This window comes from Centropristis striata, chromosome 19 (genome assembly GCF_030273125.1).
Source record: "Centropristis striata isolate RG_2023a ecotype Rhode Island chromosome 19, C.striata_1.0, whole genome shotgun sequence".
NCBI classification, from domain to species: domain Eukaryota; kingdom Metazoa; phylum Chordata; class Actinopteri; order Perciformes; family Serranidae; genus Centropristis; species Centropristis striata.
Window position 1 is genome coordinate 15186828 of NC_081535.1, and position 71610 is coordinate 15258437.

At 38.9% G+C, this 71610-nt stretch overlaps 5 protein-coding genes across 8 annotated transcripts in view; 2 read left to right on the plus strand and 3 right to left on the minus strand.

Annotated features, from left to right (window-relative positions):
• The first annotated feature begins 8590 nt into the window (after positions 1-8590).
• pax8 (paired box 8) lies at positions 8591-23301 on the plus strand. 3 transcript variants are annotated; one of them, XM_059358051.1, is made up of 11 exons: positions 8591-8612; positions 12109-12274; positions 12410-12607; positions 13688-13764; positions 13980-14105; positions 16105-16280; positions 16515-16635; positions 16866-17120; positions 17666-17770; positions 20198-20281; positions 22359-23301. In XM_059358051.1, exons 1-11 carry the CDS (start codon positions 8591-8593, stop codon positions 22427-22429), a joined length of 1401 nt encoding a protein of 466 aa, XP_059214034.1. In that variant the 3' UTR covers positions 22430-23301. The 3 variants fall into 3 exon arrangements, with proteins under 3 accessions (XP_059214034.1, XP_059214035.1, XP_059214036.1); XM_059358052.1 differs by having other exon boundaries at positions 16866-17111; XM_059358053.1 differs by having other exon boundaries at positions 16866-17111; positions 20204-20281.
• An 8476-nt stretch (positions 23302-31777) lies between these two features.
• On the minus strand, positions 31778-44983 carry LOC131992856 (PH and SEC7 domain-containing protein 4). Its single transcript, XM_059358558.1, has 18 exons — positions 44735-44983; positions 42678-42862; positions 42456-42513; positions 39933-40636; positions 39501-39582; positions 38958-39291; positions 37088-38083; positions 36185-36265; positions 35950-36062; positions 35783-35841; positions 35595-35684; positions 35469-35512; positions 35209-35381; positions 34956-35026; positions 34701-34843; positions 34470-34614; positions 33788-33934; positions 31778-32681 (listed from the first exon to the last, which is right to left on the minus strand). The coding sequence occupies exons 4-18, from the start codon at positions 40452-40454 to the stop codon at positions 32391-32393; spliced, it is 3291 nt and encodes a 1096-aa protein (XP_059214541.1). The 5' UTR covers positions 40455-40636; positions 42456-42513; positions 42678-42862; positions 44735-44983; the 3' UTR covers positions 31778-32390.
• A 1420-nt stretch (positions 44984-46403) lies between these two features.
• On the plus strand, positions 46404-50974 carry LOC131992844 (zinc finger protein 436). The gene is made up of 2 exons (XM_059358543.1): positions 46404-46732; positions 47912-50974. The coding sequence occupies exons 1-2, from the start codon at positions 46534-46536 to the stop codon at positions 49543-49545; spliced, it is 1833 nt and encodes a 610-aa protein (XP_059214526.1). The 5' UTR covers positions 46404-46533; the 3' UTR covers positions 49546-50974.
• Positions 50975-54696: 3722 nt separating this feature from the next.
• LOC131992923 (proteinase-activated receptor 3) lies at positions 54697-55575 on the minus strand. Its single transcript, XM_059358636.1, has one exon. It carries the CDS (start codon positions 55573-55575, stop codon positions 54697-54699), a length of 879 nt encoding a protein of 292 aa, XP_059214619.1.
• A 7724-nt stretch (positions 55576-63299) lies between these two features.
• sapcd2 (suppressor APC domain containing 2) overlaps positions 63300-71610 on the minus strand; it is a 12583-nt gene continuing 4272 nt past the window's right edge. The window contains exons 2-6 of one of the 2 annotated variants that reach the window (XM_059358368.1): positions 71216-71349; positions 66710-66856; positions 66084-66185; positions 64978-65085; positions 63300-64874 (exon numbers count right to left, since the gene is read on the minus strand). In XM_059358368.1, the coding sequence (XP_059214351.1) occupies positions 64746-64874; positions 64978-65085; positions 66084-66185; positions 66710-66856; positions 71216-71349 (620 nt within the window). In that variant the 3' untranslated portion in view covers positions 63300-64745. Of the gene's footprint in view, positions 64875-64977; positions 65089-66083; positions 66186-66709; positions 66857-71215; positions 71350-71610 lie in introns of both variants that reach the window. The other variant, XM_059358367.1, reaches the window with a different exon arrangement.

The window sequence follows — 71610 nt, forward strand, 5'->3', positions numbered from 1 at the left end:
GAGCAACAAGACACTAATCCACCAGATGACACAAAGTGTTTTGGTTTCCTAGCTGACGTTCACTCAGCCTGCTTAAAGATATTTTCTGCATTACAGCTGCATGCTACCGAATGGATAATAAGTCTCTTCTGATCAGCTCTGTGGTCTCCACTTGTAAGAGGAGCACCTGAGTTCCCATGAGGACTTTCATCTCCACATCCCTCAAGACTTCACAGCCGGTCGCCACCTATGTGATGCCCGTCTCCCTGGAGACCGACTCTGACTGACAGGCATGAAGACGAGGTCCACTGTGATGGACCGCTCTGATCATCAAAGTCTGCTGCAATCACTAGTGTGTGTCGATGGGGGTGCATGTTCGTGGCCGGTATCACCCACATTGAATTCATTCATAAAAATCAATCAGGTTGGTAAATTCTTACACTTTTATGATGTTTTAGGAGAAGTTATGAAGGGAGAGGGGTCGTAAAAGAGACTGAGCAGTTTAAAAACTTGACTGAAGAGTTCACATCTGACCACCAGTCCAAATTGCACAAGGGCTAAACACAACTAAACACAGCTCGCAGGCCAAGCCCCTCTGTTGCTAATGGCCATTACTGCCTGTATGCCATTGTAGGCCTCACAATAGCAATCACGCTGGGATTTTGTGTGGGGCTTGCTGGCAACAGTTATTAGCCCCCCAAAAAAAACTTAAAGGGGGAGCAGTCAAGAGAAGAACAAGAAGATTTGGGGTCCTGCACTGGGGGGAACGTCAGCAGGAGGGACGGGGGTGCGGGGTCAGAGGGCAACACCAAAGCGGAAATGGGAGGCACAAGGGGAACAATAGACGGGGCTGGACTAAGACAGACAAAGCTGGAGGGAGGGTGGACAGTGCACAAAACACAGGAAGATGAGGAGAAAAAGATGAGGGGACCGAATGGAGGGGAGCCAAAACAGATGGTAAAGCCTGGTCGGAGAGAAAGAGGGCGGCACTGAAAGGATGAAGGGGGAAAAGCTAAAAAGCTATTGGCAACACATGCATCATGACAGTAAACATGACTGAACCCCATATGGTAACAAATAGGCAACACATAGACCACCATATATGCAGAACTCCTCACATCACCTTCACTCACTCTTAAAAGAGTACTTCACCTGCAAAATGGCCATTTATATATCAATTACTACCTTCATGTTACCTTGAATTGTCAAAGAAGGCTGTTTTTCTTGCAGGCCTCCTTGAAGAATGGGAAAATCCAAAAATGGGGGAATTTTTTTCATGAATTGAAGTAAATGAGGGCTGCGTTTAACAGCAGCAAAACTATCTCAGAGCATCTCATGCAGAAAAATCCAAGTTTAATTTGTCCAGTTGAATGCATTATTGGTAAAATTTTAGTATTTAAGATGCTTTCAGCAATATATTCCAAGAGCATTGCAAGTCTGATTTTAAGTGGTAAGATATTAACAAGTACTGAGCATAATATTGGATGGAAGACTTGGATTAAACGGAGAGTCCTTAAACACATTTTTTGATATGGTTTTGTTGTTATTAAACGTTACCTCCATTTCTGGATTCCCCATTCACTGTGGAAGCATGCAAGAAATGGTTTCTTCAAGAATTCAAGGTAACACTCGGCAATGTATTCTCATGAATGGGTACGTATACTTTTTTATGAAAACGTATGGAACACAGTTCATATGATATCCTATAAAATAAAGCTGACTGTTAAACGTGATGATTTCTGTTTTAACACATTGGTAATGTTGTAGAAAACCACGAAAGGTTAGGCAACAGAACCACATGTTTAGGGTTAGGAAAAAAGAACAGGGTTATGCTTAAAATAATTATTTACATATGGAAGATATAGAAGTTTTCAACGGACATGAACATCAGTCTCTTGGGTCAAAGTCCTGGATTTTTGTCATCAACTTCTCCTCCTATTACCTTTAATGTGTGTGTAGTCTGTATGATACATAAACAGACACAATGTCATGGGATAGTAACAAAATTCACCATTACTTTTTATAGGAATAACTACATACCGTTCATGAGAACATTTTTGAAGGGTACTAAGGTTGGTGGGACACTTGAGGTCCTCACAAAGCCGTTATAACAGAATGTAATATTTTATTCAACCCCAAAATAAAGTCTAAAGACATTAAAGTGAATTAACATGAATTATAACTGGCATGTTTCTTTATATATGGCAAAAATATACAACTATCCCACATGTCAATGTCCAAATTAAGCAAAAACAGGGCAGAAAATATACGTTTCAGCACTTGTGAGCTGGGAAATCATCTCCCTAATGGGATCATCAATACTGAGGTGTTTCTGCAGCTATTATGACCTAATTATCTGGCTCATCTCGAGTCGCTGACCACAAAGAAGACGTGCGCTCGCTCGGCTACATTTATAAAAGTTGTCATTAAGTGGGGTGCTTTGGGAAGCATTCATCTTTACGGGAGCGCACGGGCAGCTGAGGAGCACGAGGCGGTGCGTCAGGGAGTGCGGGAGCGCGCACTGCGAGTCAGACAGTCACACCTCTGACAGGATGAGAGAGGCTGCGCTATTGGTCAACTTAGGTGGGAAAAATGAAATTAAAGGTTGTAGCCTGGGCTTTTTAAAATTATTTATCTTCAACAGGTCTCTCTTCAATATTCCTCCAGACTTGGCAGCATTTATTTATTTTTGCTGGCTTTATTTAGACAATATTCATGTGTAATTTTCATTTCATTGTGCTACTTTTTGGATCCCCTGCAGTGTTTTAACCTAAACTATAGTGAGTATATAATATATCACTGTTCTGAAATATATGTGAGGTGCAGAATTATAACTCAACTTAGAAACCAACATTTACTGAAAAACCCGGTTTATTTATGTGAAACCGTTGGATTTTGTACCATTATGTCATTCCATAGACTTAATTTTAGAGAGGAGTCAATAGTTGTGCATATTTGCTTATCTTTGCAGTCGGAAGTGTCACTCTGACCTTTTACCCTCTCCTCTTGTTGCCACCTGTCGCCGCAGGTTACGCTGCGCTTTTCTTTTTTTGCGGACATGCAAACTTTGCTCGGGGAAGTAAATCCGGAGATACACCCGTCAACAAGACACACCCCGAAACAAGGAAGAAAAAGGAAATACACTTTATAGATTTCTGTCTTAAGTCACGTATCAGGTGCGTGTTCCTGTAACATCCAGGAGGAACAGCGTGATGAAGTGATGAAGCACAACATGAGATTTATTTCACCAATTTATGAGAGACAGCTTGCATAATTTTATCCCAAACGTGGCAGAGTCTAAATAGTTTACAGAAAATCAGCAGCATACTCGAGAGTGAAAATGATGCACTGCAGAGTCAAGTCACTGAGTGAGTTGAAGGCTTTCTAAAGTTTACAAAGTGTCTTTTATTAACACTGAATTCAGCTTCAGTGGGATGTTGCACATTTTACATTTTGCAGGAAAAATCAGATGACTTGCACCTCATGTCTGACGAGGTTTAGTTTGCATCGTTTTTAATTTATTGTAAGCCTAATTTTGCATCAAAATTAAACATAAAATATAATATTCCAGTCTCTGTGCGTGCAAAATACATTTTAGTAAAGCATTATTTTTACTTTGCACCTTTTATTTTAAATTGCACAAAGTAGGCTATTTAATGAGCACTTCATTTTTATCCCTCAGCAGGCCTATATTTTAAAAAACTTTACAATTATTATTTAAATGATCTGTTTATTAAGACAAATAGGCTAAAGGGCAAGTTCATATACACATAATAATTATCCAATTTGTTTCGTTTGAAAAGAAAGCTTTTAATTTTTATGAAGCCAATAAATAGCAATAATTCTAACGAAAATGCATTCTGTGTGTGTTTTCTTGGAGTGCTTCAGGTGGCAGGCAGAGAATTTTTGGCATTTAAGATGGATAATTCAGTCTCGTTCACTTAACGACAATTATCCCAATAAACCTAAATGATATCTTACATCCTGTCACACGAAAACGACTTGAATATGAACACGAAGATCCATCAGGATCTTGTCTGAAGCTCGGCCTGTGTGCGTCAAGAGAGTCCGGATTTAGGGCGTTTGTGGCCCGTTCCCCTTGGCGAGTGGACCCTTATAATTAAAGCGCTCTTTTAATTCACAGTATCATCATGCTAGATACCAATCTGTGAGTTTTAATCCCTTGTTAAACTCTCAGTAACCTCTCTTTCTTCTGCCTCCTCTGCCCCTGCGGGCTCTTGTCATTTCTCTCAGAGGACTGTCTCTGTTTCCAGCTCAGGTTATGATTCCCTTTAGTCTCCTGACGCTTTTATTTATTTCAAAACAGAAGCTCCATTGTCCTGCAGAGGCGCTGGGCTTTTTAAATGCGAGGAATGAAGGACTTCAATCACAACAGAAGAGATAAGGACAGAAGCTGCATTTTGGTGCCTTTTCTTGTCGTGAAACTGAATAAATGCGTCTAAAAACTGTTATTCAGTCCTCGCAGATCAACCTTTCCTCCAAGAGGAATAACTCACGTATTTACTAAACTCCCCTAAAAAGCTCCATTTGGCTTCATAAAGCTGCTCCTCCATCAGACAGACGACACGGTGCCCTGGCTGGCTGTCATTAGAGGTGTTGTGTTTGTTTTACAGGCTCGCGAGAAACAACATTAACAGCGTTTTAACTCAGGGGGATCCTGACACCCTGGTGTGACATCACGCGTGCATATGAGCCCAGTTTCACGCGGGGTGAAGAAAGTCAAATCAGCTCACTTCACTGAAGCTTCGGGTCGTTTTCATGCATGCAGGAAGGCTGCAGATGTGTCTTCAGTGCTGCATGCATGATCTAAAACACTTTCTTTTTATTTTATTCTATTTTATCTGGCCAATAATATGTTGTGCTTTATTCTATTTTCTTATTTTCCAGATGGAGTTCAGGAGAAAGATGATATAGTCCAATCAAATGTGACCCATGGAGGTTTATGCTTTTATTTTGTAGGTTACAATATTATAGTTACATGAGATTCTACATGAATCTTCATTATAATTAATTAGAAAGTCCAGATTTGAACACAAAAAAAGATGCCTCCCTGGAAATCATTACTTGAGATTGAGCTGTTTCTTTATTTCAGATTAGCAAAAGAAGAAAATGTTGCAGGCTTATTTGCATTTTTGCAAATTATTTATTAGGGAAATTTCCCTTGATTCAGCGTCAGAGTTTGGAAACACTTAAATGTCTGAATCAGAAACAGATTTATTGCCAACTTCAGTAACATGGAATCTGCCCTGGTGTTTGGTGTGTACAATAAATATATTAAAAAATATATAAAAATAAGAGAAAAGTACTAAAATAATCAGGAACATTAATCAAGAATAGAAACATTACAATAAAAACATGAAAAATCTATTTATTAATTTATTTTTTTAAATACCCCAGAGAAAATAGGAAAAGTGTCAGTTTTAGAATGAGAAAGCTGTACAGGTTTTGTGGAGGATGTACAAAAACATTTGCAAAATTTATAGTAGGCTATTGAGAAATTGCATGACTGCTTTGCATGATTGCAAATCCAAATTGACCCAACTCTGCATTTACACTTTTCTTCTTCTATTTGCACGGCACACTTTTTTTAAAAACATATTTGGGTGGTTGAGCTTCCATGTCCTCGGCCAGGTTCTTTGTACCTGTCAAGGACTAACTGTGACTGATTGCAGAGAATCAGGCAGTAAACTTTGTGTGAAGGCGGACCGGACACACGCCGGTACCGTCTAATCGCTGGAGGTGAAGAGAAAACAAGCCGTCTCCCTGACAAGTGTTTCCGTACAGTCACTCAGTGGGTGTAATGCCACCAAAACACAGCCTCACTTTTTTTTTTATGTAGAGGGGGTTCTTCTCTTCTCTTTTCCATAAAACCACACCTCCTCTTCCCTCCTCCTCCTCCTCCTCCAATGGCTGCAGGGCTCCGTCTTGTGCGCAGCCCCGGTTGGATAAAACCTGGCTGAGTGTTGGCAGCACACACACAACACAACACATAGCAGCCCGGACACACACCGTGTACCACACCATCAGAGTCCTCTTCATTTTGGATAATAATATCATAATATCTGCAGGGGGACGCTTTTATTCTGAGCTGTGACGTTGAAAGGTAAGATGTATTTTTTTTTTATATAATTATGTGTTGTGTGTGAATGTGTGTGTGTCGGTCCGCAGTCCTGACAACACAGCGAGATGTAGAAACGGAACAGAGGAGGCTTCAGTTTTCCAAAAAGACTCTGCGAACACGCACAGGACAGGACTGGGATGTTGTTCTTCTGTGCTGAGAGAAAAATGGGCATAATAATAATAAAAAAAAGATAATTTTATTGTAATTGGGGTGTGAAACTGTGACCCAGGTGCAGACAAGCGTAAAGTTTTTTTTAAAAGAACAGCAATAAACAAAAATTCGCCTCATATAAGCAGTTCGTCAGTGCACAAAAAAAGATGAACAATTGTGGTGAATTTTTCAGCTTTTTGGCAGCTTGTGTTTTCATTTTCATCGGTGGAGCTTCATGCATGATCCTAAAAATGAAGCCAAATCAAAGGCTTTAGGTTTCAGTTATGACGTATTACAAAGGTTATTTCTGTCATCTGTTGCAGGCCAGTTCAACTCTGTAAAATAACTGTTGAAATAATAATAATAATAATAATAATAATAATAATCTGAAAATGTGAAACTGTTAATAATAATATATAATCAATATGTTTTTATTTTAGTTTAATAATTGATTAATCCAAAGCAAATTTAAATAATTCACAGAAACTGCCAAATAGAAAAATAAAAGTAGACATGTTAAAATGCAAAAAGTCACTTTAAAAAGATAAAATGACAGACAATGTTAAAAAATATATATTTAAAATATCTACAAATCCTGCAGGAAGTCACTGTTTCAATTGTCATGTTAACTTACAGGCTAAAGAGTGTTAATTATCATTATTATAAGGAACAATTAACAACATTAAGTAACAGTTGTTATACACTAATATTAACAAAACACATTTTGCATAGTTACTTATAAAGTTACATTTTAAAACTTTTTTATGCCTCAAAAAACAAAGCTCATCGCCACCAACCAATCCCATTGATTTATGATTTACTGAAATGAAATTTATTGTTTTGTTATTATAATAATTCATTATAATTCACATTTTAACAATGTGTGAAATGTAAAAAGAATCATACTAACCAGTGCTTTTATTTTTGTATTTTAGCAATGTTTTGAATTATATTTTCAGAGATTTATATAAACTCAGAACTTGCTCATGCAGAATTTTAAACATTACATTTTAAAATATACTTTCAAATAAATCTATTCATACAAAGTAAGTTCATTCACACAAACATCAAAACTAAACAGCTAATGAAACCTGTCAATGCACAGCAGGCAGCAGGTAAATGTTTATGTCACTGTGAGCCAAAATAAGTTTGTCTGAACTTACTGATGTCATCAATCATTACATGTAACAGGTATCTAACAGCGTGTGACAGTCTGCTAATTATTTGGTTAATTTTAAAGCGTCCACCCAGCAGGACATGACAACACCTGACACACTTAAAGGCATTAAAACTCTTCCACACAGTAAAAACATCATTTCTGCACCAGTGTGATTCTTTCCCACTTGTGTCTTGCTTTGCTTTTTAATTCATATTATTTTAATAATTGTAGCTGCCGTAAATAAATCCTGTACATTAATGAATGTGCTTATTTTATGTGAAATAAATAATATTTTGCTGTTTTGGAAGTTAATCCAGCAAAGTGGCGAGCAGCTGCAGATGGAGCCTGTAAACATATGGACATTAACTGCTGCCAGCCAAATCATTTACAGCAGAATTTGCATCTTTTAGTTAAGAATTAAGTTCCTAATAATTTGTTACAACCCTGAAGTCCATCACAGTTGCTTCTTTTTTTGTTTTAAAATTAATTCCTGGTCCAAAAATGAGAAATGAAGCATCAACCTGGCACCTTGAAGTCCTTTAATTCATGTTCACCTGATACATCATAGTTATTTCAGGTTAATTTTGTTTAAAGATATTTTTTCTCAAAAGTTAAAACATTCAGAAAAGTGATTCTCTCTCCTTACACTTTACTTTTTCCTCTTACACTAATTATGATACATATTTTACTCCTCTTTAATTAAAATGAATACAAAAAAGCTTTCTGCTTGTAATAATTATAAGGTGATTAATGAGGCCAGTCAATCCTGATTAGAAAGCGGCTAATGAAGGGAAATTTTATGTATAAGAGGAGCAGCCATCTGGGTTGGCCGAAGGGGAAGAAGATCTCTCATGTTTTGCAAATACTGATTATTAAATTATAGTATTTTTTACACAAATGCTGTTCAAGACAAACACACTTAGATGATTTGAAGACAAATATTTCCAGCAGAGTGCCACCAGCTGAGTATCTGAGCTCCGAGGCATCACTTCTAACAAACCCCTGTCCTCCTGCAGCGTGTGGTGTGTGGACAGACAGTGCACTCAGCAGCACACTCATGCCAGACGAAGCAGGACGGGGAGTAAAAACACTTTAACTGGGACAGCGTGGAGCCGACCGTCACGTTCAGCTGGTGGAGCAAGGACCAGAGACTCAGGGAAATGTCCAACAACGCTGGAAGAGGTAAATACACAACACGAGTTCTCCCAGACTCCTGGGAGCAAATCAGCTCAACACATTTGGCATTTCAGAACATGAGAATTGTGATCTGTCTTCATGGTAAAAAAAAAAACCCCTGAATCTCCACTTTTTATTTCCCTTTATGTAGCTTTTAGTTTGGAAATAAATGAATCCCTTATTTAGCATTCAAAAGCATTATACAAACATTTAATGAATGGTGCAAATATTGCAGTTATAAGCAATTAGGAAGGGTATAATTTCTTCCAGTGGGCATTTATAAGTGATGGCAGATACAAATGTCATAATGGACGATGGTGATACATATTTGGGCAACAACAACAAAAGTTAAAATAATTTTTAGACTGGTTTTGAAACTGAAGTTTCTAAACACAAACACTTCTGTTTAGCAACTTGTTTCAGGTTAATGTTTTGTTTCCGGTTAGCTCTGTTTAAGGTTTCTGCAGGTGCTGGAAATCCTTGAAAACTGAAACTTGAGACTGCTTATATAGGATGACAGGTCATCTTACAAACAGGTGACACATTTTGAAACGTGAAACTTTTTTGTGTTTTCCTTTAATTTGTTCTGCAGGATTATATGTCAAAACATAATTTTGAACATTTATGGCACAAACATCTAATTTATCGTGATGAAGAAGTCAAAATATCTGTTGGCCTGTATTGTGTATGTACTGTATAAAAATATGCAGTTGCAGCTGTAAGGTGCTGGAAAAGCTTGACAAGGCATGCAATGTGCTTGAATTTGCCTTTGAAAAAGGTGTAGGAAGCATGATTATAAACTATATATTCACAGGAGAAGTTATGCTTTATTATAGATACTATGCATAAACATTCACTTACAGGAAATGTCCTAATATCTGCTTACAGCCACATTACATTGCGGTATTATACCATTTATTAAACATTAAAGTACTGCATATAAATGCTAAATAGGGGACTTAAAGTGACAATATGGGGTTTCCCAGCTCTTTATGTTATGCACTTGCATTTGACCTGACATATTTTCCATTGTTAGAAACTTTGGGATCTCCACTAGATTTTGAAAATAGAGAAATCTATTTAAATCTATCTATCTATCTATCTATCTATCTATCTATCTATCTATCTATCTATCTATCTATCTATCTATCTATCTATCTATCTATCCATCTATCTATCTATCTATCTATCTATTAATGAATTCACGCTTTGTTTTTTGGTGTGCACGCGGTGTCTGTGCACCATACGCGTGCACGTGCGCGCTCTCGCCGCTCCCCCCCGGGTCTGCTCGGCTTTAATATCCTGCAGGTTGATGAAGCTTGGCGGGGAGATTTTTTTCCACACTCCGCTGGCAGCGTTAATAGAGGCTCCCCTCCCTCTCTCCCTCTCTCCCTCCCCTCCCTCGGCCTCGTCCGGCCGCTGTTTGATGTGGAAATGAAAGCTGTGGAAAGGCTGAGAAAAAAGAGAGAGAGAGAAGCGTCTCAATGGGTTAAATTAAAAGCAATGGTGTTCTTGCAGAGTCACCACCGTGCAGTCTATAGAGAAGATAGTGGAAGCTGCGGGTTGAACGCAGCCGGCGCTTTGTGTCTTCCTGTTTTCCGGGAAAACCAGTTAGTTTGGTGTTGCAGGCTTTTATTTTACAGGATCGCGCATTGACAAATCTGTGGGGTTTATTTGGATTAATGCACGTGCAGTATATTTAATATTCATAATAATCAAACATAATGACGATTTTTTTGTTGCATTTTTTCATTTATACACTGATCTCACAATATGTCAGCAAGTGTATACATCCGTATGAAAACGACATGAGAAATGATCTGCTTTATGTGCATTAAATGTAATTAATAATTTGGATATGTCTAAAAGAAAATGGACACCAAAGTAATTTATTTTACAGTAAAAAGCATGTTTACGATATATAAAAATAAATATATCAGAGTAGCTTCATTTTCCTAAAATATTCCTGAGGATAGATAAAATAAACCTAATGCAATAATTAAAATAATAATAATGATAAGAAGAATGTATTTATTTTTTATTGTTTTATTTATAGACAACTTCAATGCAACATGCTACACAAAGGATGAAAAATACATGCAAAAATGCAGAAAATGCAAAAAAAACACCTTCTGGAATTATTAGCCTATATTTAAATTAGCTTGACAACTTAAATTGAATATACTATATTGCCTTCAAATCACCATTCAAACTGCATTCTTTACTAAATGACATATTTCCTGGTGATTTCCAAGCAGAAGGTAACAACAGTCACCTTCACTGAGCCCTCAAAACAAATTAGTGGCAATATAAATGAGGACTGTGAGAATAAGCCTGCAGGTATTATTATTTATAAGGAGGTGATTAGCTATGTAAGTAATGAAACAATCATCGTCACAAGAGTTTGGGTTTTGCTGCAGCAATGTTTAAAATAAGCATTATATAATGAACTGATGAGCATTAACAATTTTCACATAATGAATGTTATATATCATAATTTTTCAAGATCAAAACAAAACAGACAACGATGGAACTTTATTGGTCAAGTCTCCTTAAATCTCCGTCTTAAATGAGTTTAAATAAATCAACCTTGGATCATGAACGTTACAATCTCCCGCCATTACTCACAGTCGTCCTGTTTGCTCACTGCAGTGAAGGTTTGTTTCTCCTCACTGCTTCCAGCTTCTCCTGTGTCCTCGACTTTTTTTAATGTAAAACTTCATTAGGCTTCTGACAACGCCGGCACTGCTGCAGTTATTTATTACACTTTAAGACACACCTTATCTTCAGCCCGTTAAAGAACCAATGATAAAGTTTCAGGCGGCAGGTCATTTTAAACAAGGGGCAACAAATATTCTGTTTGTGGAAAATAAAATAATCCTCTCCTGTATACTTTTATTTCTCCTCAATGCTTTTTTTAGACAGCTACTTCTTCATTATCACTTGCAACATTAAATTAGTCGAATTAAAACGTGCATTTCATAGAGAAGGAAACTCTTTTTTTTTTTCATGTGAGCAGTGCAGGATTGTCCTTGCTACGTGTGTGTGTGTGTGTGTGTGTGTGTGTGTGTGTGTGTGTGAATGGTTTATCCAGTTTTAGGGATCTAAATCGCATGGCTGTGCAATAGTAAGAATCCAGCGATATGATATGTATCTCGATACAGGGGTCACGATTCAATATATTGCGGAAATTTGCATAAAATCTGAGTAAAAAGAGTTGACTTTTTTATGCAATCAGAACAGTGGAACACAAAATAAACCACTGCTATAAATATTTACATGAATAGCGTTATTTAAAAGTGTTTTTGAGAATCGATACAGCCTTACAAACATAATATCAAGTATCAATATTTTGTTTTCGCCCTACTGAATTGCAGCCATTGGTTTAGTTTCACAGCTAAACGTTTTCTTAGGATACTCAGCAGTCTCCAGGTGACTTAGCAGTGGCGTTTTTCCTCAGTTCCTTGACATTTATAAGTGTTCATCCCACCTCCCCCCCCAGGTCATGGGGGTCTTAACCAACTAGGTGGAATGTTTGTTAATGGACGTCCACTCCCGGAGGTGATCCGGCAACGCATCGTTGACATGGCCCACCAAGGGGTTCGACCCTGCGACATCTCCCGGCAGCTCCGAGTCAGCCACGGCTGCGTCAGCAAGATCCTGGGACGGTAAGTAAGCGAGCGCCTTACTCAACATCCTGCTACTGTTAATCGGCCTGTTCTGACCTTCTGAGAGTGTGTTTACTTATCGGGAACACTTTGTGTGTCAGCCAGGCCTGAGGTAACGACTCAACTTTCCCACAGGTACTATGAGACAGGCAGCATCAAGCCCGGTGTGATCGGCGGCTCCAAGCCCAAGGTGGCCACCCCGAAGGTCGTGGATAAGATCGCAGAGTACAAGAGGCAGAATCCCACCATGTTCGCCTGGGAAATCAGGGACAGACTGCTGGCAGAGGGAGTGTGTGACAGCGACACAGTGCCCAGCGTGAGCTCCATTAACAGGTGACAAACTGAATTATGAATGAAATCATGTTAGAGGTGCAGACATGCCACTGTGGCTCAGCCGCTTGTGGTTTCTGCGAGGTTACAAGAAATATGGATGAGGAAGATCTGCTAAAGATGTGTCATGAATTTGAGTCTATTTCTGAAGGGCACAAAAGAAAACTGGTAATCCAGGCAAAATATAGGAATAATGGTCAAGAAAGTAAGTAAATATTGAAAAGCTTTTATTAGAGCTGCAACGACAAGTCAACTGATCGATTAGTTGATCAACAATAAATATTTTGATAATCTATCAAATATTAAGTTGGTTCGTCTTATGTTAAAATAACACAAATTGTTGTTTTCAGACTTTCAAATATGGAAATGTTCTGCCTTTCTCTGTTTTATATCAATTAAACGGATTATCTTTGGGTTTTGGACTAACAAAACATGATATTTAAAGACATCATGCAGCTTGGAGACTTGGAGAAACTTGGATGGGCATTTTTCACAATTTTCTCACATTTATAGACCAAACGATTAATCGAGTAATCAAGGAAAACTGTCTGTGGATTAACTGACAAAGAAAATAATTGTTCGTTGCAGCCATAGCCTTTATTGTAGTGATTAAATCATCAAAAACATGTTCAGGCCTTCATCTTGGCTTTTAATGCTCCAAAATTCTGATATTCCTTCCCCTCTGCTTCTTCTTTAAACATTAATATACTTTCAATAAAACTACCAAACCACCAAAGATTTTTCAAACTGGTAAAAACACTTAATAAAGCATATTCACGTTAAGAATCTGTGTTTCTCTTATGCTTTTCTATTCTTTTGTTGCTCTGATAACTAAAGATCCAGATATCTGATGACTGAAATCCTTTATCTGGCTAAAATATATAGTTAAAAAAACAATCAAGATCTAAAAGGTGTGTAATAAAAAATGTGGCTTAAAACGGGATAAAAAGCAAATTTATGACAACCACCAAGGTGCAAAGGGGATATGACGCCATTGAGAAGGGTGACCTTGATTAAAATGACAGAGGAAAAGTTACATTTAATACCTTTAAATGTTAAATCCTTGTTGTGTTTTTGTTTCAGAATAATTCGAACGAAGGTCCAGCAGCCGTTCAATCTGCCTCTGGATGGAAAAGGCCTGAGTCCAGGACAAACCTTGAGTAAGTCTTTCACTTACACTCACATGCACAGTGGAGGCTGTGGCACCATCCATATCACCAAGCATTATCATGTGACGGCGTGGGATTAGGGTTAAACATAGAGTTGTTGTGTAGGATTAAGCTCTTGACCTTGTGACAACAGCACTATAGTGAGATGTACAGTATCATTTCCGCTCTGTCTCAAATCTGTCTGTCTTTGTTTTTCTCTCTCTCAGTCCCGAGTTCAGCCGTCACCCCTCCCGAGTCCCCGCAGTCTGACTCTTTGGGCTCCACCTACTCCATCAACGGCTTGTTGGGGATCCCCCAACCCAGCACCGAGGGCAAGAGGAGCCACGATGACAGTAAGGGTTAGATTAAATGAAGGAGATAGAACAACATTGGCATCAGTTTTGTTTGTTTTACTGTGGCAGGAAACATGTGAATCAGTTTCTGTCTGCTAGTTTTGGTACAGCATACTGAAGTCATTTCTAAGATTCTGCAACCTTTTAGGTTAATGCAGCGGTTCCCAAACTTTTTCTGCTGGGCCTCACTTTTGCAGATAAAAAAAAAATGTGACGAAGATAAGACACTTTTTTCATTAGATAACACTCTTTTCATTAGCAACCGTTGTACAGGTGAAGCCGAGGGCGAGATATGCCTCATCATATTTTCTTGTCCTTGTTTTGTCTTTAGTCGTGACATTTGATGTGGATTCATCTTCTGCTTTACGTTTACCTGGCAGTACTTTCACAAACTTTTCCATGATTTGCTAGCTAGCAGTGAAGAAGGAAAATGCATAATTTATATTTAGCCTCGCGCCCCCCAGTTTAAAAACCACTGGGTTAATGTTTAGTTTCTGACTAGATCTGTTGAGGGTTGAGGTGTGACAAACATGAGCAGAACACAAACACAGAAAAAAGGGTTAAACAGTTCACAAACTTGTGGCTGAAGGCAGGTGGGACTGGAGGAGAGTCAGAGAGAGGGGAGGCAAGGCAGGCAGAATGTGGCAAAGGAAATGGAAAAACAAGGTTTTAGCTGCAGAAATGAGTGGTACAAGCAGGCAGGCAACACAAGAAGTTTTCAAAAGCAATCACAAGAAACACTGAAAATTGGGCCACATGTTTACCACTGTAGTTGTTACAACAATCTGGCAAAGAGTGAGTGACGAGCCGGGGTTCTTATACTGCAGCTGATCAGGAGATGAGAAGCAGGTGTGTCAGCAGGGAGGAGCTGACGAACTGATCACAGGCAGCTGAGTGGAACAGAGGAGGCCACCCACCCACACACACACACATTGTAAAAAATGTTTGTAGAAATTACAGTAAAAAACACAAATTACATCAGAAATAGGGTGAAAAATAAAAAATTGGATATCACCGTAGAAGACACACATACAGTTTTGCTGTAAAAATATATAATTTTAATGTGAAATTAATGGAGAAATACCATGATGTCACAATGACACAGTTACCCTAAATATAACGGGACTATTCAGTCTAATTTACAGTTTTTCCTGATATTTACATTTAAATTTACGGTAGAAAACCCACTCACTGTACTTTTTGCGGTGAAGTTCTGGCAACCACAGCTGCCGGTATTTTACCGTAAATTAAACAGATTAATTTTTTTACAGTGCACAGACACATACACACACACACACACACATACAGACACAAAGTTGAAGACAGACATACAAGGGAGGGGAAAATCACCAGAGAACACTGGGAAACTGAGGCTTAAAGCCCAGATCATGAAACCTATGTATACCGGAAACCCTTGAATACACTTGCATTTTAATGTTTGTGTTTTAAATTTTGGAAAGTGCTTGAAAGTGCATGGAATGTAGGTAATATAGGATGTCAGACACTTAAAAACAGGTGACACATTGTAACACAAATAACATATAACTTAATGGGATGAAGACTTGCAATAAACAGTATCCAGTATTTTATATAATTATGTCATTTATCCTGTGCTGTGAGGTTCTGGGAAAGCTTGAAAATGCTTAAAAAGTGCGTGAACTTGACTTTTGAAAAGGTGTCTGTTGCATACAGCTTTTTAGCATCCTGCCTGAAGAATATGATGTATCAAAAAAACTAAAAAAACATAGTCCCGCTTAAAATGGTTTCTATTAACAACTTATTTGACCTTTATTTTTTACCTGAAATGCATTAAAAACAAGTTTTCTGTCAGAGAGGAGAACAAGTGTGAAGTGTTTGATAAAAATTCTGTTAAATTCAAAACAGTTTTTTTAAAAGGGCAATTTATGGCGTACTCGTGTTTTGGGCACAGTTTACAGTGTAAAGTTTCACCACACACATCACGTGTAAACAACTTTTTCCCACTGTCTATTTCTCTCAGGTGATCAAGAGAGCTGTCGGCACAGCGTGGACTCTCAGGGCAGCGGAGGCGTCCCGAGGAAACAGATGAGAGTGGACCACTTCTCCGCAGGCACTCAACATCTGGACTGTGGGTTTGATCGTCACCACTACGCCTCAGACTCTTTCGGCTCCGCCTCGAGCAGTAAGACAGAGCAGGTAAAAACAAGTCTTACATTCAGTTTGTAAGTTTATAAGGAAATATGTATCTCCAATGTGAATACAGTCATTTCTAGATATACTTTTCATAGTTTCTTTTAATTTCAAACTTATTTGGAGCTATAAATTGAAAAAAAAAATGAAAACCTGCCTTTGTTTTTTTGTGCATATTTGCTCCCTCTCATACATAAGCACACTTAACACCAATAGCTAATCTCTGCTCATCATCCCCAGACTTTGTACCCGCTCTCCCTCATCAATGGCAGCCTAGACGAGACCAAGACCAGCCTCTCATCATCCGGCTCCGCTATTGGACGGAATCTGACGGCGCACCAGAGCTACACCATGGTGACCGGTGAGACTCTTTATGACCTTTGACCTGCGTCAGAGACAAAGTTGAAGCTCCTCAACACGCTGACTCTATCATCTTTTATAGACTCTTGCGAAAAAGTGTCCCAGCGTGCTGAAACCACTCACTCTTTCTTTGTTTTTGACATTTCACTCTATAAGTTTGTCGCTCCACTCATGTTCACCCTTCGTTTTCATTCCCTCACCCGCCTGCACACTGGCCCGTCACCCCTTCAGAGCCGCTACAGTCCCTGCCGCTCTGTCTAAAACAGGAAATGTCCCCAGAAGTGACCAGCACAAGCCCCTCCCCGAACATGGCGGCGTGCAACCTGGCGTTCGTGGAGCTGCAGGCGCTGCAGAAGCCCATTTCCGTCAGTGGCAGCAGCTGCAGCAGCAACTCCAGTCATTTCCCAAACGCCTTCAACTCATTCTCCCATCATGCACCAGTGTATGGGCAGTTCAGCAGTCAGTCTATCATCTCAGGTAATGAAGGCATCCATCTCATTCATGTTCACGCTCATAATAAATGTGTTTGCATTTGTGCTGTAAAAGAGCCAATTAGTGTCTGTTTATTTTCATTATTGATTCATCTGTCATTTATTTGATTCAAATAAATAATAGTTTTCTCTATGAATTGTCAGAAAATAATGAAAACAATTCCTTCCTTTTTAAATTTCCTGTTTGTCTAGTACTCTTAAACACTTGTTTAATAAGAAACTGAGAATTACAAAACCAAGTATATGGAAGCCCATAGGGGACTTTAGTAACACAACATAAACTTGAAAGTTGCATTTTCATTTTATTCAAATAAAAAAAAAATACTATGCTACTACATAATTACGTTTTAATTTTCAAATTTACATCATCATTTTCTTAATATCCCCCTATGGGATTCCAGACACATAGCTAAAACCAGTTAATTATTGTAAAACTTTCTTAAATAATAACTTAAATGATTTAATCTTATTTCTAGCTGTTGCAACTAGTAAAATAGTAACTCAACTTGATGTTAAAGGTGTTTTGGTGTTTGTTTTTAGGGCGTGACATGGTGAGCTCCACCCTGCCAGGCTACCCTCCTCACATCCCCTCCCCCGCCCAGTCAGGATACTCCTCCTCTGCCATCACAGGCATGGTCGCAGCAGGTAATTAACTTCTTCTTTTTTTAATATACAGCTCACCCCAAAATCAAAAGCAAATATTTTTCATTTTACCTGTAGTGGTATTTATCTAAATTGCTGTGTGTTCAAGAGATGTCTGCCTTCTCTTGAATAATAGCACTGTCCGATCAAATCGTGCCCCGATTACTCAAGACAATCCACAGACCTTGTTGTGAAGAGTTTCATGAAGAAACTGTTTTCTTGCTACTAAGCTACCCACCAACTATATCACAGTGCAAAAGCAAAAGGGAGGAGCTAGCTAAGATTGCAGCTCAGCCCATGGATGTATAAAGAGAACTGGATATAGCTTTGGAGGCATGGCGCTGTTCTTTGCTATAAAGTTGCTCAGTGGCGCATGAAGCCAGAAAACTTTGACTCCCATGTAGAAAATTACCTGGATCTTCTACGGCCCTTCTGCATCTATGGGGCCCATAGAGCAAGTTCACTAGTTCAGGCTGCCGGGCTGGCTACTTCCTGTTTATCGCTCCACTAACTTAAATGAGAATAAAATGCTTTAATTTTACAGCTCTTCAAGGCTTTCCAAGTGTTATTGGAACTTGAAATTCCACCCTCTGCCCACAAAGTTGGCTTCAAAGTCCAGTTCTCTTCCTGGGGGTTTTGGAGGACGCCATCAATGTTTACATTCGGTGGTGACACAAGCGCAAGTCTCTTGTCCATGAGTAGATGCACCTTTCCGCCTGTGTGGTTAAATGGTGCACTTTTAACACCAAAAACATAGTCCCATTATATTCGGGAGGAGGTAGACATATCTAGATTAGAGCCCGACCGATATGGGATTTTTGAGCCAGATGCCGATACTGATTTTAGAGGGGGAAAATTCATCGATAACAGATATGGTGGCCAATGAAAATAATAAAAATAGACCTTATTTATGTGGATTGTGCATCAATTTTTCACCACTCTGCAAAGGTACCCATAGAGCTACTTTCTTAAACATAACACTGTATTAAATAATATTTGACATTGTTATACATTATACAAAAAATATTACATTGTCAGCCAATTCTAGAAATTATTTTAAAAAAAAGAATAGGAATAAAATAAATAGCTAAATAAACATAATTATTGTTCAGTTTCAGTCAATTGCTGACTATTTAAAAAAAAATGAATGAAAAAAAATGAATAGCTAGAACCGTTTCTAAATCATGCTTTTTGCATTGTATATTGTATATATATTGTATTATATAAAAAAGTTTTCATAACAGCACATATTGGACAGCATATACACTGATACCGATATGCCTTTGATAGGCCAATATCAGCCAATAATATCTGTCAACCGATATATCTGTCTCTCGATTGATAAACAGCACCACAGGTAAGAGGAAGAGTATGTCACTTTGATTTGGAGGGGAACTGTCCCTTTAAGCTTGTTTTTACCTCCAATTAAAAAGTCAAATTCGGAATTAGGTGGAAAGCAAAAAGCACCAAATAGGTCAGAGAGGTAGAAAAGAAAGGGAAGGGAGGGTGATGAAGGCAGGGAGAGAAAGAAAGGGAAGGGACGAGGCTTGTAGATTAACAGGAAGACAGGCTGAGTCAATGAGTAGTCTTGCCAGGGTGGTGAACTGTGTGTGTGTGTGCGGGTGCACGTGGGCCCAGGGGGTATACAGGGAACAGGCTGGGGGTTCCACCCTGCTGCCCACACCCCCCACCCAGACACCTCTGACCACACATCGCCATGGGAACCAGGGGGCCCAGGAGGGAGATGCAGGGTGGGCGGAGGGGGTGTAAAGTCTGGGTATGAGCGAAGAGGAGGAGGTCTTTGTGGTGTGTGTGTGTGTGTGTACGTCAGGATGCCTGCATACGACCAGAGAGAGAGAGTGTGTGTGTGATGTGCCTTTTTTATTTGAAGTCTGCCCTCCGAAGCGCGAAATGAGAGGGTCTGATTTATTATTTTTCTGGTGGGCTCGCTGTGAGGAAGCGTTGATACACAATTACTGAGTGAAGGGGGGGGGGGTTAGGACAGGAGGAGGAGGAGGAGGAGGAGGTGGGAGAGGGGGTGCAGGGATTCATTCCAGCCAACATAATTACCAATTAGATATTTTAAAAAAAGAAAAGAAAGAAAGAGGAGTGCCAGAGAGGCTAAAGCAGGAAGTGTAGGATGGAGAGAGGAGGAGGGACGATGCGAGGGGCCGAGGGCGTAGAGGCTAGCTGCATGCACCACTGGGTCGAGGGATTTTACCCTCAGCCATCCACCTGCACCACAGATTAATGGTTTACAGGCTGCACTAACTGTTGGTGAATTATGAGCTAAGCCTGAGCCGACGCTGGCACACACACAAACACAACTCTGTAGAGCTCCCAGCGACGGCCCCGCTCGGCCTTTTAATAATAGTTGTTTTGAAGTGTTTGATCTGGTGTTTGATGAAGTTTGTTTCTGTCCCGCATCAGGCACAGACTACTCGGGTCAGACCTACAGCCATTCGCCCTACTCCTACAGTGAAGCCTGGAGGTTCACCAACTCCAGCATACTGGGTGAGACACACTGGGAGTACTGGCAGAGTGCAGGCACCATGTTTCTGACAACCTTGTGACCCCACCTCAATATTTATTCATTTTTACTTGTTAATAATTAAAAATAATTGTGACCTACAAAACTAAACTTAAAAGATATATATATTTTTAAATAATTTATTACAGACATAATAACATATATGAGGGAAGAAATAAGGGAAATAGTAATAATACATTTAAAAAAATTACACACTTGGATGATATAACATACTATACTATACTGTATTTTTTGTTATTTTTCTGAGGAAAGATAACAAGCTTGAATTATATAACATACCATACTATGAAAAAATATCCAGAAAAGAACAAATTGCATGAACATATCGTATGCATTTAACCATATACTGCCTTATACATACCATTCAGCAAACTACTAATTTATTTAATGTGTTTATTAAAAAACAGCAACAAACAAAATATAATAACACACACGAGCGAAGAAAAAAAATGATATGCTTTGATAATCTAATATACTGTATTATACTACTGTATTTGTGTTATTTTCTGAGAGAAAGCACAGAAAGGGAAAATGAATTGTATACTCATATTATATGCATTACTATATGCTGACTTATACATAAATTTATGCAAATTACAACTAATTAAATGTATAATAATCTTGTGAGAATTTAGCTGTCTTTATGAGTCACAAACATTTCATCATGACTAAAATGTAAATAAACGGCTGCAGGAAAGAGGAGAGACTCACCAGGAAGTGAATTGCCTCAGTCACAAGAAACCATTAGATACATGACGAACTAACAGGACGCTCACAGACCTCCAGCCAGGCCTTGCCCTATTGTGTAATGTCAAAGAAAGAGAAAAATAATTTGTGTAATTCAAATCTGCTCCGAAATGTAATGAGTTCTTCCTCGGCCCATACTACACCCTTTCACTAAGTTTCATGAAAATCAGACAATAAGTTTCATATAATCCTGCTGACAAACTAAAGAGAAAAACAGTTAAAAACAATGATGTTAAATGTATTAATTACAGTAAAAGAAAAGCATAAATAGACAGAAGCAGAACACAGACATGGGCAGTAATTAAAGCAGAGTTACTGTTCTACAAAGTAAAAACAAACAAATTCAGAACGGCTTAAATAACAGTACAGTTATCCAAAAATAGACATAAACAAAGACAGAAATGAGCAACAGGACAGTTAAGCAGCATACAAGTTGTGTATTGACAGATATTTATGACTTTAAATGTCTTCTGGGAGGTAAAGCTCATTATTTACATGTTTGTGTTATTTTCACTTATTCAACATTTGTTTAATAAGGAATCCGCTCTTTTTCAGCATGTAGACAGATAAATACAAACTTAAAAAGGAGTCATTTAGCAAATTTACAATCAGATTTTACAGACTATTCCAGAAAATATGAAGGTATTGTTTCCCATCTCACACATTCACACATCATTACATCTGCATTTATTCATTTGGTGGATCTGTTTATCCAAACAACATACTAATGAGGTATAATCAAAGCCACAGTCTATCAGTGAGACACCTTCAAAAACAATCAGTTGTCTTACCTAAAGTTGGGGACAGACGGCACATATACAGTCAGAGATAATGATTGCAAGATTAACTTGCACCACTTCTTGTCTCTAGCAGAGAGGTAGTGGTTCAATTAAAAATGAGTTAAAATATAGTTAAAATATAAAATTTTGCAATGCAATGCAAGTTCAGAAAGAGTCCTGTTAATATGACTTCAGACTGGTAGATGAGTTTAGAAGACCTTTTCCCAAGTATAGATTCATGTCAGATGAGTTTTGGGTAAAATCTCCACTGCATCACCACTGAAGCTGCTTAGAAAAGAAAAAACATCGCTCTTATCTTTTCGATTATTCCTTCAGTCTTGAGAGGCTTTAAGAATCAATCCAGCCTCGCAGGACAAACACTCTAAACAGCTCAGACCATCTGCTGTAAACCCTCACATAAGATGGATAAAGAAAGGCTGATCCACCACCAACACCAACACCACCACCACTACCTCCCTGTTCTGAAGGCCTCCATCTGTGTCTCCCCCCGCAGGTTCACCCTATTATTACAGCACGGCCTCCCGCACCGCTCCACCCTCTGCAGCCGCGTACGACCACCTTTAGTCCCCCCTCCGCTTCAGGGGACCATGACTCCACCTGGACCAGGACTGGAGAACATCAGCTGATTATGGACCAAGGCATGAAAGTCAAAACTGGATGTGAACTTGAGACTCTGCTGAAGAACCAGCAACACTTTTATCCTTTTTTTTTTTTTTTTTTACCAACCTACATATATGTTATTTATTTGTTATCACCGATAATGTTGCCCATAGGTGACTCTGACTCATGCACGTTTACACACTGCTACAGAAAACTCACATGCAGGGCCTGTTGTTTCCAGAGACTCAGCCTGACGTTGCACATCAAGGTGCATTTTTTCAGTCCAGAGATCTTAAAAATACCGTTGTTTTGGCCAAAGACTTTCTTTCCTCGCACATCTACAACCCGACACCACTGATCCAGTGATATGCAACTTCTTTATACTGAACTTTGCCTGCTTTTGTTTACAACGCTTTCCGTCCTGTCATCATGAATTTCTTGATCTGCTTGCAAATTAATTTCTATGACTTGTTTTCACTGTAAATTCAGATCTTAAGAGCTTTTCTAAAGGGTGACACATTAAATCACAATTACAGCAAAATGCCCACACATGCCCCTCGAAGACAATTAATGTATTTGTCTAGCAATATGTACATATTGTAAATGATGAATTACTTACGGGGAAGTGATGCAATTTTACTCAGAGAATGACTGATGATGCTGATTTGGCTACAAAAACCAACAATGCTTGAAATACATTTGTTTTGCTTCAAATAAATTTAGTTTGTTGTCATGCTGATGTTCTGATGTTTGGTAAGAACTGTGACTATTTTTTCTTATACTGTTATTAATATTATTGCAGATGTAAATAATGAATTTCTAAAGAATTATTTTAATTAAAGCATGACAAATTTACTGTTGTTTTTACCGTTGTCTTTTTTTAAGGGTGGCTTTTATTGTATAAGAAAATAAGGAATTGTGTGTTATGTTAATAATATGTTGTATAGAGCTCACAGTAGAATTTATAATACTATAGTAATAGATTATTACTTTTAGACTATTTTTTATATGTTGGGTGTTTAAAGTAGCAGGCCTAAGGTCGTTTAGTGTGCTGAAGTTTATTTTCAAGATAATTTTATTTAAAATATCTGATTATTATTATTATTATTATTATTATTATTATTTGCCGTACGCCAAAACTCAGCTGAAATGATGCATATTTTTTGCACCTTACAGCATTTTAAAAGGACAAAAGCAACGATCCTGAAAACACGCGCATCTGTTTAATTTCTTTTTTTATTTTCTGCATCATGTAGTTTTATTTGCAATTATTTCGTCCCTCTTTGCGGCCTCATAATTGCGGCGCGTTAACGACGCCACGGTTCGACGGCGCCGCGGCCCACCTGGTGCCGCCGCCCGCGTGGGACGGCGCGAGGACGAGCGCTCCATCACCGAGACCTGCAGCACGTGAAGCGGGGGGGTTTGAGGCGCGCGCTCACTCAGTTTCTACATTGAACATTTTTTTAAGGGTTGTAGTGAGCAATGCAGTGTAGGCCTATTATCTACATAGAGGAGAGGTGTATTTTATTATTATTTTAATTATTATTATTATTATTATTATTATTATTATTATTATTATTATTATTATTATTTAAGGGTTGTAGTGAGCAATGCAGAGGAGAGGAGAGGTGTATTTTATTCTATTTTGGTTATAGTTAGGAGTTTAGAGTTGTTGTCTGTTTTACAATTAAAATAAAATTAATTACATGAAAAAAGACAATTGAAAAAACAACCCAAAGAACTTACTCTACCTTAAAATAATAATAATATAAATATAAAAACACTATTCACTGTATACACTGTGTGCTGACAGTGTTAATACAAACAAATATTTTTTTTGTATATATGCTTGTATTATGCACATGGTTTCATATGACTATAACATAAATTACATTGTAGATACATAATAATACATGTAAGAAAAACTGAAAAAATAGATTTAAAATAAAAACAATAAAATTAGTATATTTACACCTATATAACTAGGTGATTGCTATTAATTAAACATTGTCTAGATTTATCATTAAGCCTACTTTTATTTGTGAAAATATACCTTTTTTTCTTTATTAACAAATATTTAACAGTAGCCATCACAAATACATTATTTACTAAATTATTTTCAATATATGACCCATATGAAGTCAAGTATAGGCCTATTTATTTACTTAGCTGTTTGTTTTTAGTTTTCTTTTTTCTTCTTTAATTATGTAATTGTTCAGTAGCCATTTTTGACCTTGTATGATAAAAATCACATATTTTTGTTTTATGGGTTTTGTTTTAAATTAAACTATATCAACCGTAAACTTTAGGATCAGTGTGGAAAAACAAATGTGCTCTTGAACTTGCTCCAGTTTGCTTGCTGTTTAATCTCATTAGACCACTGCAACCTCTGCAGTAATTCCCAGTTCACGAACTTCTGTGTGGTTCATGGCCTAATTCTTCATTAAAGAAACCCTCAAACCTAATTACATAACTGCTGAATGAGACTGTATGAAGGCTTTTGTCTGACTTCTGAGACAATCACTTAAAGTCCTCAATATCAGTTCAGTTGGATCGGTGTCTGTGCGCTGATGAAGATCAGCCCTGACGTCTTTCTGTTTACAGTATGCACTTCTCTTTCTCTCTGCCTCTCTGAGCCTCCCCTCTCCTCACATTTCACCATTTCCCTGACTCACCTCTTTACACCCCTCTCTTTGTATCCCTCTCCTGCAGCCGCACTACTGTACACACCCTGTAAACTTTAAACAATAGCTGCACTTCATCCCATTGTTGTCCAAGTGGCCTGGCCCACTCCAGACAGCCCATCAACTGACTGGACACTCATTCTTTCCAGTTCCCTGCTCAGGCATGCAGAAACACACACATCCATATACACTCATACATACAGAGGAGCTTTCAAGTCGGCGAGGTAAACTTTTCGCTGAACCCAATTTCAAAATCCTCAGCCAGCTGACGGCTGGCCAGAGAAATAACAGCCGTTAACGTTAAACATTAACAGTCTCGCTGCCAAAAGAGTAAAAAAACAAAACATTACACTGCTACACACAAGCCACAGCAGAAATAACTCCTCTCTGTCTCTCTCTGGGCCTATTAGTGAGGAGGTTTCGGGCCACAGTGCTTCTGGTAATGAGCCCGGCAGCACAATACAGGCACCGGGCCGTAACAGCTGAGGGCAGACAAAGCTGGCAGGACGGGGCGACTGGGACTTACTACATTTAACACAGAGCCATACTAACACTGTGTCCGTGTGTGTGTGTGTGTGTGTGTGTGTGTGTGTGTGTGTGTGTGTGTGTGTGTGTGATGGAGGAGAAGGCATGTGTCCCATCACCATTATGGGGACAAACTCAAAGACAGAATGGGGGCCCCTGGAGAAATTGCTGCCAAAAAGGCAGCAGAGGAGTGTGTGGCAATCAGTGGGATGACGGGTCGGGGTTGTCCTGCGCCAGTCATCTGGAAAGTTCTCCACTTATCTCGCAGGCCCGAGACACTGGGCCAACCAATTCAGCCCAGCAAATAAGTATTATGTAGGCTGACAGAGTTTGTCTGTCCAAATGAGCTGCAGAACACGCTGTTGTTTTAAAACTGTGAATGGCGGCGCTGCTGTGTGGGCCCCGCCCGCTTCAGGCTTCTTTGTGGCCCTCTAGAAAACCCAGATTGTGTGAGTGAACCCATCACCTTGTTTGTTAATTGTTTTGGAGGAAGTCTGGCTGATTATTCTGAACCCTTTTTTTTTGTTGCATTGAACCTTCTTTGAATATTTTGCAGCAATAACTATGTGAGATTCTTATCCTGCTGTGTTGACTTTACAAAGACCCACGTCTCATTCTCCTCTGGTTTCACTCACTTATAACAAGAGTTAAGGTGTCTGCATGCTTCAAACCCCTATACACCTTTCTGATCATTGGTATTGTGGATGCTCTGTCCACGACAATTTTTGCCACTTTCTCAAAAAGTCCACTTAAGGAGGAGGAAGCAAAGGCAGAAGCGAAGGCAGAAGTGAACGTTGACTGCTAAACTTACATAGGCTATGTGACTTAAGTAACGATACAAACATAGTTTTTGTAAACCACACAATCATCTTTTCTTAAACTTAACCAAGTAATTTTATAACCTCAAGCGACCCAAGTAGTTTTGCTTGAATTAACATTAAGCTCATGTTTAGAATTGAGGACATAGTGGAGCATCGTAGATGACATGTTGGGCTACCTATTGTGTTAGAAAGTGACGGTAAGGGTTGCTGGTTGAAAATTCACAGGATAAAGAAACACAGCTTTCAGTTTGTGAGATTCTTAGGTCGCTTTCACATATAATTTTTCATTTGCTTTGCTTTGCTTTCACAATGTATTGTAATAGTTTTTTCCTTTTTATGCGGCATTGATCCACTGTGCGAGTTAATCCACTAGCCAAAATTATGTCACTAAATCATTTAAAGACTTTGTTGTTTTTCTTTTTAGCCACAAGCCACTCTGTTATGTGATCATCTGACCATATTTCCTGGACCTTTACTTCATTATTAGATCACATCTGTTCATGAGACATTTTTCCAGCCTGCTACTACTTTGTTCGCCCAAATTCAACCAAGAATGCGTTGTGTTTTGGTTTGCTTCCTTCCGACCCGCATTGAACCAAACACTGGGGTACTTGGAAACGAACTGAGACCCCCATTTTTTAGTGGAGCAGAGTTCAGTTCTTTGGTCTGCCCCAGAGTTCATTTGAGCATTCACCAATCGGCTCAGGTGTGACTGCCCCCTTATTCTGCTCTGTTGACTTTACTTTGGTTTCAATCACTTATAACAAAACTTATGGTGTCAGTCTGTATCCCACTACACCTTTGTGATTGTTGGCATTGTGGAAGCTTTGTCCGACAATTTTTTGCCACTTTTGCAAGAAAGTCAGCTTAGGGAGAAGCCATGATGACAATGATGTTTTCTGAAAAGCAACCAAGTATGTTTGTCACCTCTTAAAACCCAAATAGTTTTATTTGAACTCATGTTAACCACATGTTTAAAACTGCAATCGGAGTGGAGCATAGGGTAACTTTACTCTGCGGCAAAATTGGACCTGGTTGAACAATCCTAAGATAAAGAAACTCATTAGGCTTCACCCTTTAGGAACACTTATGTCTGCATAAATCTTTAAAACAGTTTTCTGAGATATTTCTGCCTGGACCGACTGATCGAGTGTTACAATAAGAGACATTTTGGCCAGAAAAGAGGCCCCTAAACACCTGAGCAGACTTCAAACGACAAGACACTTCCTCAAATTTCAAGAAGCTATCTCATCTCCTCCACCTTTAACCATAATGCACCTGGAAACAAATGTGCCAGTCAAACAGAGCAAAGTGGTCAAACAGAGGGTGTTTCTGTGTGGGAGCAGGCGGAGGGAGGAAACACAGGTGCCCTGTGTCCGAGCAGCCTATTAAACAACACACAGGCCCCGAAGGCAGGAAGCTGCTATTGACTGGAAGACATCAAGAAAAACGCACCTTTCAAAGCACACACACATTCAACTCCACACACACATGGAGGTGGATAAAATCTGCCAGGTATCAGGTACTGCCCTAAGGGAGCGGGTTGACCTGTGGAGGCCGGTGGACGCAAACACACAGCTCATTCAACATCACATACACATCTGCATAATGCTGTTAAATCCTTGAATTGAACTGCAGGTTAAAGATTATTAATCAGAGTGAGAATAAATGCAAATATTCATAGATTTGAAGTATGGGGTGAAAGATAAAATGAGATAAGATGGAGGAGATAAGTTCACAAGCATGCTTGCTCTGCTCTATACATTGCATTAACCCATGTATGTTTGTCCTGCATCTTAAAAGCCACAGAGTCGGTGCCTGAGGTTGTCTGTATGTGTGTGTGTGTGTGTGTGTGTGTGTGTGTGTTTGTGTGTGAGAGAGAGAGAGGAGAGGCCAAAAAGAGGTCATGCGTTTAAATGCCCTTAAGCAAGGCACTTGCCTTAACTCTCTCATTGAGAGGCTCCTCTGCTACAAAAAGCCGGTCTGTAAAAGGAATATGAAGGGTCGGCTCTGAAATCTAAAGGGTGACTCATGTTTGGGTCTGATAGGCAAATAAAATGAAAATGTCTGGCCATGAGAGAAGCTATACTAATGAGTGCAGTCTGCAGGAGGGGGTAAAGATGTTTTTCTTCAGTGCCTCCCATTTCTTTCAAATCAAGATACAGCAATAAAAGAATATCACTTCCCACACTCATGTGGAATATATTGACTGTACAAAAGTACAGGAGATGTTTGGTGCGAGTGGACGCTTGGAGAGAATAAGAAGAGAGTTAATGGAGTTTGAGTGGAAAAACAAAAACCCTCTGAAAAGGACCACAGAGAGGCTTCAAGGGCCCTGGACAGAGAAATCACAACAGCAGCAGTCAAGAGCGAAGGCTGGAGGAGGAGGGAGGGGGACACCAAGAGGGAGACAAAAAATGTTTTTTTTTCAATGGCCAGAGTGGGAGAAATCAAGTGTTAGTGTGGATAAGAGATAAAAACCAACAAGTAGAGCGTGCGAGGCGTCGGCAGCAGATGGAGAATGTGCGTCAGGAGGAGCATTGAGGGCAGATAAAAAAAAATCCCAGGGATGAATGTGAGTGTTTACAGTACAGTTTATGTTTGCTGGCAGTGTTTGCAGGTGCTTATATTTACAGAGCATTTCCGAGCCATTGTGGATGTTGAGCAGTGTTCAAAGCAATGTGTGAGGGGGGAGAAGGAAAGAGGAGAAAAAGAGGGGGTGACCTTACGTGTCGGGGTCTTTTTTTGCAGCCCATGCTGGACAAGCCCCTAATGATCACAACTTGAGCTCTTGCCTTTTTAATTACCCACCCAGGCCTGACTGAGTCGCACAAAGCTCGAGAATGGAGTGGCGCAGATGGAACAAAAACAGGCCAATTCCTTGGGAAGGATGCCCTCTGAACCCAGCGGCTAATGCAGCCCCTGCTGCTCCAGCCGGTCATTATTGTTGTTGGAGAGGAGGAGAGAGAAGACACTCCGAAACAAGGCCACCACCGCCGCTAAAGTCATGCTCCGCAGGCCATGTGAGAAGAAGCTTTTGGTGGTGTGACGCCAGCGCACAACGACGAGCACCTCCAGCGCAGATTGTGTCCCGGAACGTTATTAAACATTTCAATTTGATCCGGAGAACAAGAGGCGCTAATGGCTGCCACTTGCTGTAAGATTTCGTCACAGGCCCCAGAGCATGTAGGTTAGCCGAGATGGCGTCGCCTTTCAGCATCCCTCTCAAGGTGCTATGTTGGCCCCGGGCCCCCGTCACTCATGAGGCCCATCAGTCACCCTCATCTGAAGAATCTGACTTTATCTTAATGAGCTGTTGTTATTCCTGTCTATGAATGGAAACTGCTTCTATTCTGCTTCCATTCATAGGACAAGTTGAGCATTATCACATTAACTAACCACCACAGATGATCAGTCAGCTGATGTCTGTCCAGGAAGGAAAAGTCATAAAGGGCTTGTATTGTAAAAAAAAAAAGGTAACATTTTCCTGCCTTTTAAAAAAATAAAAAATAGGGGATACTTTAGGGTCGGATACTGTGTTGTCATCTTTGAACTTTGACCCTTTCACAGTGTGATTTAACTTCATTAAAGTTATCTGCAACTTTTGGCCATTTAGAAATGTCCGTCACAGTGTTCAGTTGGACCAAAAGACACAAAAGGAGTCAAATGCAACTTGCTAACCACGCTAGCTAGCATAATCTGGCTCCCAATCCAATAAAACAATATGACAACGGCCACAATGCAGAGCATGAGGCTTCAACATCTGAGGCCACGGACACTGCTGTCATTCCCAAGCTGCAAATGACAGTACAGAGATGCGGAAGACCCGGAAACATTGACCAATCAGAGCAGACAGGGCTTTTTCCGTAGATGGACTGAAAGAAACAGGCACTAAAGTCAAGATGTAAACATGTTCTTGTAGTAGTAGTATGGACCTGAAAACAAGCATATAATGTCACCTTTAAATAAATCTGAACATGGAGCTTCCGCTCTAACGAAATGTCTGCTTGTCCTGCGCCTTGATCCGATTCGGACATCCAAACAGTCGCTGTTTGTATTGTCTGTGTTCTTCATTGCGTTTCCTATTGTCACATAACATTCCTCTGTGTGTGTGTGTGTGTGTGTGTAAGGGGAGGGGGCTTAATTCCAGACATCCTGCTCTTATTGTTGACCGCCCCAGGTCGACTGCTGCTCAACATGTTAGGCTGAAAGAGAACAAAATGGGGCCCGTGCCACTGAGAGCGATCACACATGCACGTCACACACACAATCAATTGTGTTTGCATTATTTTAGAAGACATTATACTGACTGACATTGATTTTTTTGGAGACTTACCCTAACCCTAACTACTACTTGCCTAAACCTAACCTCAAGTCCTCACCCTAACAGGTAAGGAATTACATAATGTCCCACAAACATATTTTTTGTAGGTAACGAGAATTATTCAAATTGTTCATTGTTCCAGGAAACCCTGTTATCTGAACGAACAATGTCACACACCACCAGATCTTCAAACCGATTAAAGAGTGAATCTATAAGTTTGATTGGTCTAAAAACTCCCTCTGTGGCTTTGTGATTAAACCCTCTGGAGTCTGTCTTTTCATTGGTGAATATAATGAGCAATAATTACTCAATATAATTACTTAAATAATTATTAACACAATAATTTACAATAACTTTAGTAATACAGTATATCATGCTGAGACAAGATTTAGTTTTAATTTCTCACATCCATCTACTGTATTCACAACCAACAAGTGTGCTGAAATAATATTTTAAGTGAATATCACTACACATTTATACATTAAAATTGTATTTTTGGGTTTCCTGGTCGTTTTATAATTTCATGAATTGAGAAAAACCAAGTTTGTACTGATGTGTGTTAAAGACAGTTTCAATTATGTGAAATAAAAATAAAAAGCTATGCATAGAAAGTCAAACGTTAAAATCAAATGCCTTCTTCCTATATTTTGAGATTAGTAAATGGTAAATGTTCTCAATATTTTAAACACTCGAACGTTCTGTTAAGTAATTTCAACCACTCTAACTTTGTTACTGTGTTTGGATATTAATATCAAAGCAGATTTTTTTTTAAAGTAAAAAAAGGAACCGATTATTGAAAGGTTGAATCTAAAAATCTTAAAATGTTTTTTGTTGAAAATGTATTGCTGTGTCACAGGAAAAATGTTAAAACTATTTGTTGTATGTAAATTTAAACTGAACTACAGGCACCTTACACCAGAAGTGTGAACATCTATAAATAGTCTCACCAGTACTAAAGTATATTTGCATGTAACATTTTATTCTTCCCAAAATATTTTGGAAATTAACCCTTCATTTAAAAACAACATGTAACGGTGACATCAACATATTACACACAAAATAAAACAAATAAAAGTGCAATAAGGATTTTTCAAAATAAAAAAACAGCACTTCCTGTCCCTCTCCACTCATTCAGGCAGAGTTGTGCTGTACTACAGCACCCTCTAGTGGTTTACATTTTAAAGGCATGTTTCTGCCCAAAGTAAAAAAAAACAAAAAAACAAATGAAAGCAACTTTGCGCTATTTTTAATACTACTACAGACCAAAGTTAAAAAACAAAACTAAATAAATTAGGTCCATATATTTTGAGTCACTCAACACATAAATCAGGTTCCCAGATTCCATCCTGAGAGAGATTGAGGGTTTGGGATTCCCTGAGGTTTATTTCTCTAAAAGTGCACAAGATAAAAATGCAGAAAAAGTCTAAAACAAAACATTAACTTGCTGAATCAGATTTCAGATATGACTCCAGTGTCTCTCTGTGTCTCTGGTCAGTGCTTCCACAAACTAAAAGACTGAAGTCCCGTCAGTTCATGGCAGAAGTTCATAAATCTGCATTTTTAATCACCTTTCAGGCCTCCTTATTCCATCGAGGAATGATGGTCCTGCGGTAAGTCCGTCTTTCTGAGATGTTGCGTCTGACTTTGATCACCGCAGGAGGAGCCATCTCCAGATCCAGAGAGGGGCTGGAGTGGGACTTTTTCAGCGCACCTTCCTCCTCCTCTTCCTCCCCGAAAGAGTCTGCACACACTTCTTTATCAAACAGGTTCAGGTCTGGGATGTTCAACCTACCGTCGCCTGTCGTCTTTCTCACATTCTTCCAAGCCTCCAGGCCCTGGATGTAGATCTCATAGCGGCACATCTATGGGTTTGAAGAGACATATGGTCACTGAGGAGCAGGGATTAAACTGGGACGAGTCTGTTATGTTATCATGGGATACTTAACCTTGCACATCTAAAAATGTATGTACTCTTTTCTCAATCTTATCGCAATGTAAGAACTTGCTTAAATCAGAATTAAACAGCATTTCCTCTTTTTTTTTGCTGTCAATGGGTTTTCCTAGCTACCTAGCAGTTTAGGGACTTCAGTCGAGGTGGTGATAGTGAACCTTAACAGTTTGACACCCACCATAAAACAGAAAAAAAGAACCTATTCAGCACTTTGTCAGACAGCATAGATGACAGAGAGTGGTAGATGGATGGCAAGGTACAGAGAAAAATAGGTCACAAACTGAGGTTTAATAACATAATGCCAATTGAGCTGATGTTCTGCTTTTACAAAAAGATGCTATAACTTTTACACAAGATAGTTTGCAGCAGGTTGGCTCCAACATTTGGTAGCTATATGTTATATTAAGCTAGCTGGCAAGCTCAAGTTCAAGTAAAACTGTCAAGAAAGCTAACACATTCAAATCTCTCAGCTTTGTCAGGAAACTGGATGTTTGAGCAGAATTATTAGCAACTGAATTTTCACCATGGTTAGGTAATGCAGGCTAGTTTGACCATTTCAAACATGTGCACCCACAGCAACTCAGAAACCACAGAGCCACCTCACATAACAAATCCCAATCCAACCTCTGCTTATGGGTCCTTTTTACATTCTGTGCTTGAATAATGGTGCGTCCATATTGCATAATTTTTTAGTCTTACTTCTGTTTTGAAGTGCAATTGCACTTAGCTTTATCACCCTTTCCTTGCAAAAAAAGCTATTTAAAAGCTTAGAAAAGCTTTTTCAGACAAGATTTAACCATTTATTTTGAGATTACTTTATCCAGATAACACCTATTTGGACATTTTTGGCTGCGAGGAGCTGTCAGCATACAAAATAATTGTTTTTGCAATTACTCTCACTGCCAGAAGGGGGCTAAAAACTTGAAACCAAGAAGAACAAATACAATTGCAAAGAACCAGAAATGGGTGTGGCAGCATGAGGTGGATACACACATGTTCAGTCAGTGCTTTCATTACCTCGTGCTGCAGGTACTCCGCTCTGACGCGATGCTCCTCCAGCTCCCTGGCTTTGGCTTTTTTTCCCTCTGGCGGGTTTTGCTGCAGGTATGACAAGTCCGCCTTGAATGACTCCAGCATTCCTGCATGAGACTGCAGCTGGCGTTCCTGCACAAGAACAGATTAAAAGACTTAATGCAAATCCGTTTTATGCAAATTCTGCTGAGGGAACAAAAAGAAAAATCCTGGGCAAAAAGAGTACTGTAACACCCCTGTCTTAATCCAGCTGCCGGGCATACATGTTTATGGAAAATGTGCACCATGTGATTCATTCCTGTACTGTATTAACTGTAACCTCACTTGCAATGAAACTGTATTTACTTGTTCCTCTATTCCGTAGCTGATGTAGGAAGGAATCATACAAACGTGTAAAGATGGACAAAATAACACATTCATTTTACAAACAAAACAAAGATTTAGTAAGAGTTTTTAACCAAAAACATGCAATTTTGGAGCAGTACATATGAATTTGTGGCTTAGCATGTTATCAATGTCACAGTTGTTAACATAAATGTGCCTCAGTTTCTTTCCTGTTGGCTAGGTGACAGCTGTTGCATAGCAATGATATTCCAGCGAACATTTTTATCTCCAACACTGAGCCAAAACATTTAAAAAATACTAAAAAACTCATGATCGTGTGTACCAGGGTTTGAGCAGACTGTGAACAGGGGAGGATCGGCCTGCAGAACCTCCTCTGAGAGCCGACGGCGGCGGGGAACGGAGGCGAGGAATGAAGAGCCGACACCAGGTTGATGCGGCTGATCCATGAAAACATCTCCACTTTGGATCTGAAAGGTAAACAAATACAGTGAGGCTGACTGTCCGACTCTTTGACCCAAACGCACACACATTGACAAACGATGCTGTGACTTACGAGGCCTGAAAAAGGAAAACCCTCCAGTCGGCTGTCTGCAGACGGAAGACGTGTGGCTTCTTGGTGTATTCTGCTGCCTGCTCGGCCAGAGAGTGGTGCAGACTCACCACCTCCTCACCAGTCTGATCCCTCCTGTAATCATCCTGACACACACACACACAAAGACTCTAAATTACCTACACCGCAGGGAAACTAACCGTTAATGACAGTGTGCGCTATTGAGAATCGCATTGGGTAATGACCTGAGTTACTGACCTTCTGTAAGTAAAGGACCATTCCCCTCATCACTCCATAGAAAGTCTTCCAGCTTCTCTTCCCCCATGGAGCTGCAACACACAAGTACTGATATAATAGCTCTCCATAATGAAGGACACTTGTTTCGAATAAGAAATTATCAAAATGCATGGTTCATCTTCATATGTACTTTTGGCCGAAAATGAATACAACAAATCCTGACTATCCTAAAAGACAAAATAAAAAACTAGACAGATGTTTGTGTCTCACTCACTGCGTTTGCCGTCAATGTCAGCGTGCAGCTTTCTCTGGAGGAATCCCTGTTTGACCACAGAGGCCGTTTTGTCGTGAGGGACGTCCTGGAAGGGGTTGGCTTTTGAACGCAGCGGTGCATCTTCTGCTGAATCTTCATCCAACAACACAGAGTTCTTCAACTCCTCCTCGTCACTTTAACAAGCAAAGACAGATTTTTACTACATATGAAGAATGGCGAACAATAGATAATGTTTTATGACTATGTATCAGTGCACTTACACAGCCCACTCCAGCGGCTCATTCTTTATGGAATTGTAAAGACTCTGTGATGTAGATGGAGAGAAAAGGGTTTAATTATGTTCACCAACAAGGATTTGAGTTTTCTTTTTGAAAAACAATAATTACCTTCAAGAGATCCTTGCTGAAGTTTTCTTCTTCATTCATCCCATCAAGGTTGGACACAAATTTAGACGAGGACATGGACTTCCCTACATTCTGTTGAAACACACAGTATGTGTGATTGACTAAATGCCTCACAGAGATCACCAGGTAAAAAAAAATGTAAGATGCAAATAGTCGTAAAGGTTTTCTACCTGTCCATGCAAGTCAGTGTTGAGAAGCATCAAAGCGCATGTGAGAGCCAACACAGATTCTGAGGATGTAAAAAAAAAAAAAAAAAAAAGAGTGCAAATGACACATGAATCTGCCACATGAGTATCTTTGAGCAGAAAACAAAAAGTAAACTATGATTGAGACTCACCTGAGGAGGTAAAGGAGTCGGGGTTGCACTGATGGAAGCGGCAGGCGAAATGCTGCAGCACACGCTCCCTCTCCTGGGTCTCTCCTATCAGCACCACCACTTTCAGAAAAGATCTGCAAGAGAGAGAAACCGCAGGGACATAAAAGAAAGATTATGAGATGTTTTATGAGCATGTTTTGTGAGAGATGTCACTGCATAAAAAGATTCAAGCTCCACCTCATCATGAAATTCTCACCTCAGGGCATGATCGAGAGTCTGCCCGGTGAAGTCAAATTGTTTGAGGTATTCCTCCCCGACAGCGCGGCTGAAGTCATTACTAAACAAAGACAAAACACAATCTGTATCAGTTAGGAACACTTTATTTATTAGAAATTATGTAACCCGGTTTATATTGATCTGAAGGCCTTTTTATGGATCAGAATAAAGGAGAACTTAAGTATATTTCACTCAATATCTTGACAATGTTTCAGGACAGAAAACTTGAATTTGATGTCTGAGCAGGTAGAGAAACTCAATGTTCATTTCACTCAACTCAAACTATCAAAAAGGTCCAGAAAACTGTAGAAATTGGCCACTGGTGCGTTTGCAGAAAAGTGTATTAATGTGCATTATCTTCATAAATAAATAAATCTAATGAAGTGCAATGTATTTATTATATCTGGTGAGACCAAATATGTTTTTCTGGCTCTGGCCAATAAAGTTTTAGGCTATTCTATTCTATAACATTACTCCCTGATGATAAGTGCTACCAGAGATGCAATGTCGTGCTGATTACTCGTTAAAGGTTATTTCAGATATTTAGTCAGGCAGCAGAGGTTGTGATATCTTGGTTTTTTGTTCCTAGTATGAATCAAACTCGAAATGTCTACACTTCCCGTAATGGAACCTAGTAGTATTTTTCATTAAACCCTCTGTGTCTGGTAAATGCCAAAGACTTTAAACCTCCACTGCCAACACAGACTTTCTGCCCCCTGATGACATCACCAGGGTTATTTTTATGACTATAAATGCTCCTCCAAAAGGCACAGAAGACATTATACAACTGTTTCAACAGGCTGAGCAGCGGCTGCAGCTCCACTGGCCAGTTTTGGATTTATAGAGTTGAGATGAAAGGAAAATACATGTAATATGTGCTTACTCTTTGTCTAAGTGCTTCACCACGTCCACACGTTGGATTCCATCCAACTTAAACAGCCGTTCAGCGAGGCGGCAGGCCATCTCTCTGTTCACCTCGTCCCCATTCATATGAGGCACTGCAGTCTCAGGGGGTTTGGGTTGCTCTCCATTTGCAACAACTGTTTGTATGGACCCATCTTCATCCTGATGTGACGTCTCAGCCTGTTCGTCCACCTGATTGAACTCGGCCTCTGCTGTCTGCCGTGTGACCTCGGTCTCAGGAGGCAGATGCTCTGTTTTGTCTGACTCATCCGTCTCTGGCTGCACAAGCTGCTCGGAGAGCGGTGGCGGAGACAAGTCGCTCGTTTGCTCATTCTGCTCTGATGGCTCCGTCTGTTCGTGCTGCTCTGCCACTTCGGGGTCTTCAGCTTCATCACAAACTGTCCGCTCTGACTGAGTAGAGTCCTCTGGCATGTCTGACTTTGAGTCTTCTGTCAGCTCCATCTCTGGTGGCTGCTCCAGATGCTGCAACTGTCCTAACTGGTCAGAGTCTTGTGACACCTCTGTTTGGATTTGCTCTGACTCTTCGGTCTTCTCAAGCTGCTCGGACTCAGCGTGTTCAGGCTGCGGTGACAGCTCTATGTCCTGTGTAGTCGTTTGGTCACAATGTTGTTGCTCTAAACAACTTGACTCCTCCAGTTTTTCAGTCAGCTCTTCTATCTCCGGTGAGTCTTCTGTCCTCTCTGCAGTATCTGCCGCCTGTATCAACGGTTCTTCAATGTCTTCTGCAGCCTCTGACTGTTCAGGGTCCACATTCTGATCTACATCTTTATACATTTCCGGCTCTTCGGTCTGACCTGTGGGATCTTCATGTAACCGTTTTTCTATATTGATGTCCTCTTCAGTCTCTGAGTGCTGCTTTTCCTCCAAAAGCTCTGACTGCTGCAGATCTATTAGCTTATCGGGGTTTACAGTAGGTCCAGTTTCATCAGTTTGTAGTGGCTCTGCAGAAAGCTCCCTAAAAAAGTGAAGATCAAATATGCATTTTAGTTTAAGGCTGTACCAAATTGTATTAACTTTACATTCATATCTTCTATTGAGGTTTTTGAATGAAGCTTTGAATGCCTTTTCTCATATTGTATGACGTCATTACCCTAATTTAATTAGTTTATCTTTCTTGATGAAATCAAATTTTCTCTAATGTCGTCAGTTTTAAAAAGATAAGATCGTGATGGATTAGTAAGCAAATGCTTATACACAATATGATCTTTTATATTATTTTATTATGCCTAATTTACGATAATAGTGTTAAATACTGCCAAAATAAATTGTTTGTGGTTCTATAAATATAATTTATGTTGCTGTTAGATTGCTTCCAGGAAGGCCCATTACCACAAATGAGTACCTCTCTATGTGTGCAGCAAGCAGGACAGCTAACAGTTTTGTGACCAGTGAAAATGTTTTTTTAAGTTAAACACCAACAATTTTGGCTTAAAGCAGAATATGTTGTACCATGAAAACAAGATGTGGATTTTGGAAACTATTCAATTTTTCTCATTTCAATAAATACTGACTTTAAGATGCTCTGGAGTTATTGAAAATGTTTGGATCACACAAATCAGAAACAATACTACACAGCCATTCCTGAAAGTATAATGATATTAGTGTAGCCTAATGTTAATCTTCAACTGTACAAAAAATACCAAGTTTAAACAGAATAAATAGATGCAGCAAGTATCAACATTATGAATCCAGCTTCAAAGCTTCGAACTGTTCGGTACAGCCATAGTTAATGTTATAGTAGCACCTAATTGTGTGACATGATTAACATAATAGAAGTATTAATACACCCTTCCTGTTCCCCTTTCTTAAGTTAAGTCCATGATACTCACACATCAGTCAGACAACTGACAGCTTGTGCGTCTTCACTTTCTTCAGTACGGGACACGTTTATCTGCTCCTCCTCTTCTCCCTCGTCTTTCTCCTCGTTCTCTTCTTCACTCTCAACACCATTCGCTGAAGTTTGCTCGTCCTCTGAGTCTCCCTGTCCAGTCAGCAGAATGCCAGGCTCCTCCTGTTCCCCTTCTAGTTTTAAATCTTCAAAACTGTCTGTATCATCTCCTGAGGCTTCAACCTCTTCAGGAATATGGATTAAGTCCACAGTTTCAACAGGATCTGACGCTGCTGAGTGTTCCTCCTCTTCTGAATCTGTTGTCAGTAGAATTTCTGGAAGATTTTTCAAGAAGAAGGTGAAAATAACAGACTTGCAGTTCAACCAGAAGTAATTTCTAATGATTAAAAAATAAAGAGCAAGCCACAAGCATTACACAGACACCAGAAACCAAGGATCATGAATTCTCGAACTGAGTAACAAATCAAAAAACCTTTTGCTTTTTAACAACAAATAAGACGGTATCTTTCTGTGAAATACGTACCGTTATTATTCTCTAGCAGCTCATGTGTTGGATCTTCCCTTTCCTGTGTCGGCGGCTCTTGCACATCTGCATCATCACATGGCTGGAAATTGCAACACAGGCCAACGATCATGAACATGAGTTGTGCGAGAAAGCTTGTGATTGCCAGTGGGTTTGTGAGTATGAAGCTGCTTTCTGAGTCTCATCTGACCAACATTACATCCACTCCATTCATCCAACCCACACCTCTACTACAGTAACCCAAACACATGTCTCTGAAGACATAAAGAATGAGGTGGTGAGACCAGAGTCAAGTAAGCGCTCAGTGAAGATAGGGTTAATGACACAGGAAACTATCTCAAGGTGTACAGGCACACAGATGCAGCACAGAAATAAAATTCTTAATAAAGGCACCATGACAACATCACATTTCTCCCTACATACAGTACATACCTCAGAGCTGTTTCCTGTCCACTGTAGATTAGAGTTCAGAAGCCGTGAATTAAATTCATCTTCTTCCCCTCTGCCCTTCTGTGTGACAAGCTCAGCATTAAGAGCTTGGTGAAGTGACGGGGTTGTGGTTTCTAGACTCGTCACGCCACCAGAGTCCAGCTCATTGGCAGAGCCGCTGTCAGTCATGAGTTGAGGCGTCTCTGCAGAGGGATCAGGCATGTCCCACTGCACTGTGGCACAGGAAAGCGAAGCATTGGTGCAGGGCATGGGGTGCACTGGCCATATTATCTGCTCCCACTGCTCTGCCTCCTCAGGAGTGTCTTGTCCTGCTTTTGGGGAAAGATGGACTTGATCTGTCCCATCTGCCTGGTTTATCTGTACCTCTGTGTCGCCCCACCCATCAGTCTCCTGCTCTCCATTGACGTACTGGAGGTCTACAGACGTCCATGACTCTTGTTGAGGCTGTTGAAAGACTAAATCTATAACATCTGGCAGAGAGGAGCTCAAGTTTTCCTCCTCCATTAGCAAGTATTTCAGTCAGTTCCGTAGTTGGGGCCTTTGTGGTTTTTGGTTAAATGACGCTCTAAATGTTGTCTCGCTACAAAATGTCCTCCTCTGCCATATGAAGGACGATCATTTTGCAAGATCCCATAAATGTGAAATCCAAAAGAATGTTACAATCTCCAATGGCGCCATTCACAGATCTGTAACAAGAGATAAAAAAGCATTAATGTTTTCAAAGATATTTTAACAGCATGAGAAATTCCTCCCTTGAATTTTGGGAGCCTTAACAACAAATGCAAAATTGTTCTTATGAACTGATTCTTCATGAATTAAAAAAAAAATAGTTGAGTAACATCCAGAAGGAGCATCTGATTAGCTGAGAGACAAAAAAGCCATTCATAACACTATATTTGGTTAAAGAGTCATAGTGTTTCTTCACGGATCGCCTTTTGGCTTTTTATTTTCTCTATTTATCTGTGAAAAAAAACTACATTTAAAACTACTGAGAACATGATAAACAAAGACACACAACAGAAAAACAAAACTGAAATTAAATAATTTACAGCCGTGATAGCACAAAAATACTCCACTCACCACTTGTGTGTCAACATAATCCTGTCTGTTTTTTAGTTGAACTGCTCATCTGTCAAATGCTTTTAACTTATCTGTGTGACACTGCAGGTGTGCAGTGCAACAGACTTTTTAGTAAAATGTCACTAATGCATGTTTGTACTTCCTGACCACAGGCACAGAAAATGAGCTGAGCAAGTGAGCAAGAGACAGAAAGAGAGATAGAGGTGTATGGTGCAGATTCAGAAAGAGGCAGAGGGTGGGGTTGAGGAGCTTTTTCTGGTGAGCAGTTTAACTGTCTGTTTATCATTTATCACCATGCTGCACAGTGACTCTGGGCACAGGATAAAACCGTGAAAATGTCCCTATTTGAACTGCATTATGTCAACAAAAACCAAAGGCCAGCAACAGATCATCAACAACAAAATATCATCTGTGTTTGTACTGGTGATAAACACAGTCAAAATGCCCCGCTTCATGTCTTATCCTCTTCTGCCGACATTAATCTTTCATTTGATCTCACCTTTAACTTTCTTTCCCTCTTCTTTTCACACTTTTTTTTATTTCTATACTTCTCTATCTGTCTTCATTATTCTATACACGTCATGCAACCAACATCCGGGACAGACCTTGACCACATTTCCTGTGTGGGTGCTCACTTCTCAGTTCCTGTCAGGGTGCAAGAAGCACTACAGTGCATGTACGAGAGTTAACGGAGATTAACAAAGACGATCATCTGTTGAATGAACAAAACTGTGTTTGAAACTAAAAATGTGGAGATAGTGCACTTAAATAAAAATGTTAATAACTGCATTGTCTCTCTGGAGGTTTGTATGCCAGAATCAGTTGAATAAACTAAATTCTTATTACAATCTCTTGCTTTGATAAAATATTGTGTTTCACATGAAAACACAGATAATCTTGTGTGTGATGTTATCTTTGGAAGCACTGTTGATGATAGAAACTGTAGAGGGATTGCTCAGATGACTGCGGAGATTTCTAGAAACAATGTTTTTTCACCTTCATCAAATAGAAAACAAAAATAACTCAGAATACTTTCATTCAAACATAATATTACTTAAACAAACAGCAGTACGCCCCTTAGTGGGAAATACCAAGAGAAGTTGCTTACAATGCATAGGAAGTTTATACAGTGCACCGCAGGCTTGAGAGGATAGTTATCACAGTATTAAAGGAGAAGTAAAAATATTTTTAGAAAAACACACAAGGGAGGATAAAATAAAAAGAGGAACACAGCCACATTAGGTGAAGCGAAAGTTGTGAAATTACTTATAAATGTGTACGAATAACAATAGAATAAACGCTGCCTAGTCATTCATTACCACCAGTGAACATGGCACAGACATGAATGTGAACATTTTCAAACCTCAAAGAACTAAAAGAAAATCTCATTAGTAGGAATCTTTTGAACTCTAAAGCATGACTTACCCCCTCCAGGCTCTTTACAGCAACATCATATGATCAGCTGGCGTGTGAGGTTTTAAGTCTTGTGGGAGGGAAAGACACACCGCTGTGTTATACTGGGTTTATACCGCTGTTAAAGTGCTGCCCCCTTCGCAGTCAAACTCACTCACACACACACACACAAGCATACAAATAAGCTTCAGTTGATTATGTCTGAACCTGGTGCGCACAACAAACAGGCCTCACATTCGCTCTCTTTAAGCCAGGCACACGTTTAGTCTGTGGTGTCGCATAACGATGCATGCAAGTCACAAGTCCTAGTCTGGACCAGGTCCTCCTCCTTCTTCTTCCTCATGCTTCCTTTCCATTTTGGATAGATCACAATCAGACTCCAGTCTTCCTCTGTCCTGTTCCTCGTCCAGCAGGTATGGCTGTGGGAAAAAAGAGGACAATTTGAGTGGCAACGGAGGGGAAGGAAGAAAAGACACATTGTGATTGGCAGATGACTCAGGCGCTCGGAGACACCTGAGAGGCCTCAGTACACGCCCACAGCCCTAAAGGCATGCAAGCACACACATACAGGTCAGGTGAGGGGAGTGGCTCAGCTTCATTCCTTCAAATGACACTAGGAATGATGTGGTAAAACCAGATGTAACCAACATGCACAAGCCATTAGGTGTACTTGAATTGGCTGGACCTATTACTACTGGTTTACTGGCTTAGTGTCTGGCTGTGGGCTAAAAACCTGTTTCAAAAGACACTGGTTTTTAAAGGCTTACCTATATGAACAAGACATTAAGTATAATTGCAATAAGTATAGATAAGATACGATATCTTATCTTATCTTTTAAGATAAGATAAGATAAGATAAGATAAGATAAGATGAAACAAGATATTTTATTTTTTAAGATAAGATAAGATAAGATCAGTAAAAATGAAAAAGAAAATAGTAACAGTAAATAGTAAAAAAAGAAAGAAAATAAATATAAATTGTAAAATAAAAGCTAGATAATACAGTGAAAGGGTTAAATTTAGTTTTTTTTTAAAGTAAAATATCGTCACCCTGTTAAAATAATCGCCTAACTAATTTTTTCAAGTTTTGCAGGAAACACAAAAAACTTAAACAAAAGTGTAACATATGACATTTACTGATCATTTCACTCAAAAAGGACGTAACAAAGGATGGCTATTGGCATAGTGTTAACACTGTGTGTAAATTATGTAACTTAAGAGAAATAAATCACTTAGGCAATTTTTTTAAACATGCCTTTGTGACTTAAGCAAGATATGGTAAGACTTTATTTTGAAGGTGTCTACATAAGAGTCACACAAGCCTGTCAGAAACATGACATGACAAGTATCATGAGCATTAATGTTACTTCAAAGTGTCATTAATGTTCATGACACATCCCATGTCATGTTTATGACACGCTCATGTCACTCTTATGTAGACACCTTAGAGTAAAGTGTTACCAATATTAGTGTCAACAATAAAACACTGATAAACTAAATTGATAACTAAACAATCTCCCTCTAGCTCTTTGCTGGGTTCTTATCTGATGCCTATGAATGTGGCAAATTGTCAAAGAAGTGATGATCTTAAAGGGGTAAAATCTCATGATCTGATCAACTGAGGATGTAGGCGTTTTACCATAGGTGACCGGCGTCATGAGGAGATGATTTAGGCAATAAATAAATAAATTTGACAATAAATGACTTAGGCGATTATTTTAACAGTGTGACGATATATAAAAAGGCAAAAATATGATAAGTTAGCGTTAGCATTTCCATGCTAACGTCTACACATTCGCCTTAAATTGATGTAAACACGTAATAATTAAGAAATAAGAAATAGCTTTATTTATGGCATTAGCGTCACAAAGTTTTATCATAATTAGCTATCATTACTCGCGATTGATGTTAGCAGTTGCAAAATCATTTAGTTTTATTAATAGAAGCATATATCGTAAGTATCGGTTTAAAAAAAACGCTAATTAGCATATTCGTTAAATTAACGTCAGCACTAATGTTGTTGCAGTTAACCGACACTAACAGCATTTAACGTTAATGTTATTGCATATTAACAATGACATTAGCTAAGACAATCCAATTAACCCATCTTAGACATTAGTTAATATTATGTATTATATATAACTGATATTAGTCGTTATCAACGTTTTAACATAATTAGAAGTATCGCTATCAGCTTAACTAGCTGTAGCTAACTAGCTAAAGTAAAGTAAGCAGTTGAATTAGCATCGTTAGCATTCAAATAACCGTTGGTATTAAAATATTAGCATTACCTAGCATTTGTGTGGGCATCCTTGCAGTGGTAGTGAGTTAGTTGCTATCAAGTGGTTGTAGTAGCTGATTAGTAGTGGTGCTAGTGTTAATAGTATAGTATAATAGATTTGCTGCTGTAGTTGTGCAGTTCTTATTATTAAAACACCATTTTTCACCGTGATTATTTGTATAAACAGTATCACAGCAGTAACGTTAGCTGGGGCCTCGGCTAACCCAACGGCTCCCCTCCGTACCAGCAGGGGCGCTACAGCATAGATATCTATGAGAAAGTTTATATGAATCAATCATGGGTCTCAAACTCGCGGCCCAATTGCTGCCCCCGTGACGAAATTTTGTGGCCCCCACCTTGATATAAAAGTTTAATGTGAGTTTTATATGAATGGCACTTTACCGTTTTGTGTGTGGAAGGTCCCTTTTAATTACTTTTTTTTTTGGTCTTTTTTAAAATAATTTTGGGTCTTTTTTTGGTAATTCTGTGTCTTTTTTGGTAATTTTGTGTCTGTTTTAAATAATTTTGTGGTTGTTTTTGTGTCTTTGTGTCTTTTTGTGTCTTTTTGGGGTCATTTTGTATCTTTTTAAATAATTTTGTGTCGTTTTTGGTAATTCTGTGTCTTTTTTTGGTCACTTTGTTTCTTTTTTAAGTAATTTAGGGTTTTTTTCTGTCATTTTGTGTCTTTTTTGGTCATTTTGTGTCTTTTTTTGGGTAATTTTGTGTCTTTTTTTGGTCATTTTGTGTCTTTTTTTAGTAATTTATTTCTTTTTCTGTCATTTTGTGTCTTTTTTTAGTAATTTTGTGCCTTTTTTTGGTCATTTTGATACTGCCTCAAGCGGCCCCCAGGTGATTTGAGTTTGAGACCCCTGATATATATCTATGGGCACTATAGACTTATCGTTTCTTTTTTCTTCTTCTTTTTTTTTCTTTATATAAAACAGCAATACAATGCAGAAGTTACAGAAAGACATCACAATGCAAAAAAAATAGAAGTAAATAATATTTAAAAATAAAATAGAAGAATAATTAAATGGAAAAGGATGAAACAAAAACAAATAAATAAATAATAAAATAAACAGACGCAAGATTACATGTTAAAGACATTAAACGCAGTGGATATGTTGGCAGTCTTCACAGCTTTTTTGTTTCGTAGACAGGAGAGAAGAAATTAGTTTTTTTACTTGAAAAACTTACATTTGTGTATGTGGTATTTGGCAAAAAGAAAAATTAAATTTATAAGAAAATATGCATCATCATCCTTCTTTTTGTGATCAAAACAGCCAAATATGACATCTTTATAATGCAAAGTAATACCAATGAAAATATTTGCGTTAACAAACGAGGCAATGTCCTTCCAGAGTTTGTATGTGAATTCACAAGACCAAAATAAATGTGAGATAGTTTCAGGGTGCAGATCACAAAAACCACATTCCACCTCAATGTCAACTTTAAACTTATGTAACAGCACTTTCGTGGGATAAAATCTATGTAGCAGTTTAAATGACACTCCCTTAGTTTTATGAGTTAAAATAAACTTTTGGGGTAGGGACCAGACTTTTTTTCAATCTATGTTTGGGCCAAACTTACTCCAGTAGAAAATTGCAGGGGGCGCTACAGGCTCATCAGCGAAACAAAGCCAGCTTTTTCCGACGTCACTTTCATGCGACTATCGCTGCTTTGTTTGTTCCGCACACGGCAGCAGAGCAGCAGCGTCGCACACACCCACTTTTTTTTTAACCTAAATACTTTCAGCCGTATACAAACAATCTGGCGAGTTGTCCATAGCTACAACCGCTCGGTCTCAACATGGCCAAGTCGAGTGATCTGAAGATCTTCCTGGAGTCCTCTCTGAATGAGATCTTTAAAGCCACAGTGAGCGACATCCTGGATTCAGTGGACCGGACTCTGTCTGAGTACCAGGGCACAATACAGAGGATCGAGTCCGAAAACGAGGGCCTGAAGCGGCTGCTGTTTGCACAGAAGAGCACCGAGTCTGCTACCAGAGGTATGTCTGTCTTCTTGATTAAAGGAGGCTGTACTGTGTGTTTGTCGCCACAGCGGAGAGAGTAGCTTCATGCAGCCGCTGACCTTTTGTTCGAGCATCCCCTGCATTGTCAGCAAATTGTGTCTTTGTGTGTGCGTGTGGATAACTTGCACATTTTATTACAGAACAAATCATGAAGCTATTTTTATGCAATGCCAGATATGCAAAAGGAAACAAGTGCTTCTGCAGAAAAGATTTGCTCAGAGCATACACTCTATACTGCACGCTTGTGGTCAAACTACAGAAAGACAAGCTTGCAGAGACTAAGCAGCTTATATTGATGCTATGAGAATATGACTTTTAGTGCAAGTGAAATGTGGCCGCAGGAGAAGTCAATACTTTTCTTGTTGTAATTTATTCTGTTAATGTCTTGCCTTTTATCAGGATCCTGAGTCTGTAACGCGGTTTTGATTTGATTGATTGTGTGTTTACCTAGACATAAATAAAAGGCAGCTATACACTCGAATTAGATGCAGAAAATGTAAACAAATCACGTTTCAGTGCATTTAAAGCAACAGGCCTGTGTAAACGTTATGAGGTAGGAAATATAGGTCTGGGGATCACTGTGTCCTGCATTACTAAATACACTATAGTGCATTGCTGTTTCAGTATTCTGCTCATACTAATAATGGTATCACAACACATATAATACCATAAACTGCATTGTACCTCAAGATTTATTCAGGCAATTTAGAGTCACCAATTAAGTGCATGTTTTTGGACTGTGGGTTGGTAGCCAGAGTACCCGTTGAGAACCCACGCTGACCGGTGCAAACTCCACACAGAAGTTTGCAGGCCTGAGTCGAACTGGGACCCCCTTGCTGTGAGGCAAGAGTGCTAACCACTACAACACCGTGTAGCCCACCTCAAGATTTAAATATGCAAAATGTCAGGATAGTTTTGCAGAATGCAGGAGGTAGTAAGGACAAAAACGGAGCTAAATGGATGGGGATACTGCAGTTAGATTTGTTATGTAACCAAAAAATTTGAAGTTGGTTAAGTTTGTCATTCAGTTCTTCCCCTAGTTCATTGTACTACTGTAAGCTTATCAAACATTTAAGCTGCAATGTAGGTATGTGTGACTCTAAATCAATATCTGCTTATTATTTTTGCATTGTTTTTTTGTTTTGTGTTTTACAGAAATCCACGAACAAGATGCCACTGAAATGTTTTCGATGTCAGAATGGAACGAGCATCCCATCAGCGCCACCCAGGGCACGTTCAAGATGTCCATATGCAGCAGCGACAAGAAGAGCTGCAGGAGGAAGCAGAAAGACAAGAAGAGGGGGAGCGTAACCTCCTCCTCCTTTTTACTGCAGACTGATAGTATGGTAGAAACACCATGTGTGAACATAGCAGGGCCAGATGTGTCCACCTCAAACGTGATATCTGTAAAAACTGAGCCTGGAATAGAAGAAAGCGGTGCTATTGACCTCTCCCGGCCTCCATCCCTTCTCAATCTGACTATGAGACCGATAAAAAATGAGAGCACGGATGTCAGTTTTGACAGTCATGATGCTTATGCGCCTCTACCGCCATCTACAGACGTCGAACAAGACTCCAAAGGCAGCGACAGTGAAGTTAAGGTCACCATTGTTTCTGACACTTACATGCAGGGTGGACAGCACATTAAGACGGAGGAAGAGGAGCAGAATGGGGTTTTGCAGTATGTTGAAAATGACAGTTTTAAGGAAGAGCAAGAACTGAACCCTGAATTAAAATATTACCCTGAATCTGAAATAAATCCTGAGGCAGAGAGCAGACAGGTTTTGGTGCCTGAAGTAGTGACCCACGAGCAAAATGCTGCTGCTCCTGCGGAGGAGTTTTTAGAGGTCCGTGACAACTTTTTGCGCTGTCCATCCTGTCCCAAAACATTTAGCCGAGCTGCCTCGCTCAACATCCACCTCAAAACACACAGCGCTGAGAAGGCCCACAGCTGCAGCTACTGCGGCAAACGCTTTGGTCGGGCCGATCTCCTAAAGTCCCACAAGCGTACCCACACAGGAGAAAGACCCTACAGCTGCAACCTCTGCACTAAAACATACGCGCATCCCAGCCAGCTCAGGATACACAAGCGTGTCCACACTGGAGAGAAGCCGTATTGCTGCTCGCACTGCGGGAAGCGCTTCAACGAGCACAACCAGCTCAAAGTCCACCTGCGGACTCACACCGGGGAGAGGCCTTACAGCTGCCAGGAGTGCGGAAAAACTTTCAGCAACGCAGGCAACCTGCGTATACACGAGAGGATCCACACCGGTGAGAAGCCATACTGCTGCGCTCAGTGTGGGAAAAGGTTCAACGGTTTGGGCGACTTAAAAACACACTACAGGATTCACACTGGAGAGAGGCCCTACAGCTGCGAGCTGTGCAAGAAGACCTTCAGCCAGGCGGGCCACCTCACCATCCACATGAGGATGCACACAGGAGAAAGGCCGTACAGCTGCAATGAGTGCGGCAAGAAGTTCACGGTGGCCAGCAGCCTCAAACTGCACCAGAGGACTCACACAGGAGAGAAGGAGTACAGCTGCTCGTACTGCAGCAAGAGCTTCAGCAGGTCGGGTCACCTGAAGAGACATGAACTGGTCCACACCAAAGAGAAGGTTTTCCTCTGCAGCCAGTGCGGAAAAACCTACACTGACCAGTCCTCGCTTAAAAAGCACCTGAAGATGCACGCCACCAAGGAGCAGAAGGCTCAGGGCGAGGGGAGCACGAGCGAGGCTGAATCAAACCGACCTTCAGCCTCGGAGACACTTTCAGACACTGATAGACATTAGAACCAAATTCTTAGAAGATGAGTAATATAAAAGTTGAGAATGAGTACTGTATGTGATTTCATGAAACAATCTTAAACTCAAGGTCAAATTACTAGCTTTTTCAGAAACACAAAACCTACATCAGCAGGGTATTACGGCTGTGCAGTATTTGGTGTATAATAAGCGTGTAAACGCTTTTTGCTGTTAGTCAAACTGGAATTCCTGGAACGTATTTCATTGTCACCATCACAACAGTGCAGCTCCGTGTGTCTCTTTGTCGACTAATGTGTCGTTTTGGTCTCAGTTAACTAAGATTTCTTTAGTCGGTTTTATACTTTCTTCATGCTAAGTGACTTATTTGCGAGAACCTTTAAGCACATTTCTGGTAAACATGTCACAACCCTACTTAAAGACTGGACAAAAAGTGGGAGACACACTAATATACTACAGAATACATCAAAACAAGCTGGTGGGAATATTCTATATGGTGCTGTGGTGGTGTAAAAACAAAAGAGCCGGAAACAAAAGCCACAAATGAAAGCTGGTGAGAGGAGGATTGCCCAGCAGAATGGCTGCTGCAGCTCTGGATTTATAGGCACAAGCACACAGGGCTCTGGTGTGTCCAATACTGTTGATTGCCCTCAATCAAGTCTGCAGCCCTGCAGAGAGAGAGAGGGCACAACAACAGTAGTTGGATGAGGAAATAAGCCAACAAGCAGAGTGGCTTCACAATCGCAAGATTTAAAGTGGTGCTTTTGCATTATTCTTTAAAGAAATAGTGTTAGTGGACTATGAATCTCTTTAGTCAGGGACCTTCCCCTGTGCTGTTTGAAAGCAGGGCTGCTGTGTGCTGTGGTTCCTGAAAAAGCTGCCACATTGATTCCTAAAAAGATGGGATGCCATGTAAAACAAATTAAACCAGAACGAATCAGATTAAGAGTGTATATTTACAATAATTTTGACAGTCTTCAATTGAATATATCATATCACAATGGATTAGTAAATGGTCGCTGTTTTTATGTTTAAGATGACATTCCAACTTTTTGCAGTTGTATTCAGTAGACCTTGAGTTTGGATTATTTTGTCTTAACTGCTGTTCCTGAGGTCAAGAGTGTACTTTGACGCTCAAAACTGTATGTGATGTTTGTGGTACAGTGCAATACACTGTTGTCTAATCTTTTCTGTGATTTAGTAGGTCCAAATATTTAGCAAAAACCTTACGATTAATTATTTTAATTTTAATTGATGAACGCTAATATTCTTCTTGTAGTCTTGTCTCTCACAGCAAAGTGTAAAGAGACAGACAATAGGACCCTAAAAGAACTGCTGTTCTTTGAAATATGCTGTATGTTACCAAAATGTTGGTAGTAGATTTTTGAAATACTTTAAAGGAAAAGTTAATGAAGACTGAGAGGGTGTGCTTATGATTTTAACCACCCTGCTGGACCAAGACACTGAAGGCCTTTCCCATTTCTTTATTTGTACCTCTCTGTTCTTCAGGCTGCCTGGAGCACAGTGCTGCATCTTAAATGACGTCCCAGGTCCTTGAATGCATCTCAAGGAGTGAGGAGACTTACTGAAGAAACTATAAATGAGGATACACCAATATATCCTATAAGGAAGTCTTTTTTTTGTGCACCTGTGAAATTCTTATTATTTTTTAAATAACTTGATAGAGACACATCAAGTTTAAAAAAATGTTTATACAACGGTCTAAAATTTCGACTGCGGGTTGTAATTTTAAAAAAAGAAATACTAAAGTTCAATAAATACAGTGGTTTTTACATTTTAACAGCTTTTTTGTTTGCACAATGTATTGTGTGACTATTTGCTTAAGAATTTGGATTCGCAAGTATAACTTTCATTGAAAATAACAAGAAAATGATTTAAACAGAACTATGAACAGAGACTCAAGTAACATATAACATAGACAATAGACTGTTTAATTTACTTAAAATGACGGCACCAGAGCAATGATGTCTCTTTTTTAAAATGCTAAATGCTGCCTCAACCATCTCGTGGGCGGGAAAATGTTACAAGAAGAGGAAGCGAGGAAAAAAATTGGTGATGTGCAAACTGGGAAATGGGAAAGGCCTCGTAACCCTGGTCCAGGTTTCTGTTCTGTGGTCTTGACCTTTGACCTTGAATATAACATTTCCCCACAGGGGTCAGTAAAAAAGTAATATAATTGTTTTAGAAATACAATAATAAGACACTGTTTCGCACATGTATACACTTTGTAGTAGCCAGAGTTTTAGAAATGTGTGCTGCACCAATGACTTAAGGTAAAGATCATTAATATATTGCTGTATATAAGCTTTAACTATACAGTCTGATCCATTTAACTGACACGAATGTATTTGTGTGATAATGTTACTGAAGATGATGCAGACATTCAGTATCCATTGACCGACTTTCAGTAGTAAATTAATAATTGTTTTGTAAGCCATGCTGATTACAAAGAATGTGGAGCTTCTAGAGGATTCTTTTTAGGTTGTTCTCTGTCCTGCTGACACACAGGAGTCAAATGTTCATGATGATAGGGCTACTGTTTGAGGTGGCAACTGGTTGATATACCTGCACAGCAATGTATATTAAACTGAGTGTTTGCTACAAGGACTTTATTGTGACTTACTTTTGTGTGATTTTTGTCTAAATTAAAGAGAAAAGTTAACCAAAATAGTTTTGGATGTGTTATTTACACATAAGTCTTTTTAAATGAAATACAGTCTGCAGGAGAAGACATATGTTTCCTAAAGTACAAATGCATTCTGTGAGGTTTTTTTTTTTTTACAGTTAGTGCAACAAGTAAAAGCAAACAGTATATATAAGTGCACACACACACACACACACACACACGAGCACAAATGTTCAGTTTCTTGTCACCAAGGTCACTAAATTTCTATCACATTTTCAGCACTGTTATTACCCTTAGATACTGTTCATTATAATAGCATAATGTTGACAGATGAGAATGCTCTGTGTGAAAGTTTAGTCCACAGCGTTATGAAACATGCTTTAAGTGGTAATGACATTTGTGGTGCTTATTGAAAAATGACTAACAATTTAAGTTTCCTGGTAGAATTTTCCACAGAAGACCCTGCCAGCTGTTACTATGGAGACTCTTATTGAGGCATTATTTGTGGTCAGACAAGTTGCTGATCTTTACAACCAATTAAGACAAGAAAAATTAGACTATCCTCAATTTTCAAAAGCTTGAACTTACTGTTTTGTGAATGGAGTCTGGTGGCTTAGAAGAGAGCACAGATAAAGGCTTCAGAAAAGGCTCTCTGACAGCAAGGTAAAGTGCTGAAAATATTATTAATAATAAATATAGTGTACACAAGTGAACTGTTTTTTTAACTTATAGATATCACCATGAAATGTCCCCAATTTGTTATTTACATGAAAATATTTTTTTTGCATCACAAGTTTTCTGAAATTTGATGTTAAGATATGCAAATGAGAACTAATTTAATATGTGTGCTAAGTTGCATATATTTCCAGGACACAAATCTTGGATGAGGCATATTTAAAAGTTATTAAACTTTAGTTGATATATTAGATTTTAGATATATTAGAAAAGTGTTTTACAGAAGGCAATTGGGATATCTCCTTTTATCATTTCATAAATCAAAAATACTGACAAAGCCCCTCAGTAAAAACCTTCATAATATAGTTATAAATAAAACTTTTAAGTTCGGTATATGCAAGTCTAGCTGAGATTGAGATTTATAGCCAAGAGCTTAAAAAAAACATTATATTGTGCAGGAGAGTGGGAGCTTTCTAATGATGCCTGTGATGACAGGTTTAGATTATTTTTTCGGTACTTCACATTGCAGTAGATACTAACTTTTAGTGAATTTAGGTGAAATCTACAGGCGCAAATGTATCAAACATAGTAAAATATACACCTAAATGTGTGATTTAGAGGTTTTCTTTCCACTATTCTGAAAGAAGGCATGTTATGGGAGAAGAAAGGGTCAAAACCTCGAAACTGACTCATGAAAAAAAAAATGTTTTTGCCTGTAGTGTCTCGCCTTAAACTGATATTGACTCTGAACTACCCCTTTAATTTTTGGAACCCTCCTTTGGGGACCCCGACCACAGGTTGGGAACCATTGCACAAAACATCCTTCAACATCAGATCAAACAAGACAACATGATACAGATGCATCTCAATAAATTAGAATATCATGGAAAAGTCCATTTCCAGTAGTTCAAGTCAAATAGCCCCAACCAAGTACTGAGTGCCTATAGATGGACATGCTTTTCAGAGGCCAACATTTCCATAATAAACATACTTTTTAAAATTGGTCTTTTGTAATATTAAAATTTGTTGAATTTTAGGTCTTCATTAAATGTAAGCCATAATCATTATAGTTAGAATAAATTAAATAAATTAAGACATGAAATGTTTCATTCTGTGTGTAATGGATCTATATAATGTGTTATTTACACTTTTTGAATTGAATGTCTGACATAAATAAACTTTTCTATGATATTCTTATTTATTGAGATGCATCTCTACAGAAACAACTTAAATGTATTTTGTGAAGAATAACACAATTATTATGCCTCAAATCATATAATGATTGACAGCATTGCTGCACAAGCTAGACATATTGAACTACTTACATTTTTACAATTTCTCTTGTCCTCTCCCCTCTGCTCTGTGTAAAGAGCCTGTAGTTCAGTCGAAGATTAATTTAATTCTTGTCACATGACTGTTGGTCCCAACCCAGTCTTATATTTCTGCACAATAGTTCCATAAGGCACAGCCCTACTGGAGAGCGCAGATTTTAATGTTTTTTTTTACAGGATTTGGTTAGTGCAAATGGTTTATTTTGGATAGAAGATAGAAGATTTTCCATATTAAACATACTTTTTAAAATTGGTCTTTTGTAATATTCAATTTTTTCGAGACACTGAATTTTAGGTCTTCATTAAATGTAAACCATAATCGTTATAATTAGAAGAAATTAAATAAATTAAGACATGAAATGTTTCATTCTGCCGGTTATGGATCCATATAACATGTTATTTCCACTTTTTTAATTGAATTACTGACATAAATAAACTTTCTATGATATTCTAATTTATTGAGATGCACCTGTATATTCTCCTACATTTCACAGCAACAGTACTTGAATATAAATCAGACATGTATCCCTATGGGATTTGGTTGGTGTCCCTGTGGCAGCAGTTGAGCTTTTCTTTGGACAGATAGAGCATCGGCTGGATGCTGCTGCTAAAGTCCATCAAGCCGAACGCCACATAGTGAATGTAGCAGCGAAACACGTCCGGAGAGAAGTAGTCCTGGAAGGGAAACAGTGCGACAGGTGGGAAGTAGTTGAACACTATGATGGCAAGGATGATGAGGACCATCTTGAAGGCTCTCTTCTTCACAGGATGCATCTCATCTCTGCCGGGCCCGGACTGCCTCAGCGCCCAGAGGATCACGATGTTGCAGAACACCATGAAGACGAACGATGCGAGGATCATCGCTGTGAAGACCTTCTCGAAGTTGACAATGTTGCCGACGCATTTGGCAGCAGCGTAGGCCAGAGTGATCAGCCAGACTATGATGGCCAGGACGGCTCGGTGATGGCGGTCCTTGAGCTCGGTGAAGGTGATGGGGTGCACCACGGCCATGTAGCGGTCCAGGCAGATGCAGGACAGGAAGAGAGGCGAGGAGTCTTTGATGCCGTAGAAGAAGCGAAGGACGTACCATGTGCTGCTATTGGTGAGGAAGACTATGTTGGCCAGCTCGAGTGGAGGGATGAGACAGAAGAGTACGTCCAAAATGGCCAGATGGAAGATGAAGATGTCCGAGGTGGAGGAGTCTCCTTTGTTCTTGCGGATGAGCCACAACACCATGAGGTTGGCCGGGATGCCCAGGAACATGTTGATGAACTGCAGGACCAGGTACCAAATGAGAACAGCAGGCATGGTTTTACAGTTCTCATACACCGTCTTCTCAGCCAAGGTGGAGTTGAGGTGTCTGTGAGAGACGAAGAGCAGGGAGGAGTTGATGTAGAAAACCTTCATGATGGCCGGACAGAGGACACCAGATCTGCAACAGAAAAGCACATTTCTGGATCAGTTGTTAGAGTTTATTCACAAAAAATGTCAAACATAATGGATTACTGAACAGGACCAGCGGGACCAGGAGCCCTAGGGCTCAGAGGGCCTTTAAGTCAATTATTACATTTCTAGTCACATAGTTAAAGGACTTAGTCTTTCATGTCAACAACCACATGGAAAAATGTTTTCTTTACTTTATTGTTCATTTTTAATGCCTGGTACAACTAAATGTGCATTTGTTTTGACAGATATAATGATAACAACAAAAATAGTTTAATTTAAGAACTGATATCTAGCCATTTTCCATGGATTTATTGATAATGATTTTGGTTATTTAACCATGGGAAATGTTATCATTATATTTGTCCAAAGAAATGTACATTTAGTTGTACACTGCATTGAAATTAACAAGAAATTGAAGAAAAGAAGTGGTCTATTCTTTTTTCCCATGACTATAAGTCGGACTGAAAAACTGAAGGAATAACCTAAACATTGACTTTAAAGATGTCAGAAGAAAAAAAACATTATAATAAATTCCAAAGGGGAATTAAAGTCTTTTATTCCAACCTTTACCCCATATTTTATGTCTACAGGAATAATGGGGATAACAATTTTTGAAATCGGTCCAGTATTGAGGGAGAGGGCTGCAGTTGCACCTGGGAAACAAACTATAATGTAATGAGATGTGGCAACTTTGCACAGTCAATGTACTTCCACTCAAAGTGCTTGAATGGATTTCAGAGTAACTGAAAGTTACAGTAGTACAGTGTGTTTAGAAGTCCAAAGCTGTTTAAGGTGCTTTAACATATTTTAGTAGTACCTGCTGCCTTAAGCTATTCATTAAAGAGCTAATCAACAGTTTATTGTACAAAGGCAATATACAATAGTGTATTAGTAACAGTACAGTATAAACAGCCTGTGGTGGTTATAAAAACAATGTCAGTTAGCTGTTAAATGAGGATCAGTAAAGATAACTGTCCTTTATCACACATGCAGATATGGTGGTGTGTGGCTATTGATGCAGTTGTTCATACCCAGATGTAAATTCAATTAATTGACCACCGCCCAGCTCCCACATTCGGGAACAATGATGCGTTCTAGAGAAATCTCAAGTTATATTACTCACCCAGAATTAAGATGAAATACTATGTAAAAGCACCAGTGGTTGGAAACCATCACATGACATGCACTGCTACTAAGGAGTTACTATTACTTTGGAACTTTTATGTGATTCATCAGCATTTGACTGGAATTGAATTGTGATTTGCTAAAAGAAGATAAGATAAGATAAGATTTTGGAATAATCTCACTCCTTTTTTAGGAAATATACTCCCTCTTATTGATATCTATAAAAATATACCTTCAGATTAAAAAGATAAAAATCAGAAATATTTTTTTATATTTTCTGTTCATAATGGCTTTCTTAAAAACCAGTAGGATTCTTTGGAGTTTTGGATGTGTTTACTGCTGATCAGACTTTACCTTTATAGAATTGAACCATTTTACCAGGCCGTTGCTGAATAAATGTTAACAAAAGAAAGAAGGGCTTAGTTTTAGGGTTGAGAAGATTTGGAAGAGTCACAACTTCAGTGCAAAAGTAGAAAACAAATCGCAGCTTGCATTATTCGCTTTACCTCTTTGGCTTTTGAGAGTTTGGATACAAAAATCCTAATAAATCTCAACTGTGTTCTTATCTCTGACAAACTACCACATAAATGGCTAGATTGAAGCAGCTGAGTAAATAAACAAGAGTAGAGATTTATACATTAAGGAAAAAAGAATACACAAAGTCTAAGCAATAAAAACCAAAATACCTGATAATTATAGTAAAAATGTATTCTAATAAGTGACTCTTTATATAATAATCATGTTTAATTTTGTTGCAAAGTATAGCAATGAAACTATCTTTTTTTGTTCAAATTTGATCTTGCTTCCAAACTTTTGGCTTGTAGTGTATAGAAATTATGAGTGGAGTCAATCACATATAAATATATATCTTTGTATGATAACTGAAGCATCTTACCTTGAATTGGTACTCAATCTTGTAATGAACTTATCTCATCTGCCCTCAGCTGTCTCTGTCACACTGTGACTCTGCGGACTCCTCAACCCATATCCTCTTTAAACTGTCATGCAAAATCACACACTGATGTGACAGTTCGTTGAATGTGGCTTATGAAAAGGGCTTGTACAATTGTTTGCATGTTCCACCATGTCAACAGGCGACTCATTTTACTATCTCTGTCTCTAAGGGTGACATGTAAATGTGCAGCATATAGAGAGGGCCTCCCCTCCTATAGAACATATTGGCTAATAAAGTCTGTAGAATATTGACACAGCTACACAGAAGAAGATGTTTAAATTTAAGGTCAGGAAAAATGACACTCACCTGTTCAACAGGACACTGCAGCACCTTAAAGTGACTGGCGTCCCCTTTCTCCACCCAATCCTTGTGTGACTCCTGCGTACATCTGTCCCAGTGTGAGCAAATACGAAGCCCCCACATTAAAATGAATGGAAAACACCTTTTGGAAAATGACCCAACACTTCAGGGATCCTGATCATCCAATCACAGAGCTGAGACGAGGGCGTGGAAGCTGAGGAAGCTCTCCCCCTGGATGCATCAATGTCTTGTTTGGCCCCATGTACTGTACATTCATCACACATTTAAAATTAAGAAATAAAATAATCATAAAAACAAAGAAGGGGTGAAAAAGGGGGTATGTGTGAAAAATAAATTGGGATGGAAAAAAAGCAGTGTAATATAATATGTGTTTGTGTAGAGGACGTGTTGTGGAACGACATCATCCATTCACACCGATTGGCAATGATGCAACAAACCGATGGTGCCTGACGGAAAATCGGCAGTAAACAACTGATGCAACAGTCCAGAAAATCACTTCTGATTCAATTCAGTGTAACGAAGTGTAATATGTTACATGAGGCGGACATGTTTCAAGGTGTGATGTCCGTCTGTGCGATTGTGCTGCAGAACAGGATCGTGTCTATAATCTCTACTGAGAACTACAGACCACCTAACACTATTTTATTGTATTTTTCTGAGTCTCAGATCATTCAACACTATTTGAATGACCCCCACAGGTGACCTTTGACCTCTCACTCCTATTTTATTAGACAGTAAAAAGCAGCAGTGGCAGTAGTACTCAGAACTTTTACTTTATTAAAAGTCATTTTGCATGTAAAGTGTTACTCAAGCTAAACTAAATAGGTATTTTAATTGAAATCTATTTAAATAAACACCAATTTTGCAGATAATAATCATATTATATTATTGGATAATGGTTAATTATACATAGTGTTGTTAATTGTAGTTGTTATATATTGTAGTATACTTTCTTTTTTCAAACATAACTCTTATTTCAGTTTGTATGTGTATTCAGTGGTGGAAAAAGTATTCAGATCCCTTACTTAAATAAAAGTACTAATACCACACTGTGGTGTTAGTAATTACTCCACTCCAAGTAGAAGTCCTGCATTCAGTCCTTATTCTAGTAAAAGTACAAAAGTATCAGCATCAAAATGTACTTAAAGTATCAAAGTAAAATGATTAGGTCGTTCTTCCGGGAATACTGCTCAAGATCGTCCACTCGTTTTTCCAGAAAAGTAATTCTCCTGTCTTTTTCCGTGTTCGGCTGCTTTAATGCCTGGATTTCGGCTGCAAGGTTCATAATCGTCCTTTGCTGCGCTGCAATTGTTGTAATCTCTGCAAAGAGAAAATCAAGAGACTTTTTTATCTCCTGAACCTCCTCAGGGGATATGTAGCTCTTCTTGGGCGCCATAATGTTGATTAGGAATGTTTTTATTGGAATGTTATTCGAGTCCTCCTGTGACCATAACCTTCCTACTTCGACAAACTTTGTAAAGAAAGGACTGATTTTCACTACTTAATATGCTGTTAAGAATCTAGACACTTATATTTTCTAGTCTAAACTCTTATATTTTACATTAAGTCTCCACCTGTAAAGTAACTAAAGCTGGCAGCTAAATGTGGTGGAGTAAAAAGTACAATCTTTGCCTAAAAATGTAGTGGAGTAAAGTTACATAAAATGGAAATACTCAAGTAAAGTACCTCAAAATTGTACTTAAGTACAGTACTTGATTAAATGTACTTAGTTACTTTCCACCACTCTATATATTGTTATGTTGGTAGTATAATGTGCATTTATTCATACATTTCTTTTCTAGTATGGTAACAAAAGTAGCAAAACCCAATATTCCCCCAGCCAATAAAGTATTTCTCATTCTGATTGATGCATTAATGTGTACACCACTTTTATGTTGCAGCTGGTAAAGGTCAGGCTTATTTAATGTATTTACATATATATTACGTGTACTTACTACTTGAAGCTTGTGACATATCCCCTGAGAACAATAAAAGTAGGTCAGTATTTGCCTCTGAAATGTACTGGAGTAAAGCCATAAAGTAGCAGACTCTGGTAATACCTTAAAAGTGCACTTAAAAACAGTCTTAAAATGCTGTGTTGTGACTAGTGTTTGGATCACACTCATTAACATGAATACATTTAGTATTATAGCCAATAGACATATTAACATGTTACAGTGACGGCCTCTTTTTACAATTCTTCTTCAGTGTGCTTCAGTTTATGTTGTATCTGTGGCATAACTGTGTGTTTTCTGGCTGTTTGAACAGCTTGATGAGCCGACTGATGAAACTCAACTCAGGTTTGTTTACCTTTTCGTGTGTCTGTCTCTGAGGCTGTTTGTATTGGTGTCAGGTTCACAGGAGATGTGTCTCCCTCCTGTCAGGAAGAAGATTCTCACAGGTTTGTTACATTCTGCATCGGAGCAGAAACACACACACACACACACACACACACACACACACAAACACACACACACAAAACATGCACATTTTACATTGGAGCATTGAAGCTTCTTCAAGTTGAAATTTTACATCACATTTTAACATGATATTCACAGACTACATCACAAATAACAAAGATGCTAAGAGATATTTTATTCATATTATTGCATGAAGCACCAATCCACTTATGATACACAGTTGCCCATAAAGTTTGAATCATTTTTGAGAAGATATACACTTTATCTGTCAAGAATAAATCACATTTATTTCACAATTATTTCATGAAAACAGGTAAAAAAATATATTTTATTCCAATTTTATGAGCAAACCATGTAGTTAATATTGTTATTAGAGGTCCATTAAAGTATTTTAGCAGCTATTTTGTCAGGTGTTGTAAAAAAGAAATAATTTGGTCCTGTCATATTGTAGATAATAATAATTACCATACATAGTTTTAAAATAATAATAATATTAAAATATGCAACCACATAACATTAAAGAACATGATAAAAATGCATCAGTAAGATTTTCGAAAACATATTTAAAAATAAGATTTACTCCATGAAAATCTTTTTTTTGGAGGGGGCTTTGTGCATGGCAAGCTGAGTGCCATCGAGATCTGCTTTAGTCAAGAGAAGGACAACTCAGCAAAACAATCTAAACTGATAGATAGCACTAAGAAATTAGCATTTTTGATTTTGGGGCAAACTGTTCCTGAAATGTGAAGACAGAGAAAGTCCCCTCCTTCAGCAGATACATGTGAAAACAGCATTCTAGTGTCAAGCTCTACAAAATGAAGCTCAAACATCAAAGTGTAATAACACATTTTTCAGCAGAGGGGGGACTTTAGGTATGTGAAATTGTAAATCACATGCTGCAATGAAAAAGTTAGCAACATGCATGCAGTGGAGTAACAAGTATACCGTATACACAAAAGGTTTCTTTATGAAAAAGCATTGAAGTTGTAGGATAAATGAATATATTATTCATGATTAATTTGTTTCTTGAGTTTTCCATCCATGATTCACTGCGCCAACTGTGCAAGTTTCCAGTTCTACTCCTCATTAAAACCGAGCAGAGCTAATCACGTCTGAGGGTGAGGTGGAAATGTGGTGCATGAATTACATCAGATAATTCTCACTATCCAGGGACCTTTCCTTAATTCATGACAGGAACTCATAACAAAACTCAGCAGAGCAGACTGTCCTGGAAATTCACAGATTATTTATTCATGTAAAGTTTTTTTTTAAACAACTTTAAATTTAACTAGGACTCCAAGCAGTACTGAATGAGCCCTCGCAGTACACGCATGTCGGGGCATGCTGCCATCGGGGTGTGTGCGTTACAGGGGCCAGTCTATACCAGCCCTATGAATTTCATTGCCTTAAGTGTTATAGTGTGGTCACGGTACCAAATATAAAATTAGACTGCCACCACAGTGCCACCGATCAATAAAACCTTAAAGGGTTATCCTCAGGAGGGCATTGACAATAATTGTACCAAGTTTTGTATGATAATGCACATTTAAAATGATTACCCATTTTTATAAATGAAAAACCGCTTAAAAGTTTATTAGGTAGTTAAAATGAGTGGAGTCATTTCACAGTGTGGTATTAGTACTTTTACTGAAGTAAAGGATCTGAACACTTCTTCCACCACTGTCTTTTTTACTTCTTTCCTTTTTTTTTTTTCCTTTTTTTTACATTTATTTTTTTCCTTCATTTTATTTTTTATATATATTTTTTTATTTTTTATATATATATTTTTTTTTATTTTAGTTTTTTATTATTATTATTATTATTATATTTTTTCCGCTTCTGCGCATGCGCGACTTTTCCTCGCTACTGCGCATGTGCAGCTTTTTTCGCTTCTGCGCATGCGCGGCATTTCCGTGCTACTGCGCATGTGCGGTCTTTTTCCGCTTCTGCGCATGCGCCGATTTTCCCGCTTCTGCGCATGCGCGGTTTCCCGCGTTACTGCGCATGCGCGGCTATGGGAGACAATGCGCAGGAAACCGCGCATGCGTATAAGCGGAAAAAGCCGCGCATGCGCAGTAGCGCAGGAAAAAAAAAAAAAAAAAAAAAAAAAAACAATAAATAAATAAATATAATAATGAAAAATAAATAAAAAGTTTAAGTGGTTTAATTTATAAAAATGGGTAATCATTTTAAATGTATCATGTTTTTCATTTTAAATCTTGACCTGAAAAGTAAGTAAAGCTGTCAGCTAAATGTAGAGGAATAACAAGTACAATATATGTCTCAAAATGTAGTGGAGTAGAAGTATAAAGTTACATAAAATGTACATAAAAGTACCTCAAAATTTTACTTTAAGTCCAGTACTTGAGTAAATGTACATAGTTACTTTCCACCATTGCTACCTGCCTCATCTAACTTATACATATCAGTTAAGAGTCCTCCTTCAGACACTGTATGAGGATTAAAGGGATAGTTTGTGCATTATTATACAAAACTTGGTACAATTATTGTCGATGCCTTCCTGAGGATAACCCTTTAAGGTTTTATGCTTATACGTTTTTTTAGTTCATAAAAACTGTAAATGTATCATCTTAGAATCTCTATCTTTATCAGAAAGGATAAAACAATGTTTTAATTAAGCATGTTTTTTTTAATTTTGCAAATAAAAAGTTGGCTGTCTTCACCTGAACAAAAAATACAATATGATGTCTTAAAACCTGAAAAATATATGTAAAATGTCTCTGATGCCTTTGTAAATGTTTCTTATGCATTACTTTAGTTTGGAAGGATTCAAAATCTATCATGTTACTCTTAATGTGAGTGTTTTGCATTGTGACACACTGAAAAGAACCACAGAACCACAGTTGAGCTTTGTTTGATCGTATTTATTATTTTACATTTTATCTGGATTTTTGATAGAAAGCAGAAGGAAAAAGAGTTTCACTCACACATAATGTAGTTTGAGCAGCAAGACACATACAATCAAACAAGTGGGAAACAGACAACATGTTATGTGCAGACATCCCAGCAGTACCATACAGACACATTATAAAACTACAAGGTTTTTTTATTCTACCGCCACCCACTAACTAAATATTTCTCTTGTAAACTTTGTGGATGGCTGAATGTTTTTACAGTTTTAGTCTAAAGCCGGCCGTTTCCAGGCTGATCCTGATAGAGAGGGACGCTTACCAGGACAAAAAGGTTTTTTTTGTGCTAATCAGAAATCTCTTTAGAAGAAAAATATTTTTTGATACAAAGAACCCACTGTAAACACATACAGGGGGGTGTGGCAATAGATAGCCAAAGTGATTTTCTTTTCTTTTTTTCTGACGCAACATCAGAAGATCTCCCAACCAAAGAGCTCAGGCTCCGACACATTCACCGTCTGCCGTGTTCGTCCTCCTCAGCTCTCTTCTACGTGCAAACTTCCAAACTTTTCTCGTCCCACTCTGCTTCTACACCTCGATGGCTTGTAGACTGTCCTCTCGTCTTCTTTTTTTCAATCGTAAAAAAAACAACCATCTTTAAATTCATAAAAGATCATAACAAGTAAACATGCTACTGTACCATAATATAAAAACTGTTCTTTTCAGTAATTCCTCTTAGCTTTTGAAAGGAAACACCCTAAAAACCCAGAAAGCCAATGTCAGGTAAACATTATTCATTTACATGAAAAAAAAGAAGGAAATACTGAAAAACATGGGCAAAGTGTATCTTCTTATCGATAGATAAAATAACAAAAATGTAATTGATAGGTCACGGCAAGCAGATGCAGTTGGTAATTTGTTTTCGTATTAAACTGTAAGAATATGGCATCTTATTCCAACATAAAACCATCCGCCCACTAAGTTACAGTTCATGTTTTTTATGTTGCCTGTGCAGCCGAGCAGCAGAAGTTAAGAAAGAAAGTCTTTTGGGAGTGGGAGTGGAGATTGTGGAGATGCTGTAATCCTGCAAGAAATAGAGTGATGAGGTCTCATGAGACCCGACTGGTTTCTTGATTTCAGCTTAGTCGGAGTGTTTTTGCAGGAAAAAGGCAACAAGTAAAAGACTCTTGGGTCAAGTCATTCAGGTCAGGTTTCCTCGGAGTGTTCACATCTAGGTAGTGCATGCTTTAGTTTGGGGTGTAGTGGTCACATGCTGCAGTCGCAGGTGTTGGCATGTCATGGCTAAAAGGTGCATCACTGCTACAAGTGTGGGTAAACAACAGTTAGCTTATAAAAGTTTTGCTCCAGAGCAGCATCACGATGATTCCTAGCTTAAACTTGGTGCTAACATGCCATGCTGTTGGGTGGAGTTAACTGTTTTCAGATGAAGGTGGAGTCCATGGTGCTGGTGTCTTGCACGTTGCGGGCTCGAGCCTCAAAAAGCTGTTTTATCAAGGCCGACTTCTCCTGCTCCAGCTGAGTGATCCGCTCGCTCCTCTCCGTCACCTCCTTCATGACAAAAAGATGGAAAATATATGAAATGAAAACAACTTTACCGACTGGTAACTTGTAGTAAGTTCTGTGTACTGGCAGTGTGTTTAGAGTGTCGGACCTGTGTGAGGAGTCGGTTCTGGTCCTTCAGTCTCTGAATGGCTTGTGGGGGAGCAGGAACTGGTGGCGGGGGGTTAGCTGCTGACTGAGCAGCGCTGGAAGGAAACGACTGCTGAGAAACAAAGAGGAACCAGCATTCAAGGAAAGTGTCATCATTTACATGTCTAGTAGACAGGAGTTTCCCTGAAGAAGGCATTTTGACATTGAATATATGCTGCATTCAGCTTTGAATCACACAGATTTCCCACTAACAAGTGTTTTTTTTTTGGCTGAGCAATATATGCACAGTTACATTAGCCCTTTTTATACAGCTTGTTCAATGCAGAAATAGTGTGCTTCACTACCCGTGTTTCCATTAAAGTCGAGGCAAATCTTCAAATGTTGCATTAAAGAAAATGCAAATTAGGGACATTTCCATCAACTGGTTTAGAGCAAATAAACAAAGCTGTATAAATGTGCTTTGGTCAGAAGATGGCAGTTTAATGTATTGCTGTAGGCTAATCCATCAGTTAACAGTAGAAGAAGTACAGATTGAGCAAGAGAGATAAAAACAACGAAAAAAAGGATGCCAATTTTGCAACTTTGGCTACCCCAGGAGAAAATGGAAAGATTTACTTATACTTATAATTGTTCTTTCATGTCTTGACCGATGGAAACAGCTGATCAGCCATGTGAGTTAAATGTTCGTTATGTCAGAACTTATTCAGAAAAAGCGTTTACATCTCCTGTTTAGCGCATTAACTATTTTTCAAAAAAGACAAAAACCACCTCAAGCAAGCTTAAAATTTTTATGTGCATTTTCAAAAGTTTTAGCGAATTTTTGTGTTTCCATCAAGTTTTTCTCATGCAAATCTTCAAAATGCGCAGAGAAATTCGATGTTGGAAACACGACTACTACGCACTCTCTCCAACATCCAATTTAATCAAAAACAATTGTGCATTTCTAGTTTTGTGCTACAGTGAATCACAGCATGGATCCTCATTGTGACCAAGTGTGGAAACATCTATAAAAATTCCTATAAAAATAAATATTTATGTGATGATTTTAGATATGCAGAATTATGCAAAATGCAAAATGCAAAAGTCAACGGAGCAGCAAACACTCACCATCCCAGAGCAGGAAATAAGGTCATTAAGGCAGCGGTTGACTTCTTGTAATTTGGGTATTAGTACGTTCATGCGACTCTGATTGGCTTCTGTGAAGAAATCCTGAAAGAGACAAAATAAAGGACAATTAGTATGAAATTCAAGAAGGTAGTGAAAGGTCTGAAAAATGTCATAAGGAGGCACAATGGCTGAAACATTTTAAGTTTTTGGTAAAAGAGGTTAAAAAATAATACTTGACAGAAAGACCAACAATGTCTGGCACTTTACTTTGTCAGGTTGTTTTCAGACAAGTCCATCTTGAGCATCTTAAACTGAGCATTTACATTAAAAGGACAAACTGAGGATTAACACTGCCAAATCATTTTATCTATACTTCAAAACATATTCTTCTGCAATGTAATTTAAGTGTGTTATTCAAGTAATCGTGCAAATCCCTGTGTATGTTCTTAACTTTTGTTAATGTTGAATCATTTAAAAAAAAGAACAAATCCCTATAAGTGCTTGAAATAACTACTCATGATGACATATTTTTTAGATTTGTCCAGTTATCCATCCAAAAGAAATACAAAATACAACAGGTTGCATCTCAAACCTTTAGTTAGTTTTCGATGAGTCTTTGAACTGACCGTGCAGTGGGAGCTCTGGCCGACCTGCCGCTGTCTCTCTGTGACATTGTGTATTTGTCCCTGGTACCAGTCGCGGGCCCGCTCCACCACCTCCAGGCCCGCCAGCAGGGAGTCCTTCTCCTGCTCCAGCTCTTTCATTTGCTTCAACTGTGTGAGTTGAAAGTTAAAAGGGAAGGTTGGAGAGTGAAAAAACGGGGGTGGAAGAGAAAAAATAAAAAAGTGAATAAGAACAGGCAAAAGCAAAATTGTCTCACTCAGAGAAAGGAAACATTTAAGCTTTCAGATGCCAGCCAAGATTAAATCTATTTTTTTTATTTTTGGCTGCCAGCAACCTGAATGATAGACAGAGTCCCATCTTTTCACAAGGGCATCTGCAGCAAACTCTTTTGTGCTGCCGGAGACAATGGCGCCATACCAATTGTGCCGGACTCTCTCCCATCCTGAACAATGTTTAGAGGAGCAATCAGTCCGGTGCCATGGCAACTGCACAGCAACCTAAGAATGGGGTAAACAGCACTTCAACTATGGCCACCCCAGTGTGTGTGTGTGTGTGTGTGTGTGTGTGTGTGTGTGTGTGTGTGTGTGTGTGTGTGTGTGTGTGTGTGTGTGTGTGTGTGTGAAAGAGAAAGAGAAAGAGACATGTGTGTGTGCAGCCCAGCAAGGCTGCATTGAGTTGTGCTGACCAGGCTGTCCATGCAGCACACTGCCACAGTCCAGGCCTCATTGCTGGCATTCAGCCACCTGGTGTGTCATCTTTCTATCTACCCATCGCTCCATCCCTGCTCAGTGCATTCCTCTGACCATCGCTCATCAGTGCTGTTCAAAACACAAGCCATGCTCGTTCACAGAGATACATATTGCCAAAGTACACTAAAAGAGAGCGAGGGATTTAAGAGTTTAAAATCAAATCCTGGTGATCATATTTGTGTTCTTTCCCAAAAAGCCTGAAGCAACAGTACACACAGAGGACAAGAGGAAGGGGAGGGGGTTCGAAGAATGAAGCAAGACCCAGTGTCAGGCTGCATGAATGTGCGGTCGTCCACAGGCAGGGGGAAAAAAAGTAAGTAAGGAAGAAAGAGGAAACAGAGAGGGGGGGGGCGCAAAGCAGCAAATGGCTGGAAAAGTCTGTGCATGTATGTTTGTGTGCTGGCTGAATGATTGAGCAGGCATGAATACACACAACAACGCACATACAATAACATGACATGACTGTTGCACAAGCTGTTTAGCTAAAAAAACAAAGAACATCGAGGCCTTTCAAACTGCAGTTTCAAACAGGTGGTCAGTTTGGTCTGAACCTTGAAGCCGTACAGTACGACAGCAGATCAGAGGGAACATTTGAAAAAATAAGTCCATGAAACAAGCTTCTATCTAAGCTACTTAGATAAAATTATATTTTCATAGATCACAGTGAACATAAAACTCAAATGTATTGAATTTAGCTTTAAATTCAAAAAATAGAAAAACAGCAAACCACACATTTAAATAACCCCAGTAAAAAACACTTTCTTGACCAATGACACGGTCCATTAAATACTGTCAATCATTCCCTTTTAGTTCCATCTGAAACCTGAAGCTCTTCAATACTATAACAGGTTAGAGCTAACAAAAAGACCCAACGTCTCAGAAACAGTAAACTATTTCATTATTATCTAATCTATATGTTATTTGATGATGATTGATGATTAATCTGTTGATCACTTTCTTGATAAAAGTTGTTTCGACTATTATTCGACTATGTTCTCAACAAGTGTCGTGTTTCATTCACAACTCAAAGAAATTCAGTTTACTGTCACATGTAAGAATCTGCGATTTCTTTTAACTTAAAAAAGGAAAAATGGATCATACAAAAAGTTGGCTTTTGTTTAATTGTTGTCTACTAATCAATGAATCTTTCTAGCTCTAAATCAACTAATCATGAAGTTTATGAAATGTTGTAAAAACAAAGAAAAATGACCATCAAGTTCTTGCTTGTTTTGCTAAACAAACAATTCAAAAGTCAAAGATATTCATTAACAATTACATAAAACTGAAAAAGTAGTAAATCCCTTAGTAAAGCCATACTTCAGAAACTGGAACCAGCACATAACTTGTATTTTTTGTTAATAACCAACTTAAAGCATTGCTGTTGACAATACCACAGCAGGTTGGAGTCAACAAACAAGTCTAAATAGGCCTAAAACTAATTCTAATAAATAGTTTATCCCGTTCAACAAACTCAACCTAAATATCAAAAACAACCTGATGCATATCTTCAAATCCTGAGAGACAAAACAACCATCTCTCCCTTTCCTTCTCCGTCCTTCTTTCCCTGTCGTCCTACTCACCCAGAGGAAAAAGTGCAGGGCCTTGCTGCTGTAGAGGCTACTGCTGAGGGGGATGAAGACGGTAGTGTAAGCAGCCAACACAGCTGTCCAGGCTGGGCCGGGCCGCCCAAGCGAGTCCTCTACTTCTACCAGGCCCCTGGGCCCGACCCGGCTCACTACCATCAGGGCAGCAGCGGGCCAAGTCGGCCTGGGTGGGAGGGCCAGAGGGGAGGGGGAGGAGGAGAGGGGCAGGGAGGGAGGGAGAAGGAGGGGAGCCGGTCAGTCAGCCTCTCCAGACACAGAGGCCAAGGGGGAAAAGAGACGGAGACGGCGACACAAACAGGGAGAGAAAGAGGGAGAGGAGGCGAGCTAGAGAGAGTGAGAAATGGTGAGGCAGGGGGAGAGAGACGGAGAGTGAAGGGAGGCATGAGGTCCCGACTGGAGGGTGGGAGGGGCAGAGTGAGGGGGGAGGCAGCGGGCAGAGGGGTGGGAGGGGAATATGGGGGCCAATAGAGAGTGACATGGAGGAGAGCCTCCACGAGAGAACTTTTCCTAGAATTTTCAGCCTTCTACTGTTACCTTCTACTTGTCCATCTAAATAAAATATTTTCTGACATATCTTTAAAAGCCTCAATCCCTTGTACATACAGGTACATCTCAATAGATTAGAATATGATGGAAAAGTCCATTTCCAGTAGTTCAAGTCAAATAGCCCTAACCAAGTATTTAGTGCATATAGATGGACATACTTTTCAGAGGCCAACATTTCCATATTAAATATACTTTTTAAAATTGGTCTTTTGTAATATAAAATTTTTTGAGACACTACATTTTAGGTCTTTATTAAATGTAAGCCATAATCATTATAATTAGAAGTAAATAAAATTAATTAAGACATGAAATGTTTAATTCTGCCTGTAATGGATCTATATAATGTGTTATTTCCACTTTTTTGAATTGAATTACTTACATAAATAAACCTTTCTATAATATTCTAATTTATTGAGATGCACCTGTAACTCCTAATATCATCAAAGTTTTAGTCCAAGCAGATCCCTGTCTCTCTGAAACTCTCCTACTACAGATCCTGGGCTCTTTTAGCCACCTGAACACCAGAATGAAGAAATTAGCTGAAAACTACGAACCAACATTGTCACTTACTTACGCATGAAATGCTACACCTTCATACAGTGGTCACTACACTTTGTCAGTTTTAACAACTGGTGTAAAGCTAGTGGACACATTTCTTCATTCTCTATTCTCATTACTGAATCATCTGCCAGTCAAAGAAATGAGAAAAAAGTCCCTCACAATTTCACAGAGCCGAAGGTACATTAAAGTTTGTGTGTTTTGTCCGACCAACAGCCCAAAAATGTACCATCATAGAAGTCATAGAAAAGCATCCTCACATTGAATACACTGGAACCAGACATTTTTGGTGTTTTTTCTTGAAAAATGATCATTAGCAGAACAACTACCACCCCCCTTGTTCCACTGCTGATTGAGTTAATTATAATACAGTGGAATGAAATGATTAGCTCACTAATGACTACCACACTGCTGTGTCTGTGCTCTAATGCAAACCAAAAATTAAAATGTGTTTCCAAGCTGCAGTGACATCTTTTATATTAACGTCAGCCCACATACTGTAACTGAGTTTGGTTTCCAATCACAGGGCTTTTACAGAGTAAAATCCAAGCACTTTCAAGGTCCCTAAACCAAACATGTACAATATCAGCTCATCTAAATTGTAACTATAAATAAAAAAGTTAAAATGAAAGTTTACAGACTGATTTTATATTGACACACCTTGGTTACTCATTTCCAGAGTTAATGATCATCTTAAGAATATTTTCTGCATACTGGGGTCCTCAAACCGTATGACTGAAAGCTGAGACTCCTGTGAATTCAAGGAGTCCAGTTGTATTTGTGTGTGATGATGTGAGTACCCATAGTAGCCATTTCATTGTAGTGAGAGCATTTTTTTTTAAATTTGACCTGCCTGTACAAAATGACCTGTTGTGATAATTAAAGCCTAATTAAACTTTATAACCATAAACTAGAGACCTAGAGCATTCAGATGCATGTTTATACTGACATTCAGAATGGTTTCTAACTGAAACATGAGTAAGACTATTGGGCAGGCGTGGCCCCTTTATAAAGACGCTGTTTGAGCGTGTGTGTACGTGTGTGAACCCACCATCCCATAATCCACTCCATTGGATATAGTATGCCGCCTCTGCTCTTCCCGACTCCGCCCGTGTCGTCTGGATCCTCCAGTAAATCCTGTTGCTGATTCGCTGTGTGATCTTGGTAAGCTTGATTTCACAACACCTAGACAAATGTGAAACACACAGATTAAATCAATTTCAACACCGCAGTGTGGTATGTGCTTTCTAATTACTGCACTTTTATTGCCAGTCATGACAGTATAGGGGGGAAAAAATTACTTTATGAAAACATCTGAAAACATGAGTCGCTCTAATTATTAAGGCATTTAAAAATGTAAAACTTTTCTTGGGACATGGTGATTGTTCAGTGGTGATAAACTGCTTTAACAGTGGGCATGTAGTGACAAATGCAAATGTGATTATA

What these genes read in the sequence shown, in the direction of transcription:
- LOC131992856 (XM_059358558.1), bottom strand. Translation starts at nt 40,454, where the DNA reads ATGGAGGAGGAAAACTTGAGCTCCTCTCTGCCAGATGTTATAGATTTA. An exon ending in GTGAAGCACTTAGACAAAGA is followed by an intron (nt 36,266 to 37,087) that starts GTAAGCACATAT and finishes GTCTTTGTTTAG; the next exon opens with TAATGACTTCAGCCGCGCTG. An exon ending in CACAGTCTGCTCAAACCCTG is followed by an intron (nt 33,935 to 34,469) that starts GTACACACGATC and finishes GTTCTTGTGCAG; the next exon opens with GAACGCCAGCTGCAGTCTCA.
- pax8 (XM_059358051.1), top strand. Translation starts at nt 8,591, where the DNA reads ATGTCCAACAACGCTGGAAGAG. An exon ending in CAAGAGGAGCCACGATGACA is followed by an intron (nt 14,106 to 16,104) that starts GTAAGGGTTAGA and finishes TATTTCTCTCAG; the next exon opens with GTGATCAAGAGAGCTGTCGG. An exon ending in TATCATCTCAGGTAATGAAG is followed by an intron (nt 17,121 to 17,665) that starts GCATCCATCTCA and finishes GTTTGTTTTTAG; the next exon opens with GGCGTGACATGGTGAGCTCC.
- LOC131992923 (XM_059358636.1), bottom strand. Translation starts at nt 55,575, where the DNA reads ATGAAGGTTTTCTACATCAACTCCTCCCTGCTCTTCGTCTCTCACAGA.
- LOC131992844 (XM_059358543.1), top strand. Translation starts at nt 46,534, where the DNA reads ATGGCCAAGTCGAGTGATCTGAAGATCTTCCTGGAGTCCTCTCTGAAT. An exon ending in CACCGAGTCTGCTACCAGAG is followed by an intron (nt 46,733 to 47,911) that starts GTATGTCTGTCT and finishes TGTGTTTTACAG; the next exon opens with AAATCCACGAACAAGATGCC.